Source organism: Phragmites australis, chromosome 24 (assembly GCF_958298935.1).
Source record: "Phragmites australis chromosome 24, lpPhrAust1.1, whole genome shotgun sequence".
Lineage (NCBI taxonomy): Eukaryota > Viridiplantae > Streptophyta > Magnoliopsida > Poales > Poaceae > Phragmites > Phragmites australis.
In genome coordinates, this window is record NC_084944.1 from 4,805,107 (window position 1) to 4,874,040 (window position 68,934).

The 68,934-nt window shown below is 44.4% G+C and overlaps 9 protein-coding genes and 1 non-coding gene across 10 annotated transcripts; 3 read left to right on the forward strand and 7 right to left on the reverse strand.

Annotated features, from left to right (window-relative positions):
* Positions 1–8,274: 8,274 nt before the first annotated feature.
* Positions 8,275–12,333, reverse strand: LOC133907618 (E3 ubiquitin-protein ligase RING1-like). The gene is made up of 2 exons (XM_062349689.1): positions 11,001–12,333; positions 8,275–8,534 (listed from the first exon to the last, which is right to left on the reverse strand). Exon 1 carries the CDS (start codon positions 12,168–12,170, stop codon positions 11,025–11,027), a length of 1,146 nt encoding a protein of 381 aa, XP_062205673.1. The 5' UTR covers positions 12,171–12,333; the 3' UTR covers positions 8,275–8,534; positions 11,001–11,024.
* A 3,637-nt stretch (positions 12,334–15,970) lies between these two features.
* Positions 15,971–16,042, reverse strand: TRNAT-UGU (transfer RNA threonine (anticodon UGU)). Its single transcript has one exon. It is a non-coding gene; the product is annotated as a tRNA-Thr (tRNA).
* Positions 16,043–16,127: 85 nt separating this feature from the next.
* Positions 16,128–18,811, forward strand: LOC133907400 (prefoldin subunit 5). The gene is made up of 4 exons (XM_062349435.1): positions 16,128–16,406; positions 16,500–16,603; positions 17,123–17,200; positions 18,452–18,811. Exons 1-4 carry the CDS (start codon positions 16,226–16,228, stop codon positions 18,539–18,541), a joined length of 453 nt encoding a protein of 150 aa, XP_062205419.1. The 5' UTR covers positions 16,128–16,225; the 3' UTR covers positions 18,542–18,811.
* Positions 18,812–19,095: 284 nt separating this feature from the next.
* On the reverse strand, positions 19,096–23,194 carry LOC133907399 (nibrin homolog). The gene is made up of 13 exons (XM_062349432.1): positions 22,982–23,194; positions 22,822–22,875; positions 22,244–22,502; positions 21,945–22,033; positions 21,657–21,787; positions 21,308–21,354; positions 21,086–21,194; positions 20,924–21,010; positions 20,555–20,726; positions 19,923–20,395; positions 19,769–19,830; positions 19,579–19,681; positions 19,096–19,499 (listed from the first exon to the last, which is right to left on the reverse strand). Exons 1-13 carry the CDS (start codon positions 23,016–23,018, stop codon positions 19,440–19,442), a joined length of 1,683 nt encoding a protein of 560 aa, XP_062205416.1. The 5' UTR covers positions 23,019–23,194; the 3' UTR covers positions 19,096–19,439.
* A 1,768-nt stretch (positions 23,195–24,962) lies between these two features.
* On the reverse strand, positions 24,963–26,244 carry LOC133907517 (uncharacterized). The gene is made up of 2 exons (XM_062349571.1): positions 25,518–26,244; positions 24,963–25,410 (listed from the first exon to the last, which is right to left on the reverse strand). Exons 1-2 carry the CDS (start codon positions 25,786–25,788, stop codon positions 25,205–25,207), a joined length of 477 nt encoding a protein of 158 aa, XP_062205555.1. The 5' UTR covers positions 25,789–26,244; the 3' UTR covers positions 24,963–25,204.
* A 4,016-nt stretch (positions 26,245–30,260) lies between these two features.
* LOC133907821 (uncharacterized) lies at positions 30,261–33,441 on the reverse strand. Its single transcript, XM_062349917.1, has 5 exons — positions 33,139–33,441; positions 32,008–32,187; positions 31,392–31,518; positions 31,147–31,260; positions 30,261–30,734 (listed from the first exon to the last, which is right to left on the reverse strand). Exons 1-5 carry the CDS (start codon positions 33,304–33,306, stop codon positions 30,619–30,621), a joined length of 705 nt encoding a protein of 234 aa, XP_062205901.1. The 5' UTR covers positions 33,307–33,441; the 3' UTR covers positions 30,261–30,618.
* Positions 33,442–41,096: 7,655 nt separating this feature from the next.
* LOC133907548 (uncharacterized) lies at positions 41,097–42,976 on the forward strand. Its single transcript, XM_062349609.1, has one exon. The coding sequence runs from the start codon at positions 41,121–41,123 to the stop codon at positions 42,765–42,767; it is 1,647 nt and encodes a 548-aa protein (XP_062205593.1). The 5' UTR covers positions 41,097–41,120; the 3' UTR covers positions 42,768–42,976.
* A 2,860-nt stretch (positions 42,977–45,836) lies between these two features.
* Positions 45,837–48,173, reverse strand: LOC133908028 (thioredoxin-like protein YLS8). Its single transcript, XM_062350164.1, has 2 exons — positions 47,924–48,173; positions 45,837–46,368 (listed from the first exon to the last, which is right to left on the reverse strand). The coding sequence occupies exons 1-2, from the start codon at positions 48,041–48,043 to the stop codon at positions 46,060–46,062; spliced, it is 429 nt and encodes a 142-aa protein (XP_062206148.1). The 5' UTR covers positions 48,044–48,173; the 3' UTR covers positions 45,837–46,059.
* Positions 48,174–60,425: 12,252 nt separating this feature from the next.
* Positions 60,426–64,401, forward strand: LOC133907507 (cytochrome P450 86B1-like). The gene is made up of 2 exons (XM_062349561.1): positions 60,426–61,792; positions 63,628–64,401. The coding sequence occupies exons 1-2, from the start codon at positions 60,524–60,526 to the stop codon at positions 64,006–64,008; spliced, it is 1,650 nt and encodes a 549-aa protein (XP_062205545.1). The 5' UTR covers positions 60,426–60,523; the 3' UTR covers positions 64,009–64,401.
* On the reverse strand, positions 64,239–67,308 carry LOC133907508 (uncharacterized). The gene is made up of 7 exons (XM_062349562.1): positions 67,071–67,308; positions 66,933–66,963; positions 66,808–66,826; positions 66,576–66,673; positions 66,002–66,100; positions 65,028–65,203; positions 64,239–64,693 (listed from the first exon to the last, which is right to left on the reverse strand). Exons 1-7 carry the CDS (start codon positions 67,230–67,232, stop codon positions 64,607–64,609), a joined length of 672 nt encoding a protein of 223 aa, XP_062205546.1. The 5' UTR covers positions 67,233–67,308; the 3' UTR covers positions 64,239–64,606.
* Between the last annotated feature and the right edge of the window lie 1,626 nt (positions 67,309–68,934).

Genomic DNA, 68,934 nt, shown 5'->3' on the forward strand with positions numbered 1-68,934 from the left:
AACGAGGACTCCCCGCCATTGCCCTAACCAAAATGTTAACGACCAATGCAGGTTACGATTCACGAATTGAGCCTGAATTTGGGGCCAAAATAATACGAATCGAGCTCGAGCCAGTGATGTCCCCTCCTCCGCACATCAGACAGAACCAGCCGCAGCTCCGCGCTATCCAGAAACCTAACGAAACGGGAGAGGAAAACCAACTGCTACGAAGCGAGCATCGATCGATGAGACGGGGCACCTCACCTGGAGCGCGATCGCCACAGCTCGCCACTTCCTCTCCCGGCGATCGGTAGCTCCGGGGCGGAGCGGGAGAGGAGGGAGTGACGCTGAGACGGGGAGGGGGCGGGGGAAGAGGAGGAGAGCCGAAAGCGGAGAGGGAGCGGTGCTTGCGCGATCCGATTCGCGCGTTTGCGCTCGGGACCGGGCGCGAACGTGGCGGTTGCTCTAATTTTGGGCGCTTGCCCAATCCACATGAAAATTGCACATTTAAAATAACTTTGATTTCATAACATTATACTCATTTTAATCTATTTTCTTTTCTTTACCCCGGTTTTGGTGCACGAAAGAATACTTATGCTCTTGGCTCAACAACATTTACATACTCGTTCCGCTCGATTGTTTTGCTTTGCTCTATCTCTCCCCGTCGATCTTGCTCGCCTAGAGATCATCCACCTCTCCCTGTCGATCTCAAGCCAGAGGTAGAACCGGCCCACGCGGATCGAAGGCCGCATGCGGCTCCGACCTAAGCGAGGCATAGGTTTGCTCTGACAGAGGCAGGACGGCGCTGCTCCACCCCAAGCAACGGTTGCCCCGAGCAATTGATCAATCAGATGGATCCTCAAGAAGTTTTCAAAGTGTAATTAATCTCTCCCTTCAACCATTTGTCCATGATGAGAAAGGGAGAATAACTATGAGCGATGACTAGATGTACTATATTATTTTGGGCCAATGGAATGTGAACTTGAGAAAATTCCGTTATGTAACCTCAATTATCTAAATTTTTATGTTATTCGGTGTCATGGCTATTTGATGTTGAGTTCTTTGTTTTTGAAGGGAAAGGGAAAAAAGTAGGAAAACCTCTATTGTGATAGATATATTAATAAGAAGCCGAAAGGCCAAAGACAACATTGAAATGAAAACCAAAAGGGGTAAAAGAGAGAGGAAGGGAGAACACTGAACAAAGGAGCAAGGAAGGGGAAGGCTCTAAGAGAAAGAAGAGAGCCAGGAGAAAATCAGCAGCCTAAGGTCTAAAGACATCCGGTTTGATTACAAAAGAAAATCTTGAACTAAGCTATCTTTTCAGCCATCGAAGGAAGGGGGGATCTTCCTGAAGATTAACTTATTTCTTTGTTTCCAAATGTTCCATGTTGCAATGACAAAAATTTCCATGAAGAAGGGATAGCAACAATCTTGAATTGTTCTGTTTTTGATGAAACCATACTGGTTTTTGTGAATTATAGAGATAATCACCTTCTGCAGTCTATTCGCAAGGAGCTTAGTGATAAGCTTGAGGCTAGTATTGAGGAGAGAGATGGGCCTATAGTCCTTAGGAGAAGTGGGGTTATTATTCTTTGGGATCAAGGTGATGAAAGATCTTTTGATAGCCTGAAGATTGATGGTACCATTATAAAAATCATAACAGAGTGAGTAGAAGTCATTCTTAATTATCATCCAACATTTCTTGAAGAAGAAACCATTAAAACCATTTGACCCAGTGATTTATCCACAGACATATCAAGAATCACTCTGTCGATTTCCTCCCTAGAGAAAGCAATCACCAAATTATCAATGGAGTTGGCTCTGTGAACCAAACAATCCAGATCAAACTGCATACTTCAATTATCCATAGAACCCATTCTACCCTTGAAGGCGTTTAGAAGAATTGCGGCCTTTGAAACCTTTTTGGACTGCAAAGCCTAAGAATGTGATTTTTGAGGATTCTTTTGAAGTTGGATTCTTGGATAAAGAGGTGTCTTCTTTCTTCAAGTTTCTCCAAGATCATAAACGCATGGTTACAATCCTTGATGAGATTGTTTAGGTTGGAGAGACCATAGCACCATCTCTTTAGGACCCTTCTAAGAAGCTTCATTTTGGTCGAGATAATTTTTGGGCTGGAATTTTCTCTGAAGTCAGAATTCCAAGCCGCCTGGACAAGCTCCATGAACCCCAGCTGGTTCACCCAAAAGTTTTCAAGTTGAAAGATTTAAGCTTTGGGAATATTGGATCCAATTTGAACATAACAGGGAGAGTGATCAGAAGTTGGCTTAAAAAGGGGCAATAAAAGGGTGTTTGAGAAGTTCACAATCCAGTTAACAGAGGAAAAACACCAACCCAACTATTCAAGAAGGGGTTCCATCTGCATGTTGCTATAGGTGAACTTCCTTTCTTTTAAAGGGATTTCCAATAAGCCCAAACTACTGATAACATCATTGAAGATTTCGATATCAGCAAGATTTCCACCAGGCTTGTTCCTGTCTTCCAAAGAACGGTGGAAATTGAAATCCCCCAAGATTAACCAATTTTCCTCATCATCAATCTGGAGATCTTTCAAGCACTCAATGAAAGCTGTTCTCTCAGGGTCGTGGCAGGGTCCATAGACCGACATGAGGTACCATTGTGCGGCATTGAGATTGGAAGTTAAAGAGATTGCCAGGGCAAAAGAAGCAGCAAAGGTAATGTTGCCAGTGAAGAGACACCCGATCCAGGCAATAAGGATGCCACCCAAAGCTCCCCTGGAGGGAACATAAGCAAATTTGTTGAACCTTTTGGGGGCGATTTTCTTGAGAAAGGAGCTGTTAATGACTTTCATTTTAGTTTCTTGGATACAAAGGATAGAGCAGGCGCTTTCCTCAATTTTGCTCCTAACGGCTAACCATTTTTTTTTTGGCATTTAAACTTACAATATTCTAGTTTAGAATGTTCCAGTTTCTTTTGGAGTTATTCATTGCAAACACTTGAAGATAAAAAAAAAAAGCCAATTGTCTGACCATAGGTGAGATAAACCAAGCTAAAAGGCAAATCACAACATTGAACCGGCAACGCATTACAGTCTGAACTCATAAACAGGGGGGGCAACCAAAGATGAAAAGGAGTACAGCAGAAGAGGCCAATTGTAAGGCACCAAGTACTAAGGATAACAATAACAGTCATTGAGGCATACAAATAGATAGTCCACCCGGCCAGATTGCACAAGCAGAAGCAATTGTTATACACACTGATAGGAAGTCTGGACTTACACCAAAGAGCCGACTAACATATCTTAGTGTTTTCCTAGCCATACACACAGAAGTTAAAGATGTAAAGGACTATGCTGGGAGTCTTCAGGCCCCCTCCTTCACTCCAGCAAAAGCTCCTTCGTCAACTTCACAGGAAGAAGATGGCAAACCTCAACGGCCTCCTTCTGAATAGCATCAATAGATATGGCTGGGATCAACGAAGAGAAATCATAAATATCCTCAAGCGAAGGGAATTTAGAAAGACCAGGAAACACATTTAAGGAGGGAGAATTACCCTTAGACATGGTCAGGTCTGAGATATCCCTGGAAACTTTGGTGTTTCTCTTAGATATTGTGGTTGCGCCAGCAAAGGAAGAGTACTTGTGTCCCGGCAAATCCTTGATCCTTCGTTGACTCCTTCTTACCTCAGTGTCCACCACTGGAGGGACGGTTTTTTTCCTTTTTATGCTCTTTTGGACAGGCAAAGGCTTGGGGCCGTTCTACCTCCTAGAATAGGTCCTAAAGATTGACTTATTCACCTTGATCCTCATATCTGCGTTGATGTCCATCTTAGAAAGAGATTGTTGCTCCTTTAGTTCTGTTTCAGAATACCATGCGATCAAAGGAACCTCATTGCAGATAACCGAAGAGCAGCAGTAGTGTTCATGCAATGGAAGGGCCAACTGTGATGGATCCAGCAACATGATGTGGTTATCAGGGGTATGCTCAGACCTCTATGATAAATTGCCATTGTTTAGAGAACTGAAAAAAGATTGATCAAGATTTTCCGAGAGGCCCATCGGCATCATGTATTTGATAGCCACCAAGCTGTTAGACTTGACAAAGAGATTGAAGTTCCTGTAAATATCATGCGGATTCAACGTAAGTTGTCGCTGCTATGAGTTCAAAAAAACTGATAGCATTGCTCTGTGCTGAACAATTCATCCTTGCCACCTCAAGAATCCTATTAAAGGCATTATTCATAAAAGGCGACATCATGTTCTGAAAGATATTCATTTGGTCAGGGGACAAGGAACCAATTTGTTTGAAAGATAGAGCTTCATTGTCCTGAGGTATCACATCCTGGACCACTTGATCCATTGAAGAAGAGGAGGAGCTGATTTCATCATCCTCCTTAGCAGTAGAAAAAGTAACGGAATGGTGGTGCACATTCAGTTGGGGTGCCTGGAGAACTAGAACAATATCAGGGGCAGCAACCCCTTCTTGGTGATCAGGCACCTGCGAAACCTGTGGACCAGGATTGATCCATTCATGGATACCGTGGTGAGGCTGCCAGATGTGTGCCTGTTGATTTTGCATTGGCTGAGAGAAACCAGGAGCGCATGATCCTGCATTGGGTGTGGGTTTCCATTCCCTGGTGGTGCTGTATCTTTATCTTGTGGATGGAGGTCAGCGGTTGTAGAGTTCAGAATGTAGACCGGGACTGTCCAGGAACGACCAATGCCTTCCAATTCCTGACCTTGTCTGACCACCAGGCTCCTGGGCACACTATCCACATAATCGAACAGACACTTAACCAGAACATGAGTTTTATTTCTAGTATTAGAATGCCAGTGAATCAACTTGCCAAAAACTGCACAAGCTTGATCAAGGAAGTTTAGATTGATGTCGCGCAAAGAAAAACCCAGCAGCATGAACCAGCCCACTCTAGCAAAAGGAGAATTGCGGTAGTTGCAGGTTTCATCATGCTTGATAAATCTAATTCTGAAACCATCAATGATATGCAAAAAATCACTGACCGAGCGATCCCTTTGAAAGACATCACGCATTTGAAAAATCCCAATTCCATGAGGATGGAGGCAGCAGAATTGGACATGCATGTGTCTACCCTCCACTAAGTACTGATGAATATGATTGATAATCATCTATTTCAATGTCATCATCCACTACAACCACGATCGCAAACTCTTCGTGCAAATGCAGAGGGTTACCAGCCAGAGAGATCAAAGCACGTTGTAACCTGTTGATGCCTCCTTCCTCAACCACCATATCCGGCGGAATGAAGCGAAGAGGGTCGATGGAAAAGTTAGCCATGAGCACTTGCACAACTTCAGAGCTATGGGACTAATTGGAGGTGAGAGAGGGAGGATTGGAGAGGTCAGAAAAGGGGGCGCTTTGGTCAAGAGGCAGGGCGAGGGGTTTTCCAACAATCGGTACCTAGGGAAGGGATGCAGCAGGAGACAAAGGGTTGGCGGTCTTGACACCACCTTGTGCTGGAGTAGCATCCATAGCATTGCCCTTCGGAATCTATCTGAACCGTTCGAGGTGATAGTTCTTCAAACAAGATTTTGCCATGTGTCCATAAGAGAAACACGCCTTACATCCGATATCCCCCAAGCATTCCCTAACATGATGGCCCAGCCCTAAACACTTGGAGCATCTGGACCAAGGTGGGGCGGGGAGCGGTGAGTTAACCATCTCACCCAGGATCTCATGAGTGCTTGTGTCAGCGTGCCGTTCCTTCCCAATGCAGGTAGCCTCGAGCCCAACAGTTTCACCACGCAAAACTCCTTGTGATCTCAGCATCGAACGAGCCATAGAGCGAGGAGGGTTCAGACGGAGGTAATCCTATGGTACACGCCTATGCGTGGAGCGCGACCAATGGGCGGTGGCATCCCTCCTACGCAAGGAAGCACACAACCCAAGAAAATTCCCACCAAAAACCTTAGCCGAAGAACTGGGCCAATGAGAAGCAACCTCTCCAGGGGATAAGCAATTTTTCAAATTGGAGAAACCCTCCCAATAGAGATCAAAGATTGACCAGGAGAAGTTAAAGCTCCAAAGGAGGTTCTCGCATCAGACTGAAGCGGACAGTAAAAGGCGCCAATCTTAACAATATTGAAAACATCAGGAGGGGCATGTTTCTTGGTAGGAGAAGGCACGTTTAAATGATCAGCAAAAGAAACATTCTTCTATAGAACGAAATCCCTTTTCCTTTTCTTCAAATAAGAGACCATAGTCCACTGATCTGCTTCTTTCTTGAGCCACAAATTTCTTTCAAATTGCCAAACTGCACCACCATCTCTCCAAAGATGAAAATAAACATCAAAATAGCAGGTGGTAACTCTCTGAAGATCATAAACAAGAAAACCAACTTTCTTGGAGGCAATCGAAAAGCGAAAATGCTTATCGAATTCAAACTTGACATGAAAACCAGCCGAAGAACTCCTAAGAACAGATTCCAGAGCAAGACCGACAGATTCTTCTAAAAGACGAAAAATAAACCTTCGAAACACAGCAAGCAAGAAGAATGATCCAAAAGGAGAGGATGAATGGTGGTGCACCGAAGAGTTAAATCGTTGTAGCACCTCCTTTTGAAAGAGTTTACCAAGGGAGAAGTTCCAAGCAGGAGGGTCAGAAGTTCTGAGACCAGCCATCGCAGAGGAGGGAACTAGGAAGAGAAGGGGCAAGCCGGAGAGAGGCGACTAGGTGGCAGTGAAGTGGGGAGTGGAGGGCGGGAGCGAAGGTTGGGAGGGAGCTCCTCCATGGATGGGTGCGGTTCCTGATAGCTCTAATCAATACTTGTTGAGTTCTTTGTTGATGACATGCAATCTGTATTGATGAGATTATGATGCAATGATCCTTAATTATGTGCTTCTTAATTTTCTGTTCGCATAAAGCCTTGTCCCGTTGTGTTGAATTTTTGGAAAAGTGACACTCACATACTTGCATCTGCTACATAATAGAACGTCATAAACGAAACCATGTCATGCTCAGCAAGTATTGTTGAGGTAAGGGCATAAGTGTCCTTTTGTGTATCAAAAACAGAAAAAAGGAAAAAAAAAAGATTAAAATGGGTAAAATATCGTGGAATCAAAGTGTTCTATCTTTTCGGTACCATTTTGATGAAGCCAATATTAACGATGTCAAAATGTTTGCAATTGATTGACGCTTGGTCTGGCAGTCCAGCCGTTGGACGGGATCATCTTGGTCAGAAGCGGTGGTGCGAGTCGTCTGCCTGGCGGCACTTGGCACCCACCGCTGGGCCTGACTCATGGGTGACGTACTACCGTGACGCTTTCTGCTGGCGTTTCACTGGGAAAATTCATACCATGCCACTGGTTAAGGGAGGGAATCCAGGAAACGACATCAAGGAGCGTTGACGTCCAGGAAATGACACTCATAAGTTGGAACTCAGTCACAACACGTCATTTCTTTTATTTTCGGGCCTAAATTGACTTGTACAATGACTATTTTGCTCCTGTCTCTAACAAGGGTTGATTTTTCACTTCACATTGGTTTAATCAAATTGGATAGACTATGCAGATCAAGTTTTAAAAAAAATTAGCATGACCTTTTTGCAAGGATTGAATTTTCATTTCATATTGGTTTAATCAAACTCGATAGACTATATAGACGAAGTTAATCAAAATTAGCATGACCTTTTTGCAAGGGTTGAATTTTCACTTCAAATTGGTTTAATCAAACTGGATAGACTATACAGATGAAGTTAAAAAAAATTAGCATGACCTTTTTGCATGTGTAATGGTTGAAGCACAACTTAGGTCCAAAAACAGAGGCAAAACAGTCATTGTATAAGTCAATTTAGGTCCAAAAATAAAAGAAATGACGTGCTGTGACTGAGTTCCAACTTATAAATGACATTTCCTGAACATCAATACTCATAGATGACATTTCTTAGATTCCCTCCATTACTAGTAGCGTGGTATGAATTTTCCCCTTCACTTGCCAGCGCGCCGGGAACTGGTTGTGCGAGCATTGAGCGCCCGGGTGGGTGCTGGTGCGCGTCAGTCCGCGGCACAATCCACCACCCAAGGCGCGCATGCGCAGGACACGATCGGCGAGAGATGACCCGATGGTTCCCGTTGGTCTGCCGCGCGGTCGCCGACCAGGCCGATCACCCACAGAGCACAACCGCAACAGCACAACGGAGGGCGCCCACCCACACCACGCAGAATTGCAGGTGCAGCGGGCTTCTGCAGCTCTGCAACCACACAAGCACACACGGACGGCACATCAGGCACACCAGCCTTCCCGCCAACTTTGCTCGCCGAGGCACATTCGGCACACACCAACAGGCAAAACTGATTTGTCTTTTGATGAAATGGGATCGATCGATAAATCTGCGCATAAAGTCTCAACCCTCAACGCACAAATTCTGCCGTTGGCAGTTTCTGCGCCTTGTGTACATGACCTAGTGAACAGCGAGGACTAAAATGAACAATAATTCCATAATAAACAGACTGTAAATTCCTTTGGTTCTTTCATGTCTGTAGGTATAGTCACAGTGACACACAAATATTGCAGGCTTTTTGAACGGATAGCCAAGAGGTGAACCTGCAAGCAGATGAATAATTTGTTAGTAGTAGGTAGGAACCACAAAAGCAACATAAATCAATGCACAAGCAGATTGAACCCTGCAACTGACTGGTATTCCTAGAGTAATCTTAGTGAAAAACCAGATGTAGCATGTTCCAGAGACAATTTAGAAACTTCTCCGAGCATGTAATCCTCAAAAGTCAAAACAATTTCTATTCCAGCTGAAGTGTTGGGGATATTAACTTTTTCTATGTTCACAATTCACATCATTGTTTTCTAGAAATTACAACTGCTCTACACCCTTTTTACTTGAAACACAGGCCCAATATAACTATAGATTTCACTGTAAAGGCATGAGATATTATCACTAGTGTTCAAGAATAATTCGAATGGACCTTTGCTTTCAGCAGATATACACATCAAAAAGGTAAACAACCGTCATTTCACAAGATGTCAGAATAATTCTAAAATGTGAAAGGAGCTAATGTGGTCTAAGGTTATATCCTCGGATAATTAATTGACTAAATGTGTGCAAGGTGGTTAACTGATGACTACATGCAGAAAGAATGAGGAAGAAAAAGGCGGAACAAAGCAGATGTCTAACTAGTCTCACCAAGCTGAGTCAATGGTTTTGCTGCGTTGACTTCATTTCTGAATCAACCATCAGTGCACACAAAGAACTAAAGAAAACTAAACACCGATAGAAATTAACGGAACCACCCAAAAAAAGTTTGAAAAAACAATAACATATATATGCTCCCAATGATCAATACACTGATATGAATGTTTTCATTGCAATGCTCCCATGCATGCCGTATGATGCTAACTAATTGACATCTGTTGAAGAGATTGAGGAAGGACACAAAGAAAAGTATGCACAGATTAACATGCAGTTTGAGCTTCAACAATCCAAGCTTTCATTATGCCACCTTTAGGCTATAGTTGTGTAATTGTTCAGCAGCTAACTCATCATGACAGATCATAGTCGTTATAATTGCCAGTGGAACTATCTAGGGAAGCAATAGAAAAGCTAAACCAAGGAAGACGTCTGGATAAACATATGGCACAAACGAAGCAAAAGTGCAAACATTACAATAACCTTTTAAAAAATTATCTGATTATTCAACTATCCTTTCTGGAAGAAGAAAAAAAGAGGCTATCTGCTGGCGATGTTGGAACCTGTAGTCTAGAAATGGTGCTTGCATCTTGAAACATTCTAGAAACGGTGCTTGCCCTTGCATCTTGAAACATTCTAGAAATGGTTCTAGAAAAGGTGCTTGCATCTTGAAACATTCTAGAAATGATACTAAGAGAGGAAGGAATAAGATGGAAGTAAAGATCTAGCAAGTTCCACAGGATGGCTAATAACTAGCCAAAGGAGAAACAATATTTCATCAATACAGACAGATGTTGACCAGATGACTGAGTGTACAAAAAATATGAAACAGCACTAACTCTTGTTGAGGTATTTTTGGTCTAGAAGCTGTAGGTGGCCAGGTGGGCATTCAATGATGGATAACTTGTGGAAAAATTATGAGAATACAATGATGTTGATGACAAGGCTCTCAGTACATAAATCCTATGTTCCTAACAGGACAGCTGATCTCGATGGTTTTGATACATATTTTGTCAGAAGTTATGGTGTAAAATCAAAAGGGAATTTTTAAACAAGAGGACCTTTCTCTAGGAAGATAGGATTCTATAGAACGCAGGTGGCTTTCTATGCAGGGTTGGAAGCAGATGGCTGTCTATTGGATTCCTGAACATAAGTATATTGTGTATGAAATTTTTTCCTCTGCTTGAAATAAGGAATTGATTCCTAATCATGTGATTGAAGAAAGGGTAAGATTGTGTTCTGTGCAATATGTACAATGATAGATCCTCACCCAGAAGAACTTAACCAACACATCTGGCTTCTAAGGCAGTTAGTGATTTTAGACGTTAGGGTCATACTGAGTACGATCATCCACTATTCCACCACTTTGTTTACAATCACACTAATGAAGGGTTTTAACAGAACTAATGAACCTCTATAGGTAGAAGACTCGTTAGCTCAGTGCAAACACAATCCCAGCATCAAATTTGTGTTAAAAGAAAACTTATCAGAAGTCTGAAGAGTGAACAAGCATATGCCAATGTTACTGTACATTGGAAGGTCACTACATCAAAGATATGCTACAAGTTGGAGGTGAATAGTTAAGTTTGTACTATTGCTTCTCCGGCTTTCCCATTTATTAGGGTTTCTACAGATTTTTCTAAAGAATGATACCCATTTAGGCTAAACAAATGCCATTGCGTTTTACGACAATTTCACCAAATTTGGATGTTTCCTTCCTCTGGTTAAAGAAAAAAAAAAGTAGTTCTACACACACAGACCTAAGAAATTTGAGCTTCAATGATAGAAGAAATAGCTCCAAACAGGTTATAATCTACTTAAAAAAAACTCTAGCCAGTAATAGTTGCAGTGTTTCACTATGCGAATACCTCCTACTATCAGCACGACTGTGCTCAATTCTTGCTGCTGGTTGCGCCTCCATCCTGTGAGCCACTGTCCTGTGAGTTGCTGCCACTTCCCCCATTGTTCCCATCGTGCTGCGATGTTTGCCCTCCCAATCCACTGAATGGCCATGGCAATGACACGTTGAACCTCCTCTCAACCACCCTCGCATTCTCCTCCCTTCCTTCCTCACCAGCAGTAGAGCTCCCAGACGCAGCTGCAGCAGCAATGCCAACAGCTGGCTGCGGATTAGATGTCTTCCGGCCCTCATAATCAGGATCATCAGTGGGCAGCTCAAAGCGACAGATGGGGCACGAGTTGTGGAGCTCAAGCCAGGGCACGATGCACTCGGCGTGGTAGATGTGCTTGCAGGGCATCTGCTTGGCCCCCTCCCCAGGTGAGAAATCCTCCTTGCAGACGGCGCACTCGGCGCCCTCCGCCGCTGCGACCATGGCATCCGTCACGACGACGTCGGGGAGCGTGGAGAGGGCGGACTTAGCGGCCGGCGGTGTGCCGTAGCGGTTGGGGTCGTTCTCGGCGAGCTGCTCGATGAGTTGCTCGAGACCCGGACCGACGAAGTAGTCCCCGAAGCTGGCCCCGCCGACGCGGCCCATGCCCAGACCAGGGCCGAGACTGACGCTGGCGTCGTCGAGGAGGACCTGGATGTTGGCGCCGCCCTCCATGAGGCCCTGGATGTAGTTCTGGAAGAACATGAACGGGTCGAAGGCCTCGGGCTCGTTCTCGGGGGTCGCCGTGCCGGCGGCGGCGCGCGAGCCCGAGCCCGAGCCGCCGGAGCCGACCCTGATGCGGTCCTCGCCGAGTTCGAGGAAGCTATTGATGAAGGCGGAGAAGTCGGTGGACGGGGACGGGGAGGTCGCGGCGGATGAGGACGAGGAGAGGGATGGGGAACCGGCGGCGGCGGGGGCGGCGTTGGAGGCGGGGGCCGTGGTGGAGGCGAAGGGGAACGGGAAGGGGAGGGGGATGATGGTGGGCGCGGGCACGGTGACCTCCTCCAGGAAGTCGCCGTGGCAGTCGGGGCAGGAGAGCTCCCCGGCGGCGGCCGCCGCCGCCGCGAGGAGGACGGTGCGGTTGCATTGGTAGCAGAAGTACTGCTTGCGCGCAGCGGCAGCGTAGTAGGCGGCGGCTGGAGTCGACATGGCGGCGCCCAGCGATCTCGCGGCGGCGGCGGCGATTGGGGTTTCTTTTCTCGTTTCGGAATTTAGGTCTTCGATTTGTAGCGCTGTGCTTGTGGGGACTCGGGATTTATTTACGAAGAGCCGGGGACACGGTGTTCCGTTTGGAGAGGGAAGAGGGTAGAGGGTAGAGGGTAGATACCGGCCGGTTGCGGTGTCGGTCCTTCGGACCAGAACATGGCAGCCACAGTTTGGATCGGAACTGCCACTTTTTATGCTAAATTCGTGTGGTCAAATCGTGGTACAATTGTGTTAAGGATCTTGAGTCGGACACGTCAACAATATAACGGCATGAATCTTCTTAGTATTTGCATTTCCAATAGAGAGACAGGATGAACTTGAAACCTGAAATTGTATATCTAAAATCATAGTAGAGTGGTATATAAGATTGAATTCCCAATAAAGAGAGATCGTTTCTGAGAAGATTATAAAACCTAAACTCCCTAGCTGCTTGTGGAAAAGTCGATAGACAGCCTCATGGTGCAGGGGGTGAATCTGAGTTTTTTAAAATCTTGTGTCCAAGAGTAGCGTTACGTGAGTTGACGAGTTGTTATGAATTAAATCAGCGAACCTTAGTCTGACTCATGAGCCTCTTAAAGCCTGGATCAGAGGTGCCTAATATGGTATATGTGTTGTTTCTCGTTCTTCTGGATAGCTGTAGGGAAAATGATTGTGATTTTGATGTTTAATGATAACGTAGTTAATAAAATTAATATATTTGTCAAGAATATATGTTAGTACGTCTTATGGATGTAATATATGAAGAAGTCACTGTAATCGGGATAAAGTTTAGTTGAATTGGAGAAGTTTCTGGAGATTTATTCTCACCAGATGATCTGATGTAATAAAGGCTATACTCACCGGAGTATTCTCAGCAGAGAAGAAAGAAGACATCAAATAGTCTGATGTTGAGACCCGTATACTAACCGAAGTGTTCCTGTAGAGAAGGCTGTAACTGTTAAAGACTGAAGATCAACCCACCGAATAGTCCGGTGATTAGCTTGTGCGCACAGGAGGATCATATCAAAGCATTCCTACCAGAGAAGCTGCAGTTGTTGAAGCAGATAGATAAACTGACCGAATAGTCCAGTGATGAATGATATAAAGCACCAAAACATTTCTTGCAGAGACGATTCCAAGTGCTGAAGAATGAAGATCAACTCGCCGGATAGTCCGATGATCACAGAGATAGTTGCACTATAGCATTTATAGGGAAAAGAAGAGAAAATTTAACTCATCGGATGGTCCGGTATAAATAGAATGAACGCTGAATGAATGCACCGGAGTATTTTATACAGAGAGGCCGCAAAGACGCGGTTTGGCTCAAGATAACTCATCGAAAGGTCCAGTGATGAATTTAAAGGTACATTGGAGTATCCAGTGTTCACAGATGGTTAAGTATGGGTTCCAATGGTTAGTTTTTGAGTATGTACTCACATGATGATCCGGTGTTAGTATCATTTTTCTCACCAGATCATCCGGTGTTAACAACTTTTCTGAGATGTTAGGGTAATAGCTAGTTAGTGGGTTTGAGGCTATAAATACTCATCTGCTCAGTCATTTGAAGGTGCTAGAGTAGAGAATCTCATATACATTTGAGAAGACATTCAAGCCACCAAAATGCTTAAAATATTCATCCAAGGTAATTTAGCGCACCATTAGAGAGTGATTAGTGCTATTAAGCCTAGAGAGAAGTGTTGCTATGTGCTATAACCTAAAAAATGGATCAATAAGTGATACAACCGTGTACCAAGAGATACGTCGGTGCCTTAAAGTCCTTATGACTCGTCAACAACTTGTTGACCCTCCGACTTGGTGTGGAGCGGTAGCAAAACATGTGTACGAGGACGCGGAGACCCTTGTCTTGGTGGCTCAAGCTCCGAAGTAATCACAATGGCAAGGGATCGGAAGAGAGTCTTGTGGTGAGGTCTTACTTTGGTGGCTTGATGGCTCATCCGAGTTGAGGCATTGTCTTTGTGCCTTGGTGACTCAATAGTCGTGACCGGATGCCGATCAGGAGTATATTCTTAGTGGAGCTCCAACGTAGACTAGGGATGATATTCATGATATCGACACCATGAGAAAAATTCTTGTGTCGAGTTTGCTCTCTATAGCTTATTTACGTTTCCGCATTTACTTATTTACAATTTAACTTCTTAGATAGGTTATAAGTGCATTGATCGATAGAGCAAACACACTAGATAAACATAGTGCATATTTAGATAGAAATTGGTATAGGTTTATCTTGTGTTCTTTTTGTAGTCAAATAGATTCTAAGTATCATAATTCACTCCCCTCTTACGACGTCACCGATTTTCATAGTAGCGTCTATCAACATGGTCTTCTCTTCGACTTAAACCTCTCCTTGTGACCCCGTTTGATGACAGTCGCTATCATGGAACTCGTTGTCTTGCGATAGCTTCTTCAAGGGTCCCCCCCTTCATGTACGAGCCGGGAGAGCGATTCATGGCTTGGGGGGATTGTTAGGAGTTCAGCACGTCTACTACCTATGCTATGCTTCACAACACAGGTGTTGTTGATCCGACCATCAAGTGCATCTAGTCCACTCGGGTCCCCTCAAAGATAATTTTTCACTTGGTTGCTCTGCAATGATCGTCTCAACTCTCGGTCTAACCTGCTGCACAAGAACATTGTGGAAGCTGAAGATGCTCACTGCGAGTTGTGCCCCACTTTGAACTGGAAACGATGACACATCTCTTCCTTTGATGCCCTATGGCGGCGGCCTTCTTGAACCGAATGGGGATCGTTGTGGATGGAGTGTCATTGTGCATGCCATGGTGTGCAAGCCAGCTGTCACATCTCCCCTCCGAAGTTTGGATGGATATTTTGCTCATCCTCCTCTAGTGCCTATGTAAGGTACACAACAACCTCAACTTCAACTCTTAGTACGATGATATTGCTACTATGCTTTGAGCTACTGTTGGAGATATAAACCTTTGGAGTGATTGATATAGCGTTGATAAGCACTGCATGTGGCAGTGGCGAGTCTATCTTCACCTCTCTCCCCTGCTCAACTTGGTATGCCGTGCTTATGATGTACACCATGCTTGTATGTGACTATTTCGATCAATGATACAACATAGGTAGGACTCTGCCTCTAAATTGCTCAAAAAAAATCTTATGGGTAGCATAACACTTGGATCTTGTAATTAGCTTCTTATGCTAGTTAGTGCACTTATATTTATGTATGTCAACATGTACTATACTATGTCTTTGTTAGGCTTGTTTGGTGCCTATGGTATGTGTGTAACAATGGTAGGACTTCATATTGAAACCCGAGATGAAAAACCCTCTCCGATTATGATCGACAGGTTGAGTGAGGCACGATGTTCCTTCTCAAAGCGAACAATTTAATTGGTCGGAAAAGAAGTGAACAATCAAAATTGCTAGAATGAATTAAAGCATGTGACATCCTAAAGAAAAAATCTTATCCTTATATATCATATAAGTAAACGAATAGAAGGAACAAATAAGTGCCTAGTAGTGGGATGCTATTCTTTTCTGTGGACTTGGGTGTATAACTCTTTCGATAAACTAGGTCGGTAAAGCAACTTACAGGAACAAGAAAAATAACATATAATTCAAAAAAGGAAATAAAATATAATACATTATATACTATCTTTCAAACAGATATGTTCTGATCCCAGTTCCACACTTCAAAACCAGAAAGTTGGACTCGTTGGGAAAAAAAAACGCAAAGTGATGGGAGTTGTCACATAAAAAATAAAATTAGTTGCATAAAATGCCCCCATGCAGGATCGAACTACAGACCTTCAGTTTACAAGACTGACGCTCTACCACTGAGCTATAGGGGCCGTTGTGAATACTGGTGCTGGAAAATAATAGAAAATATTAACCTCCTAGTTCCTATTTGCCATTGTTTGCCATTGTCTGTTTCTGCCGCACTCGTCCCTTCGCCACTCTCGTCCCTCTGCCCCCGCAGCCGCCGCCTCTCCTCTTTCGGCGGCGCCCGACGAGCCTTGCCGTAGCACGCGGCCATGGCGAGCCCGGGACGGATCGAGCTGGACAAGCTGAGCGTGGAGCAGCTGAAGGCGCTCAAGGAGCAGGCGGATCTGGAGGTCAACCTCCTCCAGGACAGCCTCACCAAGATCCGCACCGCCGCCACCCGCCTCGAGAACGCTGCCGCCGCGCTCCACGACCTCTCCCTCCGCCCCCAAGGCTCGCCTCCCCTCCTACTCGAATCTTCTATTTCTTTCCGCCGTCGTTTGAATTGGTTCTGGCTAACCCCTTGATTCGGTGGTGGGTGTACAGGGAAGAAGATGCTCGTGCCGCTCACGGCGTCCCTCTACGTGCCCGGATCGCTCGACGACGCCGAGAAGGTCCTCGTTGACGTCGGCACGGGTTACTTCATCGAGGTAACCTGGCTAGTTGCAATTGTTTGCATACCTGATTGGTTTAGAAGTTATGTTATGCTAGTTTGTTCAGTTCTTCTGTGAAATTCGCTACATTATTTCGATTGTGCGAAAACATATGGCTTCAATCCGGTAGGCATTCTGTTAATCGGGATGATAGAATAATCGATGATGTGACATCATGTTGCAAATTGGTAATGACAAAAAATATTGGTTGTTCTGTCTGTGTTATGTGTCTCTGTTAGCCTTTCTGATGGCAAAGGAGCTAAGATCACTAGCCTTGAAGGCTCAAGTGACGTCCCCATGATCCAGTGAGTGGCTCATCGCGGGGGGATAATCTGATTTAGATTGATCCAATAAAATGCACACTTTCGTGGTCTGGAGTGTAGGATTTTTTAGTTAAATCTTCCTGCAGTGAAATGAGCGAGGCGATGCATTGCCGTAAAAATACTTGTGTTCAAATGATCCAGGTTTTTGTTGTGTTTGTATTACATTTGTATGATCCTTATGTTTACCATGCAGAAAACTATGGCTCAAGGAAAAGAATACTGTGAAAGGAAGATTAATTTACTAAAGTCCAATTTTGATGAACTACTTGAGGTATGTTCTTGCCAGACTGCTCTTCTCATGTACACATTGCTATTTCTGCCTACCTTGAGGACAAAATGATTATGTTTCATATTTGACCTTAGGGATAACTGATAGCAATAGTCAGGATATTGACATCCATAAGTCCAATTTGAAGATGAAAATATTTTTTTTAGTTCATCTATGGTACACAATGATTTTGAGATTCAGAGGAACTGTTTCTACTTCTGTTATTATATTCACTAGCTAGCATGCTCTCTGTATATTCTACCTTATCTTATATCCTCAGATTCGTGTCTTGGCATACCGCATACCCATAGCAGTGATGGCATACTGGTTATCTAAGAACCAATTTTGTCAAGTTAGTTGGCAAGATGGAATTCCAGTGCCTAACATAATTGCTTATCGAGTGAAATTGTATTTTAGACTGTAAACACACAATTGCCACACTCATACCCTCACCCAACAACAACAGAAGAAGAATGATCTGAGAGAAAATCAAAGCTTCTCAAATGCAAATGTAGAAATAGATACAGCTAATCTCTAGTCTCTGTGGCAATTTACTAGCACGAAAGGTGATCATATGGTGTTAACCACGAAAGGTTTACCATTGCATTTTAATCATTTTCACATGTTAATAATATGCACTGTTATGTTACAAAAAGTTTAGGTTAATGAATGATAAATCACAATGCGTGAATCTGTTACATTCTTGTTGAAAGTAGCATAAATATTTGGTGCTAAAAACATAAACACTCTACTTTTAGTGACTGGAAGCTTTTGTGCAACTACTCCCTCACCGTAGCCACTTTTTTCTTTAGAAATGTTTCATGTTGTGATGTTTTTCATGAAGACTTCTCTTTTTACGAAGGCGGTAACGTAAGGATAAATTAATTGGGCTGCCCAGCATAATTTTCTGTAAATAGACAAATAGAACAAGGAAACTGTAACAGGATTGTTATGTAAAATAGTAGCATCGTGAGTGAAAAGACTGTTTTGATAACTACAGTTGTGTTATTGATCACACAAGCTTATGTTTTACTTGGTTACCTGATCCCAATTTGCTGAACTTATCTTCCTTTAAATGAAACAATGTCATGAAGCAATGCATGTGACATAATTTTATTTATTTATTGTTAATGGACCATTGCTTGTAGCTGATCTGCTGAAGTTGGATATATCTGATTTGTGATGCACAATTATATCCTGAATACAGTACAACATGCTGTCTAAGCAGATGAACCTTCGTTTCTTTGTGTGCAGATGGCTACGAAAAAGAAAACAGTAGCAGATGAAATGGGTATGCTACTACAAGCCAAGCTGAGGCAAGCTTCTCCGGGTCCAAGTTCGTGAGAGGTGGAAGCGCTTCTTGTTTCCGCTTCGTTGGACGATGGATGGTCTAGTTTGTAGCGTTCGGCAAACATAGGAAATTGTTAGCTGCTTTGGTCATATGTGCGCAAGGGTGGTTATGTTCACTGAGATGATCTGCCGAACCAATCAACCTCAGCAAACATCAATAATTTAAGTCTGTCTTGAACATGCAGCGTGGATTGCATTATTGATATCTTCTGTCGCACAATGCTGCCAATGTATGATCATCACTTTTGTGTTTGTTGTATCTGATTCGATGGCTTCGTTTCTATTGCTGTTCCTTGAATTTTCAAAAGATATCCGATGATTTTCAATAATGAAGCTGTACATAACGGAACTACTTTTGCGGTTTTTCTATCTGATACGCTCAGCAGCGCCAAGAAGCTGCAACTTTCGTATACCTTTTTCTCAGCGGCAACGGCAAAGATTCTTCATGGACTAATCACGTAACATTTTAATCAAGCTTGAAGGCCAGCAACTCAAAAAAGGAGGTGTACAACAGTTATGTGAACAGTTATGTGAACAAACAAAGGCCATGAGAAGTGAGAACTGATAATTGCTCAAATTCTGGAAGATCATGTTAAACATATCCAACATGCAATGACAAAATCAGAGGTGACTTGCCCTCAGATACAGTTCATATCTAACACAGCCTTTCCTATCTTTACCTACACTAAACCACCTTCTCTAGCCGTGGTGAGAAAAGAACCCTGGGAGAAACGCCGGCTTCTCTTGCCTCCAGAAAATCTTCAGTAAATTGGAGAATTGAAGGGACCACGAAGATAGCCGTTGCTTTGGTTAGCAAATAAACATGCAGTTCTCTAGACCTCCGAACAAAGAATCAGTCGGAGCACATATACTGGTGATTTTCTCCTGGCTTTCATCTGCGGCCGGTAAGTAGGGTCTGAATCGAACTGCCAGCAGCTGCCCTTTTCTTCGACTGAAATTCCATTATTATAACAAGGTTAAAGTATGCACATGACAAGTTTAGGGAGTATGCATAAGGTGTAACGAGGCACCTTTGCATTGTTGAAGAGGTCCTCTGCAATGGCTTCCATTTGTTTCCGCTGCTTCTCCTCCCGCATGAAATCGATTAATGTGCCGCGTTCATGGTCAGATTCTCTGCAGAAAGAAAACGAAATTCAGTGGACTTTGGTATCTAGCTACTGATAAACTTCAAAATTCACTGGAAGTCTTTCTGGCTCTTGCCTGTATGGTTCTCGTGCAAATGGAACAAGGTCCTTGAAGCTGTTACCAGATACTGTTTCCCTCTAAAGTAAAAGGTCAGAGCCCCGTAATTAAAGAAGCTGCCATTAAGTTCTTTGTGCCAAAAAGATTCATGATCAATTGTTATAGAATATACCTTTCTAAAGCGTTTGAAGTTAATGCCACCAACTTCTGTTGATGTAGCAGGAGCTGAACGAGGGAAGCTTTTGACAACCAGATCCTGACTAAATATGACATCACAAGTCCCATCCCTGCACGTGTCCAAGTTTTTATCCTTTGGCACCTTGTTTATAACACGAACATCTTCATCTCTAGCTTTGAACCTATATATTGTTGTTTTCTCTGTGACCTTAACATCATCCTCTATAGTTTTTGATACTTCAACTTTCTCTGGGTCTTTTTGACGATTAACATTGGCCTTTGTTCCTCCCAAAGTTACAGCATCTTCACTGGTTGTATTTGTGGTTTCCTTTATATCATCAGAGATATGCTCAACCTGATGTTGAGGCTTGCTAGCAGCAACAGTAGGAACAGAAGTTGCAGTCTCAATTTCAGCATCAGAATCCGCCACAATAGTTTCATCCGTCGAATTTGAGGATGTCACAATGTCTGTCAGAAATCGAATAAAGGGAACAGTTAAATTTACAGAGCAGGGAAATAACATAGTTATGATGAAAAAGGACACCAAAGAAGGTAAATAAACTATGGAGGTAACGGAACAGAAAATTCTAAGACTAGCAACAAATGAATTGAATTTTTAATACTTACATGCAGGTGGTTCAATAGCAGTAGCTTCCAAGCGACCAGACAACATAGCAGCAAATAGCTTAACATCACTGATCTTTGACAAAGGAAACAGTGCACGTATCTTGCTGAATTCCAAAGGATATCTTGCTGGAACTACAAGAATTTGTTGATCAGTATCTCCAGCTCCCGAGTCCTGTAAATTACAAGGTAACAATGATTGTGGCACTAAAGGCAATGAAACAATCAACCATAATAACCAAAGCAAAAGTCCAATGGCATAAATCAGTAGGGAAAACTTCACTTTTCGCTACAAGCCCAATAGAGGAAACAAACAACATATTCCATGTTTTCTAAAGACAACATTCATAACATAGTTTCACCAGCACTTACCTGGCTGTTAGCACAAAAATCGTCGATATGGAGATATTTTGCTCCTGTTGATTCCAGTAATGCATGGAGTTTCTCTCCAAATTTATACTGCACTTGAATAACATTAGTCAACATTGGAGTGCCTAATGATTTCTTTCTTTCTATAAAAGAAACAAACACCACCTTATCTATTGATCCCAGGATAAAAGTATAGCCTGCTAGGCTATTCTGAATGATCTTGACCTCCACCATCTTGATTACTGTCCCATCAAGAGTCAAGTTTGGAATGTATCTGGATCAAGTTCCAGCAATACTTCACTGTCTATGATTTTGAGCAAGCACGAATTGATGCAAGGATCTATACAAACTATATCATCAGGCATAGAAGGGTTGCCCACAACTTACTGTGTACAAGAAGGGATTTCAGTGTGAATGTTCTTCTCAGCCATCGCCTGAAACAGATGAAATAAACAAAACTCAACTTGAGATGTGTGTATGAATAAGAAAGGTTAAAATGTCACCAGTGAACTAGGTGTTTAATGCTAATTCAGTTTGAAGAAAAAAAAAAACCATTACTTTTTTAGCTTTTCAGGACCATCTATATTCTATATGATCCACCCATGACCTTTTCGACTCACTATTATGCAGTTAGCTAATTCACATAAGTCTTCATCCACATAGAAAAATAAATTAATTCACTGATTTAAAATACAGCAATTAAACACCGAGCATATAAGAAATATGAAGGAAGTACCTTAAACCAGTCTCCAAATATGATCTGCTTCTTTTCCACAACTGCATCGAGGAGCTCAGGTGTCAACGGACATGATTCATCAATAAGAACGTGTGTACATTCATCACTCCACTTACGAGTAGCATATGCACCTTACAAAAAAAATTGCTGGACATCATTAGTGTACAAAGAGAATAGAAGGTTCTCATTTATAGGCGCTCAGCAGCAACAATCATGAAAAAGAACATAAGCTTGCTAATGAACTAGAAGTACTTCCACTACAGAATAGAAGTGTAGATCACAACTAACCAATTGATGTCATGACAGCCTGCAATGATGGATCAATTCGAGCTGACTTTCTGCCATGAAAAAAGACCACAATGGGGACAAATGACAACCTGCAAGATGGAAAACAGAACTAAGTAAAACGTATGCATCCAACTACCGCACCAAAGGATCACAAATATGCATGCTCAATTCAACAATAATGCCAAAGATAATGGCTCGTATTGATCAACATTCTTATACATAGTGACATGTGCTAATCAAAAGATGCATAATAAGCAAAGACATTAGCATACGGATGTCATATTTTGACTTGTGCTCACCTGAAGGTTGCGTTTCCAGTTCCAAAAGTCACAGTATCCCCATCACCAAGCATCACATCTTCATCTTTATGTAGCCTACTGCCCTGGGTCCCCTGTACTTTGTTGACAAACGTGCCATACTTTGAGCGGTCAACTACACGAACATATGAAGGACTGGCAGGTGCACCACAATGTGGATCCCAGGCAACCATCTTTTCAATCGTAATTTCCGCATGGACTCGGGATATAGATGTGTCCGTTTGAACAATGACATCGCAATCTGTAGAAGAGATCATCAACCTCAATCAAGAAATTCGTGAACTAGATCAAGTATGAATAGGAGAAAAATTAAACTTAAGCAAAAAAGAATATTCTTGTTCTTCCCCATTGCTGGTCTAGTGAGTAGCAAAAACCCTTTCCTAGTTCACATAACCATTTTGATCCTAGGAATCGACATATCACAAATTCACAAATTCAGAATCCTAATCTTCGTTCCGTGAAACGGGACACGCCAAATGCTAACGAAAACTAGCTCATTACCACACAAATTAACAGAAAGAAACTGCAAAAGAAATGCAAAGGGAGGCCCAAGGAGGCACCTTTGCGGCCGACCTTGTACGTCCCGGCGGCAAAGATGTAGCACTTCTGCGTCCCTGCAAAATACAGCAACAAAACATTCACAAATCCAACGAGCAAGACGTACAAGAACACTGCGGAATAGGAGGGTAATTTTTTGCACAGGAGAGGGCGGCGGCGCACCACGCACGGTGTCGACGGGGGTCAGCGCCCAGACCATCTCTTCTCCCCACCCCTTTCCGCTGGATACCCTCCTCACCTTCTCGGGGGTTCTTTTCCAGGCATCTGCCTCTGCGGCCGCGCGGCTGGGAGCAAGACGGTTTGCGCTCGATGGCCGTCGGAGCAGCGCGATGGCCGGGCCAACCAGGGTCAGTGGGTCACCGTGTGCTTACGAGGGTTGAAGTGGGTCGACAAGCCGTATCGGCTATAGCGAATACGTAAAGCAAGGAATAAACTTTTGGGCTTCCGTTATCTTTAGGCCCAGGCGGCCCGTCTGATTTTCCGGCTCAGCCTCATCAGCAGAGGCCCAAAGTGATAAGTTTGTCTCATTTTCCCCCCTGTTTTTAGTTCACCTTTTTCTGGTCCAATTTTATACGTCGTTACTATAGCTAAGTGTAGTGGGTTACAATAAAAATATAAATATTGGACATATTAATATTAATCATAAACTCAATAAAAGATTCTCAACTTGGATCTCAGATGTCCCTGTATTAATCCTTACAACATTTATGTTATCACAGTCATACATCATATATAATAAGTTCAAGGCTACATGATTACAAAATATCTTTAAACCATACAATACATTACAAACCTGATCAACTGATCAATAAAAGCACGGCGGGATAACAATCTACGCTTTCAACTCCCACGAATCGACATCCATCTGCTCATCTAAATGATAGTAAGAATAAGTACAGAAGTTACTCATCAAGTCATGTACTGCTTCAAGAGATTGATATATATATAAAGGATAACTTAAGGATAAAGCTGATTTAATTTTAAGCGTAAAACAGTTTTCATACTGATATCCAGTTATTTCTCTACTGTTAACTTTGAAATAGATTAAATAAGGTAATAAGATATATATGGAGTTTTCGGTTCTAGGAGGGGCTACATCTCACTCCGCAGTCCCTATCAATATGTCATGTGTACTTTTAGTACTACTCAGTTCTTGACAAATTGAAGCAGTAACCTCATCATATGAACATCTAGTCCACACACTCACTCATTAAAGATATATACATGCCCCGAGTGTAACCAACTGAGATCATTGTTTTGTATGCCTATAACCGTGGATATGGCTATTCGAATAAATTTACAATCTACAGTGATTGTACACTATGCCCACACAATATGCTCAGCCTCCAAGTATTTGCAAACGGAGGAGCAAATTATACCAAGACACTTCAATCACCCTCCCTTGCTGAACTATACTATAAGACATCCCAATAATAATATATTTGAGTATGCACATACATGTATATATGTATATTTTAGGTTGGTTTAAATAATTAGATTTTTTAAACAGTGAATTTTGGTATAATCTAAATGTTAAAAACTCATGATGTTACACTTAAGGTACATAGATGTGAATGTGTCATGGTAACGATGCCGAACGAATATATCAAGAGCGATATTGTAGTTTGATTTTAGATGTGATCTGAAAAAAGAGAATGAGATTATCCACTATTTTTTTATTAGTAAAACGGATCAAATATCCGTAGCCGGTAATGAGACAAAGAGGTTAGAGGATGAATATCAAAAGTAGGTTAATTATTTAAATTTTAAGAGTTTTTATTAGATAAAAGGAGAGTAGAGGAAGATGTGATTCGAGAATCAATTCGTGTTTTATATAGTAAATATAATTAAAATTTAACTCGAAATTTCCAGTAGTCGAGTAGTCGTTGATTTTCTTTTGCTGGCAATGTGGCATGGTTCTAGCCGGAGTTGCTGCAACCTGCAAGGATCTCCATATCCAGCAGCACGCTAGTACTGGATAAAATTATTTGAATGAATCCATCACCAATCCAGTGTCAGAATGGCGTGGAGTATTGCAGTTGCAAATAGGCTCATAACATGCTTTAATACCTGTGTAGTTCAGCTAAATTTGTGGCCCAGCATACAAGCGCAACTCTCTTTTTTGCACCACCAAGTCTTCGAGTGAAACCAACAGATGCCCACTTTTGACTTTCCCATTAGCAAAAGCAAATGACATCGGAGTATACAACAAAGAGGATATCAATCAGTGTCTAATTTTTTTTACCAAATAAAGTACTTTGAATATAAGTCAGATTCTAAACTATATTTTAACGTGTCTTATTTTTTTTATCGAATCGAACATAAAGCCGATTTGATTTCCCTTTCCTTCTTCCCTTGGTATCTTCACCCACCCCTTCCTTCCAATCAGTGAATCCAAGCGGCGAGCAAGCTCCGCTTGATGGCGCGGATCCTCTCCAGGCACCGCTCGGCGCGCTCGATGGCCATCTCCGCCCTGTCCTTCTTCCCTCCGGACGGCGCGCTCATCCTCATCCTCCTCCGCTTGCGCTCCTCCCGCTCGCGCACGCCGCCGTCGTCGCCGACTCCAGGCTTCCTCTTTCGGGTCGAGGACTCTGCGAAATTCCATGACCTCGCATGGTGAGTGAGTGAGTGACCACTGCTGCTCCATCGTGTACGGCACAGAAGGGTACCATGCAATGGAGGCACGTGGGAAACGAACCTTGGGTGGACAGGGGACCCGCAGGTGGAGGAGCAGGCTGGGATGAGGAGGGAGAGGATGAGGTGGCGGCGGCGGCGGCGGCGGTAGTGGCGCCGCCGTGCGGTGAGACGAGCGGGAACGCGGCAGCGTCGTCCCAGCCGGGCTCGGCGACGAGGCGCTCGAGCTCGGCCTTGAGCGGGCCGAAGCGGCCGGGGTGCGCGGCCTCCAGCTTCGCCAACTCCTCGCCCGCCACCTCCGCCATCCACGCCCATCCCGCCGACGCCGACGCCATCGCCCGCGCGTCCACCAAAGCGGGAGACGGTGAGGTGAAAAGGCAGCGCCAACAGGTAAAGACGGAGGAGGCTGGGGACGTCGCGAATGCGCAGCTACCACGAGTCCACGGCGCGGAGGGAAATCGAATGCTTGTGACGGATGGTTCGATGTGATTTTGGCTGATGCGGACGGTGCCGAGTGGTGATTTGACCCGACCCGACCCGACCCGACCCTGATCGCGGCCGGGGCTGCGCGCTGCAGCACGGCAGGGGCACGGGGTCTGTGGAAGTTGGAAGGCGCGCGGGTCTTGTCGGGCGCCGCGCCTGCCCGCGCGGGGTGCGGTGCAGTGCGCAGCGCACCACCTCTTCGGGCCTTGGTTCCCGCGGCTTTTCCAGTGCTGGTCTGCGTCGTGGTTGGTTCTTTCCGTGGCTCGGGTGCGGTGTTGTGTGTACTGGACTGGCTGCTGCGCCTGCACAAGTTTGGTTGTAATTATTTGCTCGTATTTTCTGTTGTCTATATAAATTATATAAATAGATTGAGAGGAAGCAGACTAAGCGGATGCAAGACTATTTATGCTGAGTTGCGTTTTTATTTATTTAACTAAATTTGAGATCGCATGATTAAATACAAAAATTAAGATTATGATTAGTTATTCGTATAAAAATAATTTTATGATACTAACAAAAGATCCGGCTATATGAACAGATACAGACTATCACATCCGTTCAATTAGACTGCTGAAGTTCGAATCAAACTTCACTCCTAACCAACCTACAGTTGTCCTGAAAGAGTAGCAAAACGGCACTTCAGAATCTAGCTTTTGCTTGGGAGAATGGCGGTGTAAAAGGGACCGTGCGTGCATTGCATACTATAAGAACACCTTTTGTCATATTGCAGAAGGGCGCCCAAGAGGCCGATACCACGGCTCATTAAGCATGAAGTGGGCAATGATATGATCGAGCATCAGATCGCGCTTTGGGCCAAAGCGCGCAGCACATGCTCAAAAAAGCTCATCGAAGTGCAAGCAATACATAAGTACATCCATGCCCAGTCTGCCCCCGACGATGAGGCGCCGGAGCGAGCTCCCCGTGTAGAGATGGCCGAAGCGGCCGGGCTGCGCGCGCGGCGTCCGGCTGATTCATTCAGCTCGTCGCGCGCCCGTCACCCACGCCCACTCCACGCACCGTTTTACCGTGCACGAGCACGACAGGAGAGGAGAGAAAGGCAGCAAGCTGAACGGGAAGTAAATTTTAATTTTATAGAGCTTGTCATATAAAAGATTTTCTTTTCATATTAGTATGTATCTATTGTCTTTCTTTTTTTAATATAATTATTAAATTACGAGATAAATAACGAAAATAAAATCTTATAAAAATCCTATAAAATTCACGCACACGAAAAAATGGGCATGAACCCGACGTCACCGCATCACTGTTGCTGATTGGACGTGGCGGGGCGGCGGCGTGTGCGCACGGCTGCGCGTTGGAAATCGCATGCTTCCCTCGGGCTTGACGCGCAGGTGGGAGTGGGGCACTCCCGTCGGGGGTTGCATTCTTGCATTTGCTTCCTTCGCCTCGAAGTCTTGGACTGCGCTTTGCTTCCGTAGGAGGGAAGTGACAAGCACTCACTGTTCAAATGCTGCCACGACGATCCGTGGGCACGCCCGCCCCGTACAGGCACGCGACAGGGGGAGTATGGGATTGTGTGCAAATGGCTACTTCGTGCAAACAATTCGCCATTTACACGTGCGTCTCTGTAAAAGACTTCCACTCTCCAGGCCAAAATCCAAAAATAAATAATGTATACATCGTATATTATAAAAATAGATAATATATAATCGTATTTACAAATATAATATATATATTCGACATCTCATTAAAAAAAGGTTGAACTATCTTATTATTTTATCCCTAGTTTGCACCGTTCAAGACACATGCGCTTAGGCATTCTTAAAAATGTAGTTAAAATGTTAGTATGTTAACGGAATAAAAATAATAAGATAGTTGAATTTTGTTTGAATTCAAATTAAATTAAAAAAAAATATCACATAAAATAAAAAAATACATATAAATAGGGCATTAAAAAAGAACTCACTTTTATCATATAACCTAGGGCTGGAAATAATTTTATAAATTAATCCATCACATAATAAGAATGTTAATGAATTTTATCAGATTTTTGGAATTTATTTGAGGTACTAACAATTTTTAGAAGTTATAAAAATAGTTTTTTTTAGAATTTTAGTTTAAATATACAAAGGATTTTTGGGTGAATTGAATTAAAATAGGTTGCACCTGAATTATGAAATATATAAAAATATATATAATTTTTAGAGTAACATAAGACCACCATTTTGAAGGAGAGTGAAAACTAAATTTAATTAATGTGGCTACTGTTCATTCCACGGGCACTAAGGGTTTATCATTTTTGGTAAATGATGTGTTAAATACGTATACTAAATTTATAGATACAATAATATATTATCTATTTTGATAAATACAGTCTATTTTGTCTACTTTTGGATTTTGGAACAACATGATTCAGTTTCATTAGTTTTCACTTGATTTTAGAACTCATATGGTCTACGGACGGAGATTTTGGACAAATATTGCGAGGTGGATGAAGTATATAAACTTTTTGGATTTAAAAAATCACATTATTTTTGTATTTAATTTCTTTCTGCTGCGTTGAAAGTGCGATAACAACAGCGACCGAGGTTAGGATTCAAGTGAGGTTAAAATTCGAGGTTCACTCGATCCCAACGTTAGAGTTGATGGCTTCGTCGATCGTTGGACTGCTCCTGGTGAAGGGGAAGGGCAGGCACGCTCCTGGTGAGCAAGCAAGGAAGAAAGAAGTTGGTGGCAGGAGATGGTGAAAGGTCAGCGGCGAAGGAATGGGGGGTGCCACTGATAGTCATGGTTGAAGGTAGGGGCGGGTGGTCCTCGCCGGCGCCGGCGAGGTTGTGTTGGGTAGTGCATGTAGCGGAAGGATGGGTACGGGGGTGACTGCTTAGCGTGCTGTGCCTGTGCGGCTGTGCTCAGGTTTAGCTTGAGCCGAGAGTAGTAAGCTATTCGGGTTAGCAGCAGCACGAATCTTAAGGTAGTCCACACCATTTAAAAGTGAAAGATTTTTTTTTTTCAAATTTCAGCAACCTGATTTGTAGACAGATCCTTTAAACAAACAATTCCTCCTATGGAAATATATCAAAATCCCAATCCGCATGGAAAACTTCTTCGCGATGCTTACGAAAGGGCAAGAGGCCGCACCCCCGCGTCATACGCAAAACGTGGTGCAACTACGCAAATCGCGCGTCCATCTCCATGTGCGGCGGCACCGTGCGCGGCTCGAAGCCACCTCGCGCGAACCCCAACGCCGGCGCCGGCGGGCGCCATCCTCCCAACGCACACCGCGCCAGCCCGCGGCGGGTGTTCCGTGGGCTGCCTGTTCACCTTGCTCCTTACGTGCGCTGCCCTCGGCCTCGTCGTCTACTTCATGCGGATGGACCCCTTCGTCTCCATCGACTCCGTCTCGGCCACGGGCCTTGACGCCAATGCCTCCATCTCGCTGACCTTCGACGTCGCGGTCCGGGTCAGGATGCGGTGGTTCGAAGGCGACGGTGCGCGCCCCGCCCACTGCACTGGCGGCCGACGCGCGTGCGCCTTGGTGAAGTAGCGAACCATGAAAACTTACATGGTAGCATGATCGAGTACTATGGTAGTTTCTTCATGTAGTTTTACTCTGGGCTTTGTCATACATTCGTAGTAATACTACGATACCATTGGCAAGGGGCAGTCCAGTGCTTTGTAAATCTCCTGTAGTTATAATAGGCAAGTTTTTTTTTGTTGGTTTCAGTAATGTTGATGGTCCTTGTAACTAATTCCATATAATATCCGAACTTGCAATATCTTGTTTTCAAAAAACATGACTGTTGGTGATGCTTTCATGAGATTTTTCAGGAGTTCAGGTTCAGAAGAACCCTGATTGGTTCTAGCCATGCAATCGGTATTGCTATGCTGCTTAGATGCTCCAATCTAAGTATGTGAGACATCTAAGATCAAGCTTCATGGATATTGACTAATTCTGGTTTCGTTTTCAGTTAAGTCTCTCTTATCTCACTTTTGATCAACTCCTGTGCATCACATAAACATCTCGAAAGTAAGATTTGTTTTCCTCTAGTGGTGCTTTTCTTTTCAGGTTTTAAAACATCGTTTTCAGACAAAATTCTACCGCCCAGGTTTGTTACGAAAGCTACGAATCCAGGCTCGGGTTACAAAACAGCTTTTACAGGATAAGCTTAGAAGATGACGTTGCTATGCAGAAGATGGAGCCTGGTAATGGTGGCTGTATGCTCCAAAGCTTCAGAAGGCCAATAAGATCAGCTCTTCTTGACTAGCATGCTGTAAATGAATAAGCGTCAGGTCGTGACGCTTTCCAAGGGAGGTACGGGTTGGGTGCAGACACTCACAAATTACGTAAGGCCATCGACCGGGAAAATTTAAAGAGTCTGCAAGTGCAATTCTCTAACAGTGAAGGCACTGTCACAACAGACACAAGAAACAGTTTCATGACAAGAAAACGTTATATTCAGGAAAATGCCTGAGTAGAAAGGGTGTATCGTACAAGCTCACACTCGAGTAATCATCTCTGACATGCACCAAGTGCAAACAAAATAATCCAGAACTGCTCATATTGATGCTCTGTCTTCAAATCAATTTGCAGGATTCTATTTGAATGTGGACCAAGTATGTGGTATAGAAGCTCCTTGAACAATTACCATGAGAACCCAGTGAATCCATTAACTGAAATATGCCTCCCAGCCATATTCATCCATGTATTTCTTCACCTTGTGTTACTTCTGGAAAGAAATGGAGTATGAGCCTGTGTTTGGATCTTTAACAGCTTTAAAATTGTCAACACTCATTCCGAAGTGGCCCAGCAGAGAGTTCCCCAAATCTTTCATCTTTCCTGCAACAGATAACATGTGTCCATTAATAGCAATAAGGAAAAGGGTACACCAAAAGAAACATAAATACTACTAGATCAGTAAGCAGAACAGCCCATGAGATAATCAACATTGATCGGGCAAGTCCTAATGAAAAAAGAGGATATTAAGCAATTCATTTTGTTCAGAGGAAGCTGTATGAGCAATGTAAAACTTCGGCATGTTCCTTGCACATACTACATCCTAAGCACTTCAGATTTCATCACTGACTGTTCTGGTAAGTAGATAACACTGTTCTGCATGACTTCTAAAACTAACAGGCATCATAGGAAAAAAAATTCATTTTACATACAAGCTGTCTACAGCTTGCTACAATGAGATCGTGAGTGTCGATAACGCTACTTGAGATACATGGGAAAAAGTGCAGCATATTACCAATCATTTCTTCCTTCATCTTTTCCCTTTTCTCAGCTGCTAGGGGCTCAAGTCGGAACAGTGATCTCCTGGCTTCTTGATTTGAAGGATCAAACTCAATAACCTTTTTCATATCTGTGAATAGGAATAAATTGACAGCAATCAGAACCAATGAACTTCAGAAATGATGCACATTTATTTGAAAAACAATAATGTGAAATTGACACAGATCAAATGCACATTATGGAGAAGAAAAAAAATCTAACCAGAAATAGCTTCATCATAGTGTTCGAGCTTTTCATGTGCTTCGGCCCTCCGGAGCAAGGCTTTCAAGTACGATGGATTCAGCTCAAGTGCTTTTGTGCATTCTTTAATTGTTTCGTCGTATTTCCCCTAAAAACACAGTCAGTATTGGGGTTTGCTTACTAATGAGACAAAAAATGAGTTTATTCAACAGATGTGTCAGTCTAAGTAAATAATTACAAGACAAAGGTCAAGAGGACAAACCATTTGAACTTTAGACTAATCAAGCACAATGTTTTAGCAAAACTAGGAGCAACGATAAAAGATTTCAACAACCAAACACCAGATAAACCTGCCCTAGTCTACCAACTTTAGGCAGCATAATTCTAAACGGTGTGTTTGTTGGCAAGTTTATACGAGAAAGTAAGGAAAGGCCCACTGTAGGTCAAGAAGAGTTAAAAGCTATCAAGAGCTAAAAGGATAACTGTGGTGATAGTAGGGCGTCATCTTCTTGTAATATACATAACTACTATGGCACTATTGGACTTTCACAACAATGACTAAAGGAGCAATCATGCCGCACAAGTATGGATACTTTATGTCCACCAAAGTTAAGGTCCTATCAGAAAAATGGCTTACCAATTTCAAAAAGCATACAGCACGATTTGAATGGCATGCAGAGCATATATCTTCAGCAGATTCCAGCTCAGCAGCAATTTGCAATGCTATTTCATATTGCGATAATGCTTCCTCATACTGTCCAGCACCAAAAAGTTTGTTTCCTTCTGTTTTTGCATCATTTGCTTGGCTTCTAGCTTTCTACAGAAAGTAGAAAGAGAAATCACTAACCAGAATGCAACAAATCTCTCAAGCAGGATGCAAGAAAAATATTCCGGTCCCAAACTAAAGAAAGTAACTTAAAACAAAATAATGAGATTCAAGCAACAGTTCCAACAGGTGGCAAAATGATGGCGAATCGCTATGCAGTTTACGGTGTACTGTCAGTTACTGCCAGCCCAATACCACACTAAAACATCACATTTGGTTGTTCAGTCATTCCCACCTAGTTTTGCTGCAAAACTTTAGCAGTTGCTACAGACAAGATCTCAGTGCTTATTATTTTGCAAAAGGAATTAAATTTCAAGAATCAGTTGTACCAGCCATCCACATCAGCTTTGTATATCTCAAATGGATACACATAATTGTCTAGCAGCTAGTTAGCCTTTATTGCATCTAGTTTCAACCCACCTTACTGCACTTATTATAACAGACAACTGATCATTCCCATAATATAACCATGGTATAAACATATCACAAAACCGAACCTAAGGTTGCATTCTGAGAATTGAACTTGACAGCAGGTTCAACTATTGCAATCATACATGAACGAAGGCAGCAATACACAATTTCTTCGTAAGGACATCAAAAGGACCCAGCAAATTAGAGAACATGACGACGTGTGATCAGTGGAAGTCATGAAGACGCTTGTCAGACACAAAGTACTAAGCGTAGCACCATCCTCCAGTTGTTGATAATAAGTAGGGGAAACTGAGGGGTCCATCACTACGCGCAACCAAATCTACTGTAACCAAACAGACTATCAGCGGAATACTCTGTTACTCCACCTCAACGCACGAATCAAGCAATCAGTTAACCTAGAATGAGCTAATTCAAGCACCTCGCAACTGAGCCCCAGATTTGATTTGATCACCGCGATCGGCAACCGGACAGGGGAAAGGTGATAAGGATTTGGGGCGCTCGGGGCACTACCTCTCGCAGCTGCTCGTCGGTGAGCGCGTCCTCGAAGGCATCATCCTCTTCCTCCGCCCTCGGCGCCTCCCCGCCGGCCGCGGCCGCCACCTGCTCCTCGGGCACCGGAGACGAGGGGCGTGCCGCCTCCTCCAACTCCTGCTCCGGCTCCGGCTCGATCACCACCATCGCTTGCCCTGATGGGAGGAGGGGACTCGAAGTTTCGAACTCGCTCGAGGAGTCCCTCTCGAAGACGTGCGCCGGCCGCCAGAATCGCGTCGGGCTGCGGGGTTTATGCGCTTTGGGGATTTTTTTTTTTTGTTTCTTTTTTGAGACGATGCGCTTTTGGGACTTGGACTCGGGGGTTCGTCGGAGGATTCTAGAAGTGGGCCCCAAAAGGCTTTCCTGACAATAGGGCCCCATTGGCCTGCTTGAATAGCAAGGTCTAGCCATCCCTAAAACGAAAAGTCTAGCCCAGCCAAGTCGACTCGCACGAGCCCGACTCGGACGACGGCAACGTGGAATTTTCTTTATTTTTATATTTTTATATCTGTAAAAGTACACAATTATTTCAAAATATTGCACATCTAGTCTACTATTGCACATCTAATCTACTATCGTTCGTTAGATGAGCGATAACAAATTATCGCCCTTCCGACATGCGACACCTTTTAAAAAAATAAATGTGTCACCTATTCAACGGGCGACACTTTTAAAAAATCAATAAACACTGTGTTCTATTACTTCAAAATTCAAAACAATATCGAAATTATCATGAACAATTCTGAAAAAAAAAGTATGTCGTAGAGGATTCTATAATCTATCTTAAAAAAAATCAGACAAAACTATGATTTTAGACTGCGTACAATAAAATTTATCCTTTTGTTTCTCATTGTACAAAGTTATTGTTTGAGTTGAATTTTTTTAGAGATAGATTATAGAATCCTCTACAATATATTTTTTTTCATAATTTTTCATGATGGTTTCGATATTGTTTTGAATCTTGAGGGCAACAGAACACAATATTTTTTGATTTTTTAAAGATATCGTCTATTAAATGGGTGACACCTTTATTTTTAAAAATTATCACCAGTAGAAATTGTAATATCTTAGTGTCGTTCATTTAACGGATGACAGTAGACTAGATGTACGATATTTTTAAATGATCGTGTATTTTTGCAAATATTAGAATATAAAAATAAAGAAAATTCCGGCAACGTGCACAGCTGCGGGCTTCCGATTTTGTATGGCCTGCATGCATCTCAGCATTTGCTTCGTCTTCGACTCGGACTACACGGTCGAGTCCCGTGGGAAGTCGGACCCGGTCCGTGCCTATTTAAGCGGAGCCCTCGATGCAAGTGGCGCACCGATTTGGCGAGGAAAACTAGCTCGTACTACGTCTAGTGCCGATCGATCAGGCAAGCGATCCGGTCACGAAGAAAGGCATGGATGCCGCGGCGAGCAGCGGGAGGAGCAATGGCGCGGCAGCCGCCTCCGCGCTGCCCGACGAGATAGTGGAGGAGATCCTCGCCCGCCTGCCGGCCAAGTCCCTACTCCGCTTCCGGTGCGTGTCGCGGCCGTGGCGCGACCTCATCGCGTCCCCCGCCTTCCGCGACCTCCACTCCCGGCGAGCCGGGCGCCACGGCCGGAGGCTTTTCATCAGACAAGCTGGGTGTTGCGAGGACTTCTACGCTTGCGACCAACCCGGTGGTCCGGTCGAGGAGATCTTGAGTTCCTCAAAATTCCCACTGGGGAACGTCTTCCCTATCAACAGATCCTGCCATGGCCTCGTCCTCCTTCGCTGCGTCGAGTACTTCACGCACTATGTTTGGAACCCTTCCACCGGGGAGCTCTTGACTCTGCCTGACAGAACACCATTCAAGACGGTTGGGTACGCCCCCCGCACGTTCGTGTCCTACGGCATGGGCTGCTGCTCGGCGACCAAGCAGTATAAAGTAGTGCGCATGTACTGGCTCGGCGAGCCTCGCGAAGCCACGGTCTGTGAGGTCTTCACTCTCGACAAGTCCACGTACTGGAGGCCTGCTGCCACAGAGCCGCCCGTGTGCCGCCTTCGAGTTAGGGGCACCCAAGGAGCCGTGCTATGCAATGGGAACCTGCACTTCGTCGGACAAGGTGGCATAATTACCACCTTCAATGTCACAGATGAGACTTTTGGTACATTGACGCCCCCACCGGAGTTTACTCGTTTCGACCTAACAGAGCTAGATGGATGTTTATGCGCTTATCATTCAAGACAAGTGAATCCAATGCCTGGAGACCGCTACGAAATATGGCTGCTAAGAGATTATTATTATGCATCTAAAGCTTGTTGGGAGAAACTCCTCTGCATTGACTGGGGGATCATGACCGATGTTGAGCGCACATCATTGGGATGTGAATGGATCGAACCACTTGCTGTGTGTCCTGATAGTAGCGCTCAGGCGAACAAGATTATGTTTGGCACATCTTCTTGCAAATTGTTTGTCGTGGATGCTAGCAATGGCGGTAACCCAGAGATTTTGATGGAAGGCGTGCAACATGATGGCCAATTCTCCACCATGGGGTTCTTTGAGGAGAGCCTCGTGTCGTTGGGCCGCACGAGCGAGGAGATCATCTTATCATCACCATCTGCTTACGCTTGGTTCAACGTCCTCTCATGGCTTCCAGCACGCATGGTCGGGCGCTTGAACCAGGTGTGCCAGGATTGGCGTGCCACGATCAAGGGCGACTACTTTGTCGATACACATCTATACAATGCCAACCTAAATAGAAGCCCTAAGGTCATGTTCACCGATGGCAAACCCCACAGTTTTAAATCCATGGAGAATTTCATGAACACATCAGACGTGCCGCCCTTAATAGATAACGGTTCAAGAGTTGTTTGCTCGAAGCCTTGCCACGGGCTCAACGCAGGGAGCTTCATGTGCTATGACTTTGTGTGCAATCCTGTCACTGGTTACTACAAGGCCCTACCACTGGGTGATGATAATAGAGAGCTGAGGCCAAATACCATATACATGGACATTGCAATGAGGTCGTTGGACTACAAGGAAGATACAATGTTCGCTGGTCGCCTCGGCCTTGGGTATGATATCCAGGTGGGTATGCATGTCCTAGTGCGTATGACATACAAGGAGAGGAACTTGGCAACACGGGATTACAAACTAGAGTGCGAGATTCGGTACGTCGAAGGCAGGTACTGGGAGTATTTAGACCCCCCGCAGAGACCAATAGCGGACATGGCTCCTGCCTACACGAACGGCAAGTTTTACTGGATGGTAGATGGTAAGCTCGGGCAACGATCGTTGGGTCATGAAATCATCGCGCTAGATGTCAGCACCCTCGAATTCGAGGTCTTGCAAGGGCCACCGCTCAGCCATGGCAACAGCGAGCGTGTGTCCATCGTTGAGCTCCAAGGGCTGGTTTGCATGGTATTCTCGTACGTGCGCATGAGCGCCATTGAGATATGGGCAATGAAAGACACTGGCTTGTGGTCCATGAAGTATCATATAGAGCTTGGGAGGTTCTCGCCAGAGTACTCTCCAGAGTTAGTGACACCAATAGCCATAGATCCAAAAGATGGAAGGATATTGCTAAGCACGGGAAGGGCGTTGGGCTACTACGACCCTAAGACGGGGGAGATACAAACTATTTACTGTTTAGGGAAGCACATCCAAAGCAAGAAGTTTGTACCCATTCTATTTCAAGAAAGCTTGGTCAATCCATGTGATCGGACGAACTGTTAGGCTGTTCTTTTTGTGTTGTTTTCGGGGGGGGTTTTTTTTCTCGTTGGGACTTGGACTCTATATGTTGTAAGAGGTGCCTTACACAAAGCAAGCAGAAAAGTATGTACATGAGTCGATATTACTTTTTCTCATGACAATTTGGTATGCTTACACGACAGTCTGTTGCAACTTTCTTTCTTGTGTCTTATGTACTATGCAAATTCGTTGTTACCATCACCAAGTACTCATCGACATTGCAGTAATGGGCAATCCTAGAATTAATTGTCGTCAGTTGCATGGCAGTTTAAAATGGTCTGAAACTTAACCAAGCATTCAGGAACCCACCATGGCAAACCATCACGGAATCAGGATCAGTTGCAAATCGTCGAACAGGAGCGAGCGCCTGTGGTGGAGCTGCATGTTCGTGGTCGTCTTTCACCCTTGCACTCCCACTATGCTGGAGCCTGGAGACCTGACACCCAGTCGTGCACGTCTCGGACGATGCGCATGCAGCAGCTTGCACTCCCGTGTCGTGAAGCTCCTGTGGTGTGGCGTAGAAGAAGAGGCACACCAGCTTGTGATGACTGCCTACACCAGGTCCACTTTTCGCTTGCTGCAACCTATGGTGGGGTTGCACAAGAAGTAAAGAATTTTTTTAATATTATTTTTATGTACGGATATTACGGAAATAATATCGAAAATGAGGAAATTTCAAAAATAATACATATTCGTTCAACGATTTGGCGAAAATATATTTTCGTTATACGGTAGGACGACAACTAATTTTCGCTAAACCGTATGACGAAAATAAGTGACGTGGCGCCGACGGAAGGCATAGGGTGCACAGTTGCAGTTTCGAGGTAATTTTCGTCATACGGTTTGACAAAAAATAGTTATCGTCAAACCGTACGACGAAAACTGTATTTTTACCGAATGGGACGGCGAAAAATCCGAGCCCCTTATCACCCCACCCCTGCACCTACACGGCTGCGCCATCTCTTTTGACTTCCGTGAGTCGCACGAGCAAGCAAAGAGGGTGCATGCCAGCAGAGAGGAGAAGAGAGAAGAGAAAAGAGGAAGAAGGGAGGAGGAATGGAGGAGGAAGAAGGGAGGAGGAGGAGGAAGGAGAAGGGAAGGAGAAAGAAGAATTATTGGGGTAATATTTTTTTATAATTGTGTTTTTAGATGTATATCTATCTATCTATGTGTATTTAGATTTAATTAGGGAGTAAAAATAATAATTTATCGTTTGTAAATGTTTATTTTACATAGAAATCTTTGTATTACATTATTTTAGTATTAGGTTAAGAAAATAAAGTATATGTGCGTGCAAAAATTAGATATAGGTAGTCTAATTAAGATTATGTACGTAAGATTGTATTATAGGATTGTATTATTATGCGTTACACTAAAGTACGATATTTATTGAATTATTATTATGCCTTACACTAAAGTTTGGGGATAAGTTTTTTTTACAAGTTTTGTTGGTAAGTTTTTGTTAAAAGTTTTATGAATAAATTTTTGTTATAAGTTTTATGATAAATTTTCGTTACAAATTTTTTGGATAAGTTTTGCATGACAAGTTTTTATTTTAAATTTTGTAGATAAGTTTTGAGTTGCCCAACAACGCCATGTGGGCTTCACCCCCGCGGCCTGCTCCGGAAGCAAGCTGAGCCACGGCTCGCGGTTTGCCCAACAGCGCATGCTTCCACCTGGGCCACATGCCAGTCGGGCCGATGACTTCATCCAAGGCGGGAGGCGCGGCGCGAGTTCGCTGGTGGGCGTTGTCGTTTTCCTGTCGGAGCGCGGCGCGAGTTCACATCCTCACGTGCGCTGATTAGTGGTCCCCTATTTTTAGGCTTGTGTAATGTGGGCTAAACGTAGCCGCATTTCACATGACTATCTATCTATTATTATTTAAAAAAACATTACATCCATTTTTAAGTCACAAATTACCACATTAATTGTAAAAAGAAAAAAATCTAGAACATTTATTATTTCGAACATCTAATGGTCTAAATTAAACCAAAGAGCTCATATTAAATACGACTAATAAATAGCTAAATTCAGAAATCAAAGAGTCCATATCAAATACGATTAATAAATATCTAAATTCGAAATTAAAAATTATGGAAAATTAGTAGTTTGATTTTCATACTGTTTGAAAAGCAAAATATCTAAATAAAAAGTCCAAATAAAATTATTAATAATTAAAATTGAGGTTAGAAAAGAAAAAGATCCATATCAAATATAGTCTTATAAAAAAATTAAATTATTATAAAAATTAAATACCTAAATAAAGAGTCCATGTAAAATATAATTAATCAATAGCTAAAATTCATAATGAAAAATAAAAAAATAAAATTTTTACTAAGATAATAGACTAAAAACACTGTGTAGCTTAAGATCATCACATCAAACAGGCAAAGCATAACACGCATGCAAGGTAAATCTATTATGATTTTGGTTGAGTTGCCTACTCATGATATAAAATTTTAATAGTTGATCAAAACGTATATGAATCAAACTAATACATGTATATGATTCAGTATATATTTAAAGCATAAATAATTTTCTTTTTCACTACATAATTTTTATTTCTTTTTCTAAGCTTATAGGTTTTGTAACTAAATGACACACGCGCGCACTCTCTCTCTCTCTCAAAGAAAAATAGCTAATAAAAAAAGAACTTCCCGTGAATGATTCTGTGATGAGTTTGGATTTTGAAGAACTTATAGTATCGTGAATGCGCGCGATACACCATGAGGGCCACTTGGAACGAAGGGGAAAATGAAGGAATTAGATTGAAAGGAAAAGGATTGTTTGGATTGTAGAATCGTTTCAAAGGAATTTGAAGACACAAAAGTTTCCTTCAATCTTTTAGGAATTTTAACATGTGGACAAATCTAAAGTTTACAATTCATTTGAGAATTCCAATGCGTCTTCTCTCTCTCTAATAACATCTACCTTGCTCTAAGATTCTTTTTTTTTTTTCAGGTGAAGCTTCCAAATACTTTGTATGAGCAACTGTAGTGTTTGCCTACTCCATAAGATTAGAAAAAATTAGGCAACTCAAGCCCTTCAATTTACAACTTTCAAGAAAAATATATCAAGTTTTTTTTTTTTTAAAAGATTCCATGGCCCCAAAGAGCCCTGCATGCATCAGGGGGCGTTCTCATTTGAGCATCACGAGAACAACGCCATCCCAAGCGGCGTCTCCCGTTCCATTCCGGCCATATAAACACCTCCAACCCACTCCGTTTCGGCAGCCATCGTCACTCCTCTTCACCTACAACCCGTTGCCAATGGCACCGTTCCGCGTGCCCCTACTCCTGTTGCTCTGCTCCTTCAACACGGGAGTGTGCTTCTTTAATTTTTTTTAACACCAGTACCTCTTCCTTGAAGCCTTCTATAGAGCTCTTATAATAGGGTGCGATGTTACGAGATCGATCCTGGACAGGTTGGCTCCACGACGGGGGGCCAAGTCAGCCGAGCCAAGGGAAAGTAGAATAGAGAAATTATGAAACGTTACATCTTACACGATTTTACGTCTAGACTAAAAAATGTGAGTGGCGATGTACCATAACAGCTATATATTAGCGATATCTCTCTCAACTGACAACTCAGTATATATGTGCATGCTCTACGGATGGGAACCGAGCATCATCCATCTTGAGTTGCCAGGGGCCACATAGCACCACTATTGTGCTATTCAATGGTAATAAGTCCAACTTTAGCCCTACGATAATTCATTAGTATCGTAACGCTACTGTTCCATAACATATAGCATATCGTCAGTTATTCAAAGCTAGAAGTAGAGGGATACTCTCTCTTCTTCATCCTCTTCTCCATGCCCAAAAATTGAAGCCCCCGGATAGATCCGTAGCTACACATAGTGTATTATCTGGCTTTGGTCAATTTTTTATGTTACTGAACACCTACGCTCTCATCCACATCACATTTGAACTTTTGCTAAATATATGAAGGCATAACTAAAAACAAACTAAAGGGATATCTAAGGGCATTTGATTTCACGGAAAAAATCCGTGAGTTTTTCTGCAAAAAAGAGAAGATTCCATGGCCCCACAAGCCTGGCAAGTTGTTCTTGGAGACCAAGCATACGTCAGGGGCACTCTCGTCAATTCGTCTCATTTGAACGCCACGGGCACAGCACCGTCACAAGCGCCGTCTCCCGTTCCATTCCGGCTATATAAACACCTCCAACCCACTCCGTTTCGGCAGCCATTGCCACTCCTCTCCACCTACAACCCGTTGCCAATGGCTCCGTTCCACGTGCCCCTCCTCCTCATCGTCCCTCTGATCCTTCCACTTGCGCCGCTCCTCTCCGCCGCCGCCGCCTCCCACCAGACCTCGCCGGCGAGCACCCACGCGCACCTCCACCACCACGGCCACCACCACCGCTCCCCGATGATGACGGCCACAGCCCGCATCAACACTGCCCCCTCCATGCACCAAAACCACCTCGAGTCAGAGGAGGGCCAGTCGCTGCTCGTCCTCGACCCCTTCACCTTCGTGGCCGCTCAGGCTCCCTCCGGTGAAGAGGCCATGGCAGCGATGGGCGCGGCCGCTTCGGCGGCGGATCCCACGCTGCTCGACTCACCCCAAGCACCCTCACCGCCTCCTTCCTTCATCGCCGCCCCGGATCTGGCCTCCCTGGCCCAGCCGCAGCCGCAGCCGCAAGCGGAGTCGGAGGAGGCGGCTCCTCCACCCGTCGACGAACCGGCTGCCGGAACGACGACACTTCCACTCCCCACCCCCTACAGCGCGGCGGCGATGAGCCCTCCGCTTCCCATCCACGCCAGCGCGGCGGGGTTGGTGGCCTCCGGCGACTACCTCGGGCTGCAGCAGCTCGCGAGGGTCCTCACGTCGCTGGGGTACAATGAAATGGCGTCAGCAGCGGCGCTCCTCGACGATTCGCCGTCGGTCGCGAGGTGGCCCGGGGCCATCACCGTCTTCGCGGCCCCCGACGTCTTCCTCCAGGCCTCCTGCCCCGGGTGCTCGCGCCACCACCTCCTCCTGGAGCACATCGCCCTCGGCTACTTCCCCTACTCCGAGCTCGCCGCCGCGCCCACCGTGAAGCTCCCGTCGGCGTCAGTAGGCTTCTGCCTCAACGTCGCCTCCGAGAAGGGGCCGTTCGCCATCCACCACGCCAGCCTCTACGTCGACGGCGTCGAGGTCTCCCACCCTGAGCTCTACAACGACGGCCGCTACGTCGTGCACGGCCTCCACGGCTTCTTGCCGCCGCTCTCCCACACCTGCTTCGAAGGCTCGCACCACCACCACCGCCGCCACCACCTGACCGCCAAATCGGCCGCCACCTCCGCTGCTACTGCCGCCTCCGTCGTGCGCATCATGATCCGCGAGGCCATATCCCGCCTCCGCGACGGCGGCTTCGGCTTCGTGTCCCTGGCCATGCGCGTCAAGTTCACCGAGCTGGAGAAGTTCGCGAACCTGACGGTGTTCGCGCTCGACGACCAAGCCATCTTCACCGGAGGAGGCCACGACTACGTCTCGTCGGTGCGCTTTCACATCGTCCCCGGGTACCGCCTCTCCCGCGCCGACCTCTTGCGCCTCCGCCCCGGCACCATACTCCCCACCATGGCCGGCGAGGACCAGAAGCTCGTCATCACGCACGGCGCGGGCTCCGCTTCCAACGAGGTTCTGATCAACTACGTACCCCTGAAGGAACCTAACGTGGTGATCAATTCGCGCGTCGCTGTCCACGGTATCTACGTCCCGTTCCCCCGCCTCCACTTCGCTAACCTCGCCGCATCCGTGGCCGTCGCCTCCACCATCCAGGTGAACGGCACCTGCGGTGTTGGGGGACCCTTCGGCGACTGCGCCTCCTCAGCTATGACCTCTGCGACGATCCCGGATGCTCAAGGCTACGGCGAAGGGCAGTGATGTGTGTGCCCGTCTGTTTGTTTCTTCTGAGTTTCTTAGGATTTTCAGTTCTTCGCAGTTTGGCTGTTAATGGTAGATGTCTTGTTTGGTGACTCGTACGTATGGATGGTCATGATGCGTGATGAGTTCTGATAATGAAACTTCAGTCTTAGATGGTTCATGAATTTGATCGAGTACTGCAGGTTGAATGAAATCTTGAGAGAACTTTTGAGTGGTATGCTGATATCTGTCTGAAATTACAGATCGATTTCTATTCTGTGGTTTCTTTGGAATTTCAGCTTGCAACTTCGTTGTTGGATGAGAGATGTGTACTGTTCGGCAGTCATATTGATGGATGATCATGTGCGTGTTGAAATGCCATCACAGCCTCTTAGATGGTTCATGACTTGGGCAGAATACTGCCCGATGAATGAAATCTTCGTGGAAATTTGAATGGTCATGCTAATTCTTTCGGAAATTCGATGTCACATTTTGTTTTGCGTCTCTTGCCTTCGTTTCATATCTAGTTTTGTCCTAGCACACGTGCTCGATCTGTGAATGTCTAGTTCTGGGAAAAGCCTCAGGTTTTCGCACATTGTTCCAAGGCGATCAGGGTAGAGTCTTTGCTCCCAGCGCAGAAATTTGGGAGCACTGGCCACACAGGCGTAGCGCCACGCCTCCGATATTCGGTGGAAGGTATTCCTGCGCCGCCGTGCAGGGCTTGCATGTTCGCCGCCGGCCAACGGGAGCGTTCGGAGTCCGGAGTGCTGCTGCGCGGCTGGATGCAAGTCTAGCGGGCACCTGCCCTTGCGGACCCATTCCTGCGGGCCTTTGTCCTTGGATGCGCCGTGCACCGGAGTCGTGAAGGCTGTCCGCTCTTGGATCGTGCTCCAGCGGGTGGATGCGCGCGTTGCCATCCCTCCGAAAAGACTGTTTCACACGCGCGCGACACACCCATCACTCCCCCACTGACGGACCCCACTTTCTACTTTTTAAAAAAATTCCGAAAACTTTTCTTTAAAAAAATTTTTAGCAAATTTTTCTCGTTAATTTTTACTCAAAACTTACGGACACGACAAGGCATCGCTATTCCGTCCGACCCACCGGGCGCGAGCCTGGCCCGAACCCAAAAAAACGTACTCCAATCATGATTGTCCAACGTTTCTGCCAAACCAGCAGAGAGGCAACAAAGCACAAGAACAAATTTTATAAGATACTAGATACTCTTATAACATATTATTTATATTATTTATCTCGTTATCTAATGATTAAACTAAAAAAAAGAAAAAAATAAATACATATCACCGTATATAAAAAAGTCTTTTACTTCGACTTAACTTTTGCCAAAGCCCCGTCGCTTCCTCCGCGATCCGCGCGTCCAAGCCGGCAACCATGCTACTACGCGCAGGCGAGCGCTCTCCACTGCAACTGTGGGTCCGTGGCAGGTGGCACTGTGGGTCCGCTGCGGTACTGCTCTTGGACTATAGCCATCGCGGTCACTCCATCTGCCAGTGGCATAACCTGCCGCGTCGCCGGTTACGCATGCAATGCCGCCCTGTTTACTTTTTTTGTTGAACAATGAGCAGGAGCAAGAATTCGGTATACTGTAAAGCCCGCCATGTTTATAAGGAGCCTTGGATCATGTGGATGCAGGGATATACACGAAGGACAATCATAGATTGGAGCAGCAATCGTGTAACTCGATTCGAGTTTTTTCCACGCAACCGGTCGCGAGGAAACCCCAACCATCTCGATGCCTGGAGGGCGAGCGCCGGTGCGGAGAAGGTGGGTGTTTCCTTGAACGGCCGCCTGCACTTCTTCCGGAACCGGATCCTCGACTTGGAAGAAGTCACCTGTCAACTGTGACTTTCCCACTCTACAGTATTAGTATAGTAGAGTAAACAGTATTGCTACAGTCTCGGTACACTAAAATCATCATAGTGATTTATGACCAGTAACCGCGCTGCTATATCATTGAAGTATTTTACTGTAAATTACTGTTCACCCTCTCATAAATTACTGTCCATTATATTGTTTAGATATGATTTTTTCATGCTAAGTTTTTGTTTGTTTCAGCTGTAGATTGTGAAAAACAGTTTATGGATTGTGTATTGTAAAAAATTATATTGTAAAATCTGAATTGTAAAAGCTGGATTGTGGATTGTTACAATCTGGTGGAATGTAGATTACTGGATTGTTACAATCTGTGTGTTAGATTATAATAATCCAGTTTTTCCAACCAGCTGTTTGTTTCAGCTTTTAGATTGTGATCAGAATACAGTTGTTTATTTCAGCTTTTGAATTTTAAACATAATCCAGTTTTTATAATATAAAACAAACAAGGCCAAGTCAGATAATCTGGTTTCACTTTTTCCGGATACAGCCGCGCCATCGTCACTTCCGATGTGGCTGGCTCCTCACGGACTACGAGGTAACGCCGTAGGAGAAGCTCTGCTGCATTGATCTGGCGGCGTGGCCGGACGCTGGGTCCGTCACACCGGTTGAGGTTTGTCTGCACGGTGTCCACCACGAGCGACTGTTCTGTCCCGAGACTGGCGACACCGGTGGCGGGGTTCGTGCTCCGACTAGCCTTACGGACATGCAGCGGCGATCATGCGACGTAGAGAAGAACAATCAGTGAACAGAATCGCCGATCGATCGGTTGTTCCACCCAAGTAGCCATTCGTGATGACTTGCACGGAGCGCGTACGTGGCATCGTCATTGCGTTCGACCGACCAACTGCTGACCCACCAGGCGTGAACCAGCAAAAACATAACCTGGTTGCCAAAAGCTGTTGCTAAACCAGCAGAGACTGAGCCCAAACCACTGAATCGATAGGCACATTGCTTGACGTCCAAGCAGCGAGGCAGAGTAGTTTTTTTTTTGGCAACACATCATCAGCCTCTAAAACAGAATGCAAATGTCTTGGCAGGCTTCTGCTGATCAAAGTACAAACTAAGCATGGCAAACTGAAGCTTGTGGGCAGCATAAAAATAGCCAATGCATAAAAATCAATACACCAGCAGCAAAGTTTCACCAACATGAAAGTTTCAGGCTGAGTCGTCATAGCACAGAAGACAGATTGGCAATTCACACGTGCTCCAGACCAACCATTATTTTTTATAACATGGTCACGCCAACACACATATTCACTTTTGACATTCGATCAATCAACTCACGGATTACAAGCTTATGAGAAGTTAAGCAACACTCAGCAAGTTAACAGCCTTCGCATTGAGGGTCACATGTGGAGTGCTGGCATTTGCCAAACACAGCAGGCTAGAAAGTACACAACAATGGCCAACAAATGCCTTAGTAACGGTATTTGGTGGAGTAGTCCTTCGGAGCAATCACCAGACCACGGCCCTTGCGGGCACCCCTGTAGATAGTCTCCACAATGTCAATGAACTCCTGCTTGTCCTTCAAGGCCCAGTTGATCTTGTTATTGTTTCCTGTGCCAAGATCAATCATGATGTGCTTGTTCCGGAAGAAGAACATCACTGTCGACGGGTCGTACAGCTCGTACATAGTGTTGAAGTCAGGAACCTCTGTGATGTCAACGAGGTAGATAACTGCAAAATTCTTTATGGTCTCAGCTACTGATGCCAGCACTTCATCCATCTAAACATAAATGAGATTATAAAAAAGAGTCAGAATATAACCTAACAACAAAAGACAGCTAAATTGTTGTAGAACCAAAGCATAAGACAATGCCAAAGTGCAACCATAACATAGAACAGAGACATAGAAATATTTCTCCAAAACCATCAAACACAAGACATCAAGACCTAATAGCTACTTCACTTTACTTTTAGCAAGTAACTTAAGTGACTTTGGAAATGTGAAAAGCGAAATAAATGATGTAAGCTGCTACCTAGCTCTCAATTGAGATAAAAAGTTTACTATCTCCTGAAAAAGGAAACGTCCTAAATTTACCCAATTCAGTTTCAAACTCAAACTGATCAAATGTGCTATTGACCAAGACGCTGTGACAAAAGAAAGGCTTAAGAAAACATTACTGTGCGAGTGCTAGTAGAATACAACCCAGGGAGTGGTCAGGTTTGGGTGGTAACTAGAAAGATAGTAGAGCAAGAACCACATTTTGTTCGCATATGTAGATCAGCTCAGTAGCAGTGCTACCCCATGATCCAGAGACCTCATCTACCTGTCTGCATTATGCCATAACTAATAGCTATCGAGCTTAACAATCAACATGACGACCAGGTGTTGTACGCAGCTCACCTAACACAATATCCTAAAGCCCCCTCTCTAATCTTTCTGCATCATCGCCATAATTTTTACGAATTCTTTGACCACTTCCACACAATCAGCATTCACACCCCTGTCTATGTCCAGTTGGCAATTAGCCCTGAAAGAAAAAAGAAGAGGCCTCCAAGAGTGCAAAAGGCAACCACGCACAAGAGAATTGCACAGATAAAGGACAACTAGAAAGGTGCATGGACTATGGGCTTACTAAATTCAAAATTTTGTCAAGCAACTTGTCCAGGACTTCAAAATTATAAAAGGTTAAGTGGAATATAAGTTTATCTTACTCCCAATGAAACAAGCAAGCTTTACTCCATGGGTAAAAAAACAGATAGAGAGAAACTAAATCCCTCCCACTACTGTTTTAACTTTGAACTAACAAGCTATCCTCTAACAATAGAATGGCTAAAGTCAATAATAATTTAAATGGCATCGATTCAAACCAAACAGGTAGTGATATAGCTGCTAAGCGGCTGGATTACAGAGCATCATAGTTGTTTGTTCTGATATTTAGATAAGCAAAGTAGTACTGCTGCCCTATGGTTCCCAATCCCCTGTCCCACCCATCTGTATCACAACATCAAATAATCCTTAATCGACCTTGCTAAATAACTAAAGATGCACGTTCTACAGAAGCTGCATTAGCAAAATTGTTGCAGTTCACATGCATCAGTAAGCAGAATCCTTGGCCCGATTCTCCTAAACCTCTCCCTAACCTATCCGCATCGTCCCCACAACAAACCCTAACCCCAATTGAATCCCACACCAGCACCACCGACCCGCAATCCGACGAATTCACCCCCAAACAACAACGCAGGAGACATCCACGGGCAAGAATAGCAAACACGAACAAGCGAGTTGCGCAGATCAAGCACTACTAGAAGCTAGGGTTAGGCTGTGGAGTCGTTACCTGCATGCAGGTCTCGTCCCAGTCGTGGCCGAAGCGGATGATGACGAGGCGCTCCTCCTCGGCGAGGATGGCCTGGTCCACCGCCCACCCCGAGTGCAGATGCGGCAGCAGGTAAGACATCTTCGCCTCGCCTCGCCGCCGCCCGCTGCTGCTGCTTGGCCCCGGCCCCCGGCTTCCGCGGCTGCTGATTCGCGAGAAGAAATTGGGAAAGTCGAACGGGTAGCCGAAGACAATGGATTCGTTGGAACTTGAGGAGTGGGGCTTTGGGCAACGTGAGTCCGAGCCTTACGTGTCGGCAACTCGGCATACAGTACGTTTGAGAAATTATATCTTTCACCAGTCTCTTACTGTTTGATATTGCTCCAGCTGCGAGATTCATATAGATTTAAAATTTGTTTGATAAAATAAAATAGTTTAAATATATATTATTAGTTTAAAATAAGAACAGGATGTTTTTGTTGCTACTGAGTACTGACCTTGTGTAGCCACTGGGTGGGCAGTGGATGATCGACAAGAGCAGTGCTCTCTTGGATGCACATTGCAGAGCTTGGTGAGCTCTCTGTCTCGCTACTTTACGCACGTTCTTTTCCTCGGATAATGTGATCACTGATCACCGCTACAATCCTATGCCAATTTCTAGACCTCGATGCTTATGCGATCTTATGTCTCAAAGAATATGTTTGCAGTTGTTTGCTCTTGCCCTGTGAGAGTAGTATTTTCTTGGTTTTTATTCTCTCCAGGCTCGCAGCGGGTAGCCCGTAGGCCGCGAGACGCCGCCGAGGGCCCGACTCAACGAGATGTCGCGCCGCCAAAGCAGGCCTGCGCCGAACACTCGATCGAACCGAACCGACGTAATCAGGAATTCAGGATTGCATAGCGCTAGCGCCGCCAAGGAATCGAACCGAACTCCGAACCTGCTGCCGTCTGCCGTCGCGAACTCGCGGAATCACGGCGTCGGCGCGCCTGGCCGGTCCGCCGTCGCCCGTCGGCCGGTGGCCCGTGCCCGCCCTGGTCCCGTGGTCCGCCGACCCACCACCGTCCGCCTGGGCCTCGTCCGCGGTCCGCCGACCGCCGTCCGCCATCCGCCCGGTGGCCGGTGCCCGGTGCCCGCAGGCCGCAGCCCCCCTGGTCCGCAGCGTCCGCCGTCCGCCCGGTGGCCGGTGCCCGCTGACCGCAGCCCGCCCTCCTGCATGGCCCCTGGTCCGCCGTCCGCCCGGACGCCCGGTGGCCGGTGCCCGCAGGCCGTAGCCCGCCCTGGTGACCTGGTCCGTCGACCGCCCTCCGCCTCACCGCCTGGTGGCCGGTGCCCGCCGTTCGCCGTCCGCCCTGGCGGCCTGGCCCCTGGTCGGCTACTCGGCTCTCGGCTGGTCCGCCGTCCGCCCAGGCCCTGGTGCGGCGGTGCCACAGCCCGCAGATTAATTAGGCTCACTGTCTGAGTACAGAGTACTAAGGTCTGACCGTCTGAGTACAGGAGTACTGAACTGAGGTTGTGAGGTCTGCCGTCTGAGGTCTGAGTACTGTGTACTGAGTGCAGAGCAGCAGCCAGCAGGCAGCAGATTTCAGAAATCAGTTTTAAGGTTAATTTCAATTATTCTTATATTTTTTAGTTTTGTAACTTTGTAATTTATATGAGTTCAACCACTAACATGTTAAATTGTTAATCTTTTCAATTATCAGTTCGTCCTAGTTATCATGTCATTGAGAAAGTACGCATCGGGTAGCGAAAAAAGGAAAAAGAGAAAACAGGTGGATGAGTTAATAGAATCACAGAAGGGGGCAATGGACAAATTCTTAAGGAGTAATACGGGCAGTTCACGAACCCCAGATGAGTGGGCGATAGTTGCTGTGGAGGAACAAACTAATGTGAACGATGATGACCAGTGCCCTAACCCTACGGAAGACAATGTTGACATCAACGAGGATGATAACAATGTAAGTGGTCATGACAACGTATTTAATTCATTTGCTACAGAATTTGCTAGTGTTGATGAGCAGTCGGTTTTTACTACGGATATTTATGATCCAAGAAATTGGGATAATCTTGATAATAAAGCTAGGGACATATTAGTGGAGAAGGGGCCTATAAGAGAAGAAAATATTGTATTTCCTTTAGATGATAACTCAAGACATTTTTCGTATGCTCATTTCTCTAGAAAAATGAGCAATGGGGAGGTTCATGACAGAAAATGGTTAGTGTATTCGAAGCACGTTGATAGAGTGTTTTGCTTTTGTTGTAAGATTTTCAATTCTAGAAATTGCAAGAGTTCATTGGGGCGTGATGGATTTAGAGATTGGAGGCATATTAGTGAGAGGCTAAAAGAATATGAAGTTAGTGTTGAGCATATTACCAACATGACCTCTAGGAATGAACTGAGAGCTAGATTGAGGAAAAGTGAAACAATTGATAAAGATTTACAACAGTAAATCACAAAGGAGAAAGAACGTATAAGACAAGTTTTACTAAGAATAATTGCCATTGTCAAATTTCTTGGTAAACGTAATTTGGCTTTTAGAGGATCCAATGAGCAACTCTATAATGATCATAATGGCAATTTCTTAGCTTGTGTTGAGATGGTTGCAGAATTTGACTTGGTGATGCAAGACCATCTTAGACGTATTAAAAACAATGAGATTCATTATCATTATCTTAGTCATAAAATTCAGAATAAGTTGGTTTCTCTTTTGGCTTCTGATATTACAAATTTTATCATAAAGATCGTTAAAGAGGCAAAATATTTCTCCATTATCCTTGATTGTATCCCAGATGTGAGTCATCAAGAGCAAATGAGTTTGTTGGTACGATGTGTTAATATGTCCGATGGCAAAATAAAATTAGAGGAGTTTTTTTTGGGTTTCTTGATGGTGGATGATACATCTGGTTCAGGGCATTTCAATGTATTGATTGATTCTATCAATTCTTTTGGTCTTAATATTGATGATATTAGAGGTCAAGGTTATGATAATGGCTCTAACATGAAAGGAAAACACAAGGGGGTGCAAAGACGATTGCTTGATATTAATCGAAGAGCTTTGTATATGCCATGTGCTTGTCACAGTCTTAATCTTACTCTTTGTGACATGGCTAAATCATGTGCTAAAGCTATTTCATTTTTTGGAATTATGCAACGGATATATGTATTGTTTTCTGGTTCTACCAAAAGATGTAAAGTTTTGCTCGAACATATTCCAAGTTTAACTGTGAAATCGTTGTGCAATACTCGTTGGGAGAGTCGAATCAAAAGTGTAAAACCAATTAGGTATCAAGCTCCTGAGCTAAGGTCAGCTTTGTTAAATTTAAGGGAAGCTGATGATACTGATCCCAAGGATAAGAGTGATGCAAAAAATTTATTTGAAGTGCTTGGCAGCTTTGAATTTATACTTGGTATGGTTATTTGGCATGACATTTTATTTGCTGTTAACACTGTAAGTAAGAAGTTGTAATCACCGTCCATGTGCATTGAGTCTACCTTACAGCAAATTGAAGGCATAATGAATTACTTTTACAGCTATAGAAATGAAGGATTTGCTTCTAGTCTGATCATAGCCAAAGATATTGCATCTGAAATGGGTGTAGAGGCATCATTTCCAGTAAAGCGTCGTTCTATTAGGAAGAAACAGTTTGATGAAACTGATTATAATGAAGCAAATTTGCAAGCTGAGAGGGCTTTTGAAGTTGATTACTTTTTTGTTATGGTTGATATGGCAATCACTTCATTGAAAACTAGATTTGAAGAACTCCAAGAATTCAAAAGTATATTTGGGTTTTTAATGAGTTCAACAATCTTGAAGTCATTGGATGGTATTGAACTAAAAGACCGTTGCACTAAATTTGCAGAAACTTTCTCTCTAAAGGGTTCATCTGATGTTGAGTTAAATAATCTAATTTATGAGTTAAGTGTTATGCAGTTGACTTTACCAGATAGACCAATGTCTGCCATGGAGATTTTTGAGTTTGTCAGAAATGCAGATTGTTATCCTAATATTTCTGTTACTTATCGGATCTTATTTAATGTACCAGTGACTGTGGCATCTGCTGAAAGAAGCTTTTCAAAATTGAAATTATTGAAGAACCATTTGAGGTCTACAATGTCACAAGAAAGATTAAACGGTCTGGCAACTTTATGCATTGAGAAGAAATTATTGGATGAGATTGATATTGATACAATCATCAATGACTTCGCATCTAGAAATATCCGAAGAAATTTTTAAGGTAATATGTTTGAAGTATTCCATATAAACATTGTTTTTATGTAATTTAAGTTTTTATTGATAACAATTTAAATATATTTAGGGTCCTATATTTAATTTTGCTTCGGGCCAAAAAATCTCAGGACCGGGTCTGGTGATCACCGCTACAATCCTATGCCAATTTCTAGACCTCGATGCTTATGCGATCTTATGTCTCAAAGAATATGTTTGCAGTTGTTTGCTCTTGCCCTGTGAGAGTAGTATTTTCTTGGTTTTTATTCTCTCCAGGTTCTGAATTGCTTTCAGTTTCTAATTTATCTCAGATTCTCATATTGCAGAGATCTTCATCCCTCCGTGGCGCGTCGGGCCACCACCTGCTTGGAGCATGTCGACGCCATTCCCGAGTACCGTGCCGCAAGTTATCAAAATAGAAGATGATGAAAGGGATGTTGCTGAATCCGGTCAGGTCCCCAGCGTCGAGGAGCTGATGATCATGGGCGTGTTCAGGAAGGGCGTCCAGAGCCGGCTCGAGCTCCGGAGGAAAAGCCAGTGCGCCCAGCCATCGCCTCCCCCACCGGTCAGTGCTCTTTCTGTTTATTCATGAATTGGTTCGGAGGAAAAGAAAATTCTGGTTCTAGGAGTGCATTTAATTTATTCGTGGATTTCAAGGTTGAGTTCAAATGAAAGATACTGCAAAACTTTAAAGTTCAAAATTCCAAACATTTCTATGAAAATAACTGTATTTTGTGAAGAACCACAGCATAAATTTATGATAGCTCAATGGCTTTCAAACAAAGAAAACTTTGATTGCGCACTGTTTTCTTCAGTCCACAGTCTACGGCTTCAACTTCTCTGTCTCCATGTGATAGTTGCAAACCTGAAAGGTAGGCAGGTAGCTTAGCTGCCTTGTGCCCGTGTCTTTCCACAAGTGATGGTTCGTAGTAAAATGGTAGAGTTATCCTCGACACCTGCCTTTCCTTCTCTTGGTGTAGCTCTCTTGTATAGCCCTCCCCTCCTGGGCCTTTTTTTCTCTCCTCTTTTATTTTTTCTTGCTTTGTTTTTCTATTCTTTCAGTTTTATTAATATAAATCAACAGTAGGGTTCTTCCCTGCTGTTTTCCCGCTCAAAAAAACACCTGCACTTCTCAGTAAAGCAAAAGCAACAAGAGATAGAAGATAGTACTGCACTTCATTTGTAGAGGGGCACCAAATGTAGTCCATTCGTATAGCACAATGTTGTGGTTATTAAAGTTATGTGTTCCTTCTTTGTATGCTCATTTTGTCCTTTGTTCAGAGAAAAAGAGAGCTCTGATTATAGGATCATAATTATTCTGTTTTTGAGGAAATTTATAAGAAAAAATTTACCGTGGTCTCAGAGGAATTTGAGCCATCTATTTTTTAATCAGATGGTCTAGATTGTTTAGAATACTACCTATTACTTAGAGGTAGTATGAGTAGTATATAAGACAAGTATATGTAGTATAAGCGTATTTTTGAGAAAAAAGAAATAGTATGGTAGTTATATTGTGCAAATTCATAGGTTTAATGTTTAGACTGACTTGAATACTGATTATTTGCTTGAAAGATTATTTGGGGATTAGGTATAAAAAAATTTGCTGTGCTCTTTAATGGTATGGTGAGTAAATATTAATACTACTATCGCAATTACAGAAATATCCAATCACGTGAACGGTCAGATTAAATTTATACTAACTTCTATCTACAGTTAGTATAGATCACCATAAAAAAGCTCATTTATAATTATCTGTTGATAGATGATGTCTATAAATTATCTGTTGGCTTGGAGTAGTATTTAAGGATTAGGACCGTAGTTTGTTTTTATTTTGTTTTTTCTGACCTTCCGTCTCCATGTAACTCTCTGCTCATGTAAATTTGTCTCAGTGCTATAAAATGTTCAGGCAGCACTAGTATGTGTTGCCATAGTTTCTGTAAAAAAAAAAAACATTATATAAATGACGGCCATATAGAGTTCCTGTCAATTTCTGGTGTTAAATTTTATTTTCGAAATCTAATCATTCAGTCTTAGAAGTCAATAACCAATCTCTTCCGACAGTGAAAGATGCTGCAAAACTTCCATTCTGAACATTTTGCAAACAACGGTACCTACGAACTTTGACATGGCGCTTTAGTGTTCTCGAAATGTTCAAACTTGTTCAAGAACAGCTCGCTGCTCCAGCTTCTCAGCATGTCACCTAGTACTAGTAGCCAGAAACAAGTTAAAATCTATAACCTATCGTGCATATACAGCACATTTATTGTTGCATCTTGCATCCATTTGAAGTTTGATACGTGATGCAAATATTGCCTTTAACGTGAGCAAGATTTCATCCCGCATATAAAAATTGAGAAACAAAATAGTACATTAACACTTAACATGAACATACATGAAAGTGCCACCATTACAGAAGCAAAAACACCTCTCATTAAACATGATAAAGAACTGATCATCTTCTGAATGATATAATAAATAGTGCTCTCAAATTGTCCATTTAACACATCATAATGTGGACTAGAAGTTAAGAATATAACTAGATGCAAGACTGAAAAATATTATCTGAAATTGAGTTTTCTTCCTGGACAAGCTAATGTACACAAAAACTGAAAGGTAGAAGGTTGCTCTTAGAGGAACAAATCACTAACCAAATAGCAATATATCAGAGCAATGCCTATGGATAGCCTGTTCTTTCAGAATTCAACAAAATAAATTGAATCAACAATTACTGTAGCTCCTTGTCCAGGAATTAAGCCTAAAGAGCCATGACCAGAACACTAGCAGTTAACACAGGGACTGAACAAAGAGGAATAGATCATAAATTTCAGAACTACCTGTGCCGATTCAACAACAAAGAACAAATAGATCAACACCTATTGTACTTAGATATCTAACCCAACCACAGTGTAGATAGTCATCACAGAGCATGTTACATCACCAAGCCATCTAGAAAGTAGAGATGTAAATGAGGAGTAAACCGAAATACTCAGTGCAATTCTGCTAAAGGCAAACTCAATCGAGGTAAGGCATAGGCCAGTTGCCATTGTCCCAGAAATCCAATCACCCACCAGTGGCTGCCGGCGAGAGGGAGACAGAGAAATAATACCTCACCGCACCGCGTTGGCTCGTGCGGGCGAGCCTCAACACACACAACACCGACAAGCACCAACACAAGGGCTTTGTCATCCGATCTCTTGTTGCTCAGAACCACCAACCAAAGATTGAGCTCCACTCGGCTCCAGCACACAAGTCAATTCTAAGCATCAAAAGAGAGAACAAGTGAGAAAGCCAAGAGAATGGAGAGGATATCCAAATCTGCACTAAGAGAAAGGAGAGTCAGCTTGCATATATGTGCAACGACGCCCCCCCGCATCCCACGACCTCCGAAGGGATTGGAGATGCGGTTACGCCGCCATCATCACCCAACGGCCGCCGCCGCCTCCTCTCTTCTCTGTTCTCTATCCATTTCCCATTGTCAACCTTTGCTGAGCCAAGCCCCGGTCACAAATATATCATCGCATGGGCTGGGCTGCAACAAACCAGATAGGCTAGCCGGTTCACAAAGGAAAAGGGGCTCAAAAACATTAAAAATTCATGTTTTTCTCAACAATACGTTCATGTATTTCATCGTCATTATAGAAGTGGTTCTTTGTGTCATGTACTGCTTCTATCCCTCCTCAGGTACAGCAGCCACCTCCACCAGCGCAACGCACATGGGCAAAGAGGCAGGCCGGACCGCCTCCGGGGCTCAACGGCGTTCGCCAGCCGCCGCAGAAGCAGTACCAGCGTCGGACGCCGTGGCAGAAGGCGCATCACGCTCCGCCACCGGCGCCGAACGCTCACCGCTCCCCGGGCCCGTCCGGCCTGGCGCCGCCGGTGAACGCCGGCCCCGGCGTGCCACCAGGGAACGCCAGTTCCAGCGTGCTACCAGAGAAAGCCGCGAAGCCTCCACTTAAGCCAAGATCCTCCGCACCCAGCAGCGAAGAAGAAGCCCACCGTGCCGTGCGTCTTCTGCGGCGTGCTGTGCATGACGGCGTGGCACCTGAAGCAGCACGAGCAGGGGCGGAAGCACCGGAACAAGGTGGCGTGCCTGGCCGGGGAGACGAACGTGCGGTGCCAGGTGTGCAACGTGCACCTCTCCAGCGGGCTCAACGTCGAGCAGCACTACGCCGGCAAGCAGAACCTCCGGCGGCTCAACGGACGAGCCTGAAATGGTTACTTGGAGCCTGAAATGACTGAAAGTATTATGCCACCTACTATATCTTTAGTGATATTTGAACTTTGAACGGTGTTTGTTTTCGTTCGTATCTGTGTAGCTAAAAGGATTCAGCCTAACGACTGCTACAATTATATCATTTAGATTGTGTAATCTGTAATGGATTATATGTTGCTGTGTTTGATTCTGTTATACTCGGCTCGCCTTATTTCTGTGTAGTTTCTTTTATATCAGCAATTTTAATTGCTTGATGTGCTAGTTCTCCTATGCCATTATTTATCATTTTACATCTTTCATCCTGAGTTTATTTGTTCCCTTCATCAGGTCTCTGAAATGCAAGTGATTGATGCACATCCATCTTTTCATCTGCATTACTCCAATGACAATAACATGTCGCTAGCAAATGCATATGACAGAGTAATTGTTTGGTTCGCGCCTAAGTTTGTTACACATAATATTAGTCACGTCACAGATTTTTAGGTAGCTATTTATTTGATTATCATAATTGTAACAAGTTACATTTTATTAGTCCTCTGACACACACGTCATATACTTAGTTTTGCAACTAACTTCGTCACACTTGTGACTAAGAGCTTGTTAGTTATATTTTTTTTGTGCGAGCCACGTTTGACTAAACTTAGATATAACAAATTTAGATGTGAACTAAACATACCCGACAGCATCTCTTCTAGAGTTATAGACTTCTAGATGCTCTAACCCTAAGTTACGACTAAAGTTAAGTTGCCATGTCAAGTGCACCTCTCACATGACTCGAGAAAAAGAGTGTACCTCTGACAACCGGTGAGCCTAGGGCGCTAGTCAGTTGCCGTTAGACAACCAATCGTATCTGCCTCTGAACGCATCGAACAAAAAATGTGGGTGTGGGTGCATTGCAGGTAGACCAGCGACGCAGCTACCGAATAGGAATTTTCTGTAAGAGGGCATGGCACCTCCGAAAAAGGTCTCTCGCTCAGCTGAGCTTTGGTTACGTAGGACACGGTTAGTTCTGTGCACGTTTTCACTTGCTACATGACGATGACATCATGGTGGCTAAGTCGCAGCTTAGAAGCCAGTACACGCTGCACAACTACTGAAAACAAACAACAGCGCGACGGATCACCTACAAGGAGCAAACTTTGGGTTTAAAAAGATAGAAAAATATAATAGGTCCTAAGATGTTGTGAGTTTAACAGAAGCAACTTTATCGCCCAATCAAGCGAAGTTGTTGTTCATACTACAACTTCTGAACTTATTCGCTCTGCAGTCCGCAGATGCTGACAGTGTCTTCTTGTGGACTCTCTCTGACGGAAGGGAACACGGAGGGAGACCTAGGATTCATCCAGCCAAGAGATGCTGCCGGTATGTATTTCCACGATCTAGCTCAGCGACCCATGCGTCACCTGAGAAACGAAACTTTGCCGTGCCGCAAGGGGGAAAACGGGCAGAAAAGCACGGCTTTTCCCGTCCGCGGGCAAGCGATCGGCCTTGACCGACGGTGGCGGCCTCGTGGTCACACCACGCGACTGTTAGTTGCACCGGGGAAATGCAATTTCGTATGTCTTTATTCACAATCTATTTTGATTGTTCATCACTCTTACTTAATATTTATTCATCTGTTAATCCTCTTACGTACCTATATTTTTTTTCATATATACTTTAACACAAATCTCAATATAAATAAAATAATTCTAATAAACTCGTGTTGTTATAGTGTGACATGAAGCGTGACGGCTCAGAAACTAGACCGGAGGATGGCCTGGGTGGCGCTAATGCTGGTCAAATGGGTGGCCCAGCTCGGCACGGCCTATTAGCTAAGCGGTCCACATAAAGCCTGATTGTACCGGATTATAGCATAATAGGTATGATGTGTCTTTTTGCCTGTTAAGCCCGTTAGCCTGTGAAAAAATCAAAAAAAAAAATGTTGAGAGGTTGCTCATCATATGCATGCATTTTCTCTTAGCTCCTATGTCAATAGAGGCTAGCTCATGGTCACATGTCACAATACGTTAGTGAATAAAAAAATATGTGACTTATTAAATACATGTGGGACTATGTGTGTTACAACTTGTATGTGAGAGAGGGTTAGAGACGGCAGGCACGCGCACGACCTCCCTACTCTGACACTCTGCTGATGTTACTAGCCTGCAAAGTGTGACGTGAGACTCATGAGAGACCGTTGCGTTGCGGCATTACCGAATGCTAATGCTTGACTGACGAAAGCTTGGAGCCATCCCGACCGTTGCCAATGGGCCAAGCCGGATCAGGTCGGGTCGGGTCGTGGTGTATGCTATGCCAACCCAGCTCATAGCCCGAGCACGATCCAGCCTATCATACTGTGCCAACCCGATCCAATTATAAATGAATCATATCATGTTTAGGCTGTACCTATATTACCGTGCGACATGCCGACCCATTTAGCCCGCTCTAGGTGGCGCGGAGGCATGCAGTGGGCGGGGTGCAGTAGTTGCGTTTGGTCACCACTCGCCACCCCACCACACCACCGGGGGGCGCGGGCGCCGAGCAGGGCAGCTGGGCAGGGGATCAGGGGACGGACGGGCTCGGCTCACCAACCCGTCATCCTCCCCCTTCCGACGCGCGTCTTTTTTAAAAACCGCGGCGTCCCCGGGTGCGCTCCCGTGACGGGGCCCGCCGGCTCCCGTGTCTGTTGCGACCGTTCCGGTGTACTGTCGCGTGCCGAGTGCTTCGTGTTGATACGGCCACGTCTGGACATGGGGACGGGTGGTGGCTTTGAATTTTGTCTCGTTTTGTGCAAACGGGAAAACCGAAATGTCACGATCGTGGTGGCATTTTCAGGGCTTCAAAGGAGCGCATGGCACACGGAAGAACGGAGTGGAGCACGTATTGACCGATCTTAAAAACAGTATCCCTTCTGCTAGGGCAGAACCAGACCGATGACAGCATAGGATTTAATCTTTTTATTAGATTTTACTATATAAATAATAGATTTTTTAAATCTAACCTAAATTTGAATGAGACAGCTCGAGATTCGATTCATTGCTGATTCCACCCCTGGCTTCTGGCCTCAAGAAGGGGAAAACAATACAGCTTCTGTGTCAGTACGGCTTACTAAGTCTAAAAAGCACCAAGCTTCAGGTAAACTCTGGTGCTGTAATAGCCCCAATTCAAATACCAGTAGTTTTAGATCCAAAAAAGGCGCAAAGAGCCAGCGAAAATCCAAAAGGTGTAGCTGGTTTAACCATGCAATTAACAGACGCGCAGTCGTGCCATTGTCTTGCAATTAGCATGCATGCATGCATGTACACTTTTTTCCCTTCGCGAAATGCGTGTACTTTAGTAGTACATTTTGTAAGAGAATTCTGTAGTGTCTACAGCCACATGTCCAGACCTACTGCTTGCTTTTTAATCACCGACTAGTAATTAAACAGTTACGTTACGTTTGAAACGCAGAAAATTTGCAAGGATTTCGTAGGAAATAAACACGCAGGGGTTTATTTCTGCTGGAATGAGAAAAAATCCCGTGTTCCAAACAAGCCTTAGTGCCTTACACTATATATTACTACTCATGTACGTATGATTTGGATCACGCACATGGCACGTAGAGTCATACGTTGAGGACTACATAGAGTTACCATGGTAATGGGCTACTATTGGCGGAGCCAAAAAATTCCACTCAAGATAGAGCCAACCTCCAACGCTGACTCATCAACGTTGAGTTTTTTACTTGGCTTGAAGCGTCGCCAAATACGCCATATGGTATGCGGATGTATAGCCTAATAAAATCATTTATTTACGTTGAGATCTGTATTAACGAGATAAGTGAAAAAATTTATAGAGAAATAAGAAAATAACATATAGATAGATAAGAATTAGATGTAAGAGATAACCGATAGGTATAAAAACATGCAGCACTATTTCTCATTGCAGGAGCAGCACCAAGGTGGCTTCGCCCCGAGCTTGGTGTGGAAAGCTCGCTCGGACCGGGTGTGACGAGACACGTCACGGAAGTTCGTTCTCGCAAGCCTTTTAGCTCACCAAATCAAACGGACCGCACGCTGCCATCAAGCAGCCACACCGGCATCCCACCTATATATTGCAACGCACCGGCAAGAACCCCCTCCAGAAACTCACACACTGGCACGGCGGCACACGCACAACACAAAAGCCAGCACCTTTTTCCCGGCCGGTCTCTAGCTGACAACGCCATGAGCGCCATGGACACGGCCGTCTCGCACAACGCCACGACGGCGGCGGTGACACTTGGGGCCGGCAGCAGCGGCCTCGCGGGCCTGCTCCCGGAGGTGCAGAAGCTGGAGCTGCTCGTGGCGGTTTCCATCTTCGTGGCGTTCCACTCGCTGCGGCAGCGGCGCGCGCAGGGGCTGCCCTCGTGGCCGCTTGTTGGCATGCTCCCGTCCCTCCTCCTTGGCCTCCGAGGGAACATGTACGAGTGGATCACCGGCGTGATCAAGGCGCGCGGCGGCACCTTCACGTTCCGCGGGCCGTGGTTCACAAACCTCCAGTGCGTCGTCACCGCCGACCCGCGCAACCTCGAGCACCTTCTCAAGACCAAGTTCGGGAGCTTCCCCAAGGGCCCCTACTTCCGCGACACCGTGCGCGACCTCCTCGGCGACGGCATCTTCGGCGCCGACGACGAGGTGTGGCGGCGCCAGCGCAAGGCGGCCAGCCTCGAGTTCCACTCCGCCGAGTTCCGCGCGCTCACCGCGAGCTCGCTAGTCGAGCTCGTGCACCGCCGGCTGCTCCCCGTGATGGCCGACGCCGAGGCGGCCGGCAGTGCCATCGACCTCCAGGACGTGCTCCTCCGCCTCACGTTCGACAACGTCTGCATGATCGCCTTCGGCGTCGACCCGGGCTGCCTCAGCCCGGGCCTCCCCGAGATCCCATTCGCCCGCGCGTTCGAGGACGCCACCGAGGCGACCATCGTGCGCTTCGTCACGCCGACCACGGTGTGGCGCGCGATGCGCGCGCTCGGCGTCGGGCACGAGCGCGTGCTCCAGCGCTCCCTGGCCGGCGTTGACGCGTTCGCTTACGACGTGATCCGCAAGCGCAAGGAGGAGCTCGAGACCGCGGCCGCCGCCGGCCGCGGCCCCGAGGCCGGGCGGAGGTCGGACCTGCTGACCGTGTTCACCAAGATGCGCGACGAGGACGGCAGCCCCGCGTACTCGGACAAGTTCCTGCGTGACATCTGCGTCAACTTCATCCTGGCCGGCCGCGACACCTCGTCCGTGGCGCTCGCGTGGTTCTTCTGGCTGCTCGGCAAGAACCCGGGCGTGGAGGCCAAGATCCTGGAGGAGATCGAGGGCATCGTCGCGGCGCGGAAGGCGCCGGCGACCGCGGGTGAGGTCGAGGAGGAGCTCGTGTTCCAGCCCGAGGAGGTGAAGCGGATGGAATACCTCCACGCCGCGCTCTCCGAGGCGCTCCGGCTCTACCCGTCCGTTCCCGTTGACCACAAGGAGGTATATACGTACATACATATGCAAGCACAGACTACGTACCCCGTATATCGTATATTAATTCATGCAAGGCCGTACCACATAGGCACATCTACTCACGTAAATTTCACAAATTTAAAACTATTTATACCTTTGTAATGCAAAACGTCCTATTTCGTAAAATTACTACTACTTGTATTCTCAGTAATGTAATACTACAACTTTTTAGTCTGATCTTGTCCGTCAACCACACATGTCAGCATAACGAGTAATGTATGACTGATAAGTAATATGTGACTGACGGATAGGATCAAGTTAAAAAGTTATAGTTTTGCGTTACTTCGAGCATAAGTAGTTGTAATTTTATGAAATATACATCAAAAATTGTAATTTTATGTTACAAATATACAAATAGTTATAGGTTTGTGAAATTTACTTATAGAATATATATACTATATTGCGGTTGTATCCAAAGGCAAAGCTAGGTATCAAAAGACTTAAATGCACACTTCAACATATCTAGGTTCAGACTGTGTGTATGTTTAGAATTAGGTGGAGCATAAGAGGTAAAATTAAATTGTTAATAATTAAGATTTTTTTCCTAGTACCAATGCATTCGAGCTGGCTACTGTAGCTTCACCCCCTGCTAGCTAGATACAATATTACAACTATACAAGTTAAGTGGTCTCAAAAAGAAAAAACTGTACAGGTCCCAGTTCGAAATACGGGAATTTTGCCTGGTTTCTATGGGAATGAATTGAAATTCCTACGTTCTAAACATGCGTGTCTAGTAAAATGGGCACGCGTTCTACATTTTGGGAGCGTTGCACTCTGCATTGCCGTGCGGTGAAACTAACTCGTCCTTGCAACGCCAAGTCCCCAAGTGCGTGAGTAGCTGGCCCTCTCTGCATGAGCAAGGAATTATATGCTTCTTGCTATGCTACTGCTAGGTGGTAAAGTAGTAGTGCTGGTAATATTATCTTTCTCGCCTTCTTGGCAATTGCAGTCCGATCTGCATGAGTCGCCAATTGGAGCAGTTGTTTTTCTTCTTCCCCTTTTGGTACTAGGAAACAAGAAGTCAACAAGTACTGACTCCTACGTGGAATTAATCCACGGTGAACTTTGTTAAGTTACCGAAGTGTAGATGTTGAGGTTGAGTGTTACCGGAAAGATGAAGCTGATGGACACATGTAGGTGTGTTACTGCACCAGAGCATCTGCAAAGCCAAAGCCAGCTGCACAGAAGTCATGAACCATGACGAGATTGACTGATCTGCATTGGACCCTATACATATCTTTAGGTTGATGACCCATGGTGAAAAGAACGTAAGCAGACGTTATAGGTTGCAAGTTGGTCATCTAAATGCATGTTGCCTGCATATTTTCGATATCTTTGGCCAAGACTTGGAAACTCTCATGTGACCTGATAGGGACGCGTGTCGGACCAATTCAATTGTAGTTGCACCCGTCCTTAACTTATTATACTATACTCCAATCTTGGAGATGTTTATGGTTAACGGCACAAAGCTGATTTGCAAGAAGGAAACCTAGAAGCGCAGCGTCCAGGTTGCTAATTGGTGTATCTGATAGAGTTCAACATCACCTACTTGGACCAGGTAAAAGAAGCAATGAAAATTGGTGACAAGCTACTGGTCAACAAGTAGCCATGTCAGATAAGTTTTCGGTTTCTTTTCAGCCTTGAGCTGACATAATCACACCCTGATAACCATCCAAGCAGCCTCTTTAACGCATCAATTCTAGGATTAACTTCAGCACAATATCGACGTCAAACGGTCGCTTGTACAAGTGGTTTCACGTTTGTTCTGCTACGAGCTGACGATCTGAAACTGTGGCCACTAGGTTGTGGAGGACGTGGTGTTCCCGGACGGGACGGTGCTGAAGACGGGCACCAAGGTGATCTACGCCATGTACGCCATGGGGCGGATGGAGAGCATCTGGGGCGAGGACTGCAGGGAGTACAGGCCGGAGCGGTGGCTCCGGGACGGCCGCTTCATGAGCGAGTCCGCCTACAAGTTCACCGCCTTCAACGGGGGGCCGCGCCTGTGCCTCGGCAAGGACTTCGCCTACTACCAGATGAAGTTCGCCGCCGCGTCCATCCTCCACCGCTACCGCGTCGACGTCGTCGAGGGGCACCCCGTGGCGCCCAAGATGGCGCTCACCATGTACATGAAGCACGGGCTCAAGGTGACGCTGAGCAAGAGGGACAAGAGCAAGCTCTGAGCTACTCCATCCAGAGTGTTTGCCAATAAGGGTCAGGAGGAAGACATGAAGGAAGCAAGGCTGCTTTCAGATGCAGATGTGGTCTGCAAGTTTGTGCCACTTTATGAGAGGAAGTTGATGGTGCCGTGTGAAAAGATTTCCTCCGTCTTTTTTTTTGTTTCTTCCTTTGTAGTGCGACTATTATTAAGTATTTGATTTTGTTTTGTTTACACATAGTGTAGACAAGTACCGGCAATATAGAACATCTGTATATTATGTGTGATGATGATACACTTAAAGCTTCAGTTGATGTCACTGGTATATTTTGGCATTATTATTTTAGTACAACAGCTGTAAGATGTGATGGCATCTATTTGAATAAATGTGCTCCGAATCAGCTATTTTTACTACCAATTCTTATGTGCCAATTACAGAGGCGTACTTGCCAAAGTGCTCCAGCACCGTCCAAACTTCAGCCAAGTGGTTGACTGCTTGTTTTGCCTTGTTTATTTGCATGACATTACCAGCAGGATATAGGCCGAGTAGACGAACAGCCACATGAGTAGTTGAGATCTAGTTGCCCAACTTTACCAGAAGCTCAAAACCTGGTTGTTCAACTTCATGCCCTGCCACTCCACTCTTCATAGAATTCAGCCACAAAATCCTCCATGAACTTGTGCCTTTTCACTGCTCTCCTTTTCCCAGCCTATGTCCGAAGTAAACTAGGCGTCAGCATGTGCGGAGCATGCAATGAATTGATAAATAGTGTTTGTATTGACTAAACCACGATACTATGATAAGTGCCTAAAAATTGAGCAGAGAGCAACAAGAGATTATTACTAAATCGAAAGATAATGATGGGAGACTTAGAATCTTCTTTTCATATACTCGGCCTACACATAAATGAAGCAAATACCTAACATCATTCTACATCTCTTACTAGGTTCAATAGGTTTCAAGAGGTAATGCTTCCTTCCTGGGTTAAACAGGACAAATGCACAGAAGTAAGAAAAACTTCTATAACAAAGCTCACCCATTACCTCTGTTTTCATCATGTCCTTCAACTTGAAAAGCTTCTCATGGAAATGATTGATAGATGTCTGCTTTTCTCCCTTGGACATGTACTTCTCCTTTGACAAATTATTACGTGGAAGTATTTTAGGATCATGCAAGGCATTATTCTTGCTCCCACCAAATGTAAAACATCTTGCAATACCTACAGGTATTACTTGGGAAGATTAGAACATGAAGTTCGTATTCCTTCAAACAAAATACTGCCAAAAATGTACATTTTCGGTTTTCTTTGCCAAAAATTCATATACAAAATTGACGAAATGTGCAAGCATTTCTAGGATAAAGTCAACATAATAAGATCCACAAGACCCATATTAAAACAGGTTAGATTAGGTACAATCATGAAAACTAACAATACAGGAAGTTTTGTCTTAGATTTCCCCTGTTCTAGCTCACCTCCAAATTCTAGCGGAATCAAGGATACCATGTTTCTTGCATCTGCAAGCTATCAGTAATTTCTGGTTCAAGTTTCAGATGACTAGGTGGTACAACGTTACAGTTAGCATATCCATGCATACAAGATAAGTATTTAGTGGGGACATATAGAAAGTTATAGGCAAATGCAATTTGAAAACAACTGCTAAGGCAACTGAGCCTCGGAAAAGTAGAATGTGTATGAAAGTACTAAGAGAAGTTCAAAAACGGATATGGCTGGCCTCTAGACATGCTACTATTGGATGCAATGCTTGTAGACATGCTACTATTGGATGCAATGCTTGTAGATATACTAGTATTGGATGCAATGCTTGTAGATATCAAATGACGGTATATTTCACACTAGTCTATATGATACAATCGAATGGTAACACAAACATAAAATTAATTTATCCCAGTAGATCCAAACAAAGAGGCATTCTGTATTGGACATTAAAAAAATTGTATCATAGTAATTTGTTGTTATGCAAAATAGATATAGAATTTCTGCTTATGGAACAATTACCAATTGCACCAATTGCATCGAGACGATCTGCATCTTGCACAATCGCAAACTCAAGGGTATGCTCAGCAATAAGCTTATTTGAAACTTCATTTTTGAATCCTGCAGTTAAGATTCCAAATTTAAGAGTTAGACAGACATTGCGCAAAGGTATTTCAGGAATATTTCACTAAGCACAAACAACAATACACTAAGCACTCTCAATACTCTTGGGTCATCAATAAGCACAAACAAAAATACAGTAAGCACTACTCATGTCGCATTCAGATCAGGTAAGAGCAAAACATAGAATCTTAGCAAAGGGCACCATGAAGAAAAATGCTCTGCAGCAATCAGATAAAGGAACAATTGTGTGAGGAAAATCCGTTTCAAAATTGTGTGAAGAGAAACAATATGATCTGATAATTTTGCTTACACAAAGAGAGCTAAGGATAGAATGCCCACAAGCATGACGAAAAAAAATGACATGAGGAATAAACCAAAGAAAACAAGCAGTTGCTTGAACTAATATTGTGCCAAAGTGAGCTGTAGCATTGATTAAACATGAAGTACAGATGCATAATTACGAAGAACTCACCCATCCCTTTAATAATCGCCACTATTTCATCCTTCTGGCGACCCAACCCCAAATCATCAAGAAATGTGTCAACAACGCTCATATCCTCCACATTATCCCTATCCAAATCCATGTATCAAAATCAGACAGCATGAACCGAACTCTCCTCAACAATAGTTAACCAACATAGCAAGCTCTCCAAGGGTTAACACATTTTTTATTATTTAAAAAATAACGAAAAAAAGCCCCTCACTTGGTGTACTTGTAATCTCCTGCATAACAGAAACAAGAACAAAAATTGTCATCCTCCACCGGCTAAGTAAATCGAGAGCTAAAGCAAACGGAATCAAGCCAGGAGCAGTCGGGGTAAGGAGTTACCAACGTCGTGCAGGAGAGCGGCCAGTTCCACCTGGAGCAATCAAAGGGCACGCAGATCAACAAATCGAAAAAGAAAAAATCCGCACAGGGAGTGGAGGACTGGGTAGAGGATCGAAGGAGAGGCGAGCCAGTGGTTACGGTGAGGAGGCGGTCGGGGGCGGAGAGGCCCTCTTCCGCGGCGAGCGACAGCGCTAGGTCGCGGACGCGGAGCGCGTGGGCGGCGTCGTGGGAGGCGTCGCGCCCGCTCATCTCCCTCTCCACCAGCTCCTCTGCGCGCCGCACCGCCGCCGCCGCCGCCATTTCGAACTCCGGAGTTTTTCTCCCCCGATCAGTATGGTTTCGGAGTTCGTATTGCGGAGGGATCCTCGAGGTAAGACCGTCACAATCATTTTCCTATCATTTATTCTCTTTTTATTTTATTTTTCATTCTCATTCTTTTTATTTTCATTCACCTTTAATAATTTTCTTTTAAAAAGACTCGTAAAAATAAAATAGAGAATCTCATCCTATAAAAAATAATATGAGAATCTTTTCATGATAAAAACTGTAAAAAAAAATTGTTAAAATGTTGAAAGGTAAAAAATTTCTTCGTGAAAGATTTTTGAGTTGCGAAAAAATCCGTTGGGTATGGTATAACGTCACCGGTGACAATTATCCGGTTCCAGACTGCGGAGCTAAACAAGCTAGGCGAGGCGGTGCGGTAGTTAATAAAAGTACTTGGGGCGTGCTAGTCAACAGGTCCAACGGGTCAGTCAATGTGCAGCACGTCGCCCGTCCGATCATGAATCAAGGCTCTCGATACGGAAGAGGTATGCACGATATTTTTTTTCCCAATACAACTCTCTTCAAAACTTATCTTTCGGATTGTACCCCTTTCTAAGAACAGAAGTTGGAAGTCACTGTAAGCAAAAAAAAAAAAATATCTTCTTTAATTGTCTATTCAATTAGACCAAAAATTTGGGCAAAACCCGATTCAAACCGAGGGTGTACGTACAGTTACTATTTACAAAATTACTATTTATTTACTGTTCATTGTCTGGTAATTTTAAATGGGAGAGGGTGCATGTGCACCCACCAACCACAACGTAGCTTCGCCTCTGATACAAAACGATCACGAAATAAAATCCCTTGGCATCATTTCAGGGACATATGATTTGAACAACTCTATCCATTTCACCACTAACTCTAGACCAACAAACTAATTGTCTACTATTTTTTTTAAAGAAACCGGCCGAAGAAATATCCATTGTATTAATGAGAAGAAAAAACCCAACTAGCTGCAAACAAAGTTATAGACTGACCAAAACCAAAAAAAGAGTAGGCAGATGAATCCAGCCCAACGATTCCCTTCCTCCCTAATAAGCTACCTATTCTCACACAATGAGACGTCCGAGTGGCTCGCGCCCGTGAAAACCCAAATAACGGCCTCGTCCGCATAGCACAACATGATTCCAAAGTAGTTACCAAAAGAACAATGTTTATTGAACTTTACTATGGTGATCACACCACGTAAAATAGTGCAACAATGAGAATTTGCTAAGGATTCTAGCCGTAATAATTAAGGTCTTCTTTTGTTTTCCTTCTGAATCGTGTATTGTAAAAGCTCATCTAGAATAGATTATGAATTATGCTCTAATCCAGATATATATTTGCAGAATTCACTTTCAAAATCTTATTATTTATTTACAGAATTCATAATACAGGGATAAACCAACATAGTCTAATACGCCCACTTGCTCGCGAGCTTACTTCGAAGATAGGGATGAAAGTTTTATATATATATTTTTTTAGAAATGACCCACCTAATTAAATTGAGACACTAACACACCGCGGGCGACCGTGTAAATTCTGTTGGTTGCTTCGGCGCGAATCATCCGTATTATTCCCTCAGCTAGTCCGATAATTAGTGAACGGCACAAACCATGTCGGAGCAGCAGCGGCTCTGATCGAATCGGAGGAGGTCCACGTCGCCATCGGCCCTTAATTAATCAGCTCTAATAAA

Excerpts from the sequence above, each read along its gene's own strand:
- LOC133907507 (XM_062349561.1), top strand. The coding sequence starts at position 60,524 with ATGAGCGCCATGGACACGGCCGTCTCGCACAACGCCACGACGGCGGCG. Across the intron at positions 61,793-63,627 it reads TTCCCGTTGACCACAAGGAG|GTTGTGGAGGACGTGGTGTT; the intron begins GTATATACGTAC and ends TGTGGCCACTAG.
- LOC133908028 (XM_062350164.1), bottom strand. The coding sequence starts at position 48,043 with ATGTCTTACCTGCTGCCGCATCTGCACTCGGGGTGGGCGGTGGACCAG. Across the intron at positions 46,369-47,923 it reads GGGACGAGACCTGCATGCAG|ATGGATGAAGTGCTGGCATC; the intron begins GTAACGACTCCA and ends ATTTATGTTTAG.
- LOC133907400 (XM_062349435.1), top strand. The coding sequence starts at position 16,226 with ATGGCGAGCCCGGGACGGATCGAGCTGGACAAGCTGAGCGTGGAGCAG. Across the intron at positions 16,407-16,499 it reads CCTCTCCCTCCGCCCCCAAG|GGAAGAAGATGCTCGTGCCG; the intron begins GCTCGCCTCCCC and ends GTGGGTGTACAG. Across the intron at positions 16,604-17,122 it reads GCACGGGTTACTTCATCGAG|AAAACTATGGCTCAAGGAAA; the intron begins GTAACCTGGCTA and ends TTTACCATGCAG.
- LOC133907399 (XM_062349432.1), bottom strand. The coding sequence starts at position 23,018 with ATGGTCTGGGCGCTGACCCCCGTCGACACCGTGCGTG. Across the intron at positions 20,396-20,554 it reads TGCTATTGAACCACCTGCAT|ACATTGTGACATCCTCAAAT; the intron begins GTAAGTATTAAA and ends GATTTCTGACAG. Across the intron at positions 19,831-19,922 it reads ACTTCAAACGCTTTAGAAAG|AGGGAAACAGTATCTGGTAA; the intron begins GTATATTCTATA and ends CTTTTACTTTAG.
- LOC133907508 (XM_062349562.1), bottom strand. The coding sequence starts at position 67,232 with ATGGCGGCGGCGGCGGCGGTGCGGCGCGCAGAGGAGCTGGTGGAGAGG. Across the intron at positions 66,101-66,575 it reads GGCGATTATTAAAGGGATGG|GATTCAAAAATGAAGTTTCA; the intron begins GTGAGTTCTTCG and ends TCTTAACTGCAG. Across the intron at positions 65,204-66,001 it reads CGATGCAATTGGTGCAATTG|GTATTGCAAGATGTTTTACA; the intron begins GTAATTGTTCCA and ends TAATACCTGTAG.
- LOC133907821 (XM_062349917.1), bottom strand. The coding sequence starts at position 33,306 with ATGGTGGTGATCGAGCCGGAGCCGGAGCAGGAGTTGGAGGAGGCGGCA. Across the intron at positions 32,188-33,138 it reads CCGACGAGCAGCTGCGAGAG|AAAGCTAGAAGCCAAGCAAA; the intron begins GTAGTGCCCCGA and ends TACTTTCTGTAG. Across the intron at positions 31,261-31,391 it reads CTATGATGAAGCTATTTCTG|ATATGAAAAAGGTTATTGAG; the intron begins GTTAGATTTTTT and ends TCCTATTCACAG.
- LOC133907517 (XM_062349571.1), bottom strand. The coding sequence starts at position 25,788 with ATGGCGTCGGCGTCGGCGGGATGGGCGTGGATGGCGGAGGTGGCGGGC. Across the intron at positions 25,411-25,517 it reads GGGTCCCCTGTCCACCCAAG|AGTCCTCGACCCGAAAGAGG; the intron begins GTTCGTTTCCCA and ends GGAATTTCGCAG.
- LOC133907618 (XM_062349689.1), bottom strand. The coding sequence starts at position 12,170 with ATGTCGACTCCAGCCGCCGCCTACTACGCTGCCGCTGCGCGCAAGCAG.
- LOC133907548 (XM_062349609.1), top strand. The coding sequence starts at position 41,121 with ATGGCTCCGTTCCACGTGCCCCTCCTCCTCATCGTCCCTCTGATCCTT.